The sequence below is a fragment of the Pyxicephalus adspersus genome, chromosome 3, assembly GCF_032062135.1.
Source record: "Pyxicephalus adspersus chromosome 3, UCB_Pads_2.0, whole genome shotgun sequence".
NCBI lineage: Eukaryota > Metazoa > Chordata > Amphibia > Anura > Pyxicephalidae > Pyxicephalus > Pyxicephalus adspersus.
The window spans coordinates 65,685,627-65,757,715 of NC_092860.1; positions in this window are offsets into that span (position 1 = coordinate 65,685,627).

A 72,089-nucleotide genomic window follows, 5' to 3' on the forward strand; every position below is an offset into this window, starting at 1 on the left:
CTATGGAAAAAATGTCAGGAGGGCTGAAACTAGGGAGCTGGAGGCGCTCAAAAGAGGTGCAGAAAGCACACTAGATGAAAATACTTTTTCTATTTCCTATTTATTCTATATGCTTTTTTTTTATACATTTGTTAATAAAAATTTTGTACTTTTGTTAAAATTTGCATTGTGTCATTCATTAATAGTTGACTGCCAGATAAACTTTAAAATTTAGAAACAGAACTGCGCTGGAAAGTGACACAGAAAAGGGAGGACAGTGAACTGCGATGGAAACAACACAGAAGAGGAAGGACAGAGAACTGCGCTGGAAAATGTCGGAATGCATAAATGTAAATATAATAATAAATAGTAACATACACAAGTAAGTATACACAAGTATTGTGGTGAAGTGTGTTGCAATGAACGTTTGTCCACAATCATCCAACATCCACGATCACTGAATGACTGTACACACAATAGATCGCAAACAATCGTCGCCCAATCAGATCCTGCGGGAAAGTCGTTCATTTCCAGCGACATTCCTCGTTCATCATCGTTGTTGACCTGCCGCTCATTTTTTTTGTTAACGATTATCAGACAATCGATCGTTAGTCGTTCTTTTCCCAACGATAATTATTGCACGTGTGTACGTAGCCTAAGTCCAGTCCCCGGCTGGGGGAAGTAGGTGACCTGTAAGCATTACTTAGCTTCAGAAATTATCAGATCTGCTGACCTTCCAGCCAGGTCTGTGGTATGTGACACAGAGTAAACCACAGAACTGGTTAGACAGAATCGTCAATACTTTGGTAAGAAAACAGCTCCATTATGTATATAACCAATATTTTATATTGACGTTTTTTTTTTTTTTAAATGCATGTGAATTATTAGACAATATTGCTTGCTGTTGTCAGGCTTGCAAAAACAATCCTTGTAAATCTAGCCATACCATATATGTTACAGTAAATATTAAAGAATTTCCAGTAGATGGAGCACTTGTCTCAAATTTATAACAGTAAAAAATTAAGTGATACCTTTCAGGAAAAAAACATGATGCAAGATTGCATGATTAAGGCAGGGCACAAAACTAGTTGGGGGGTGGGAGTTAGTAATTTTATATTTCTAGATAAAACACACCTGACACCTTATGGAGTGTTACCAGAATCTTACCCTACAGCGTCATAGTATTTTTTTACTCACTAGAACAGTAAAATGTACAGCTTACAAATAAATTAGGCCCCTACCAAGTCCCCAATCAATATAAAATTACCATACCTTGTCCTTCCTACAGCAACCACAGAGGCTTGACCTTTCAAAAACCCACCATGATCACCAAACACCAGATGTACCCATTTTTATTACTCTGCCAGTTCCAAGGAACCATATATTCACCATTTTGGTTTTATTTGGCACGGTCACTGTCCCACCACAGCATTTAGCTGTTGTATCTACATACAGAATGCCTCACCACAAACATGAGTGTCTTCTGAACGTTTACATTAAGAGTTAAAAATATTATGCATACATTCTTGTTCTTTCCCCACCTCTCTCTTTTGCACTTTATTACTATTTTATTATTATACAGTAATTATATAGCACCATCATATTATGTAGCGCTGTACAAAGTCCATAGTCATGTCACTAACTGTCCCTCAAAGGAGCTCACAATCTAATGTCCCCACTATAGTCATATGTCATTAATGTAGTCTACGGTCAATTTAGGGAGAAGCCGATTTACCTAACTGCATGTTTTTTTTTTTTTGGATGTGGGAGTACCCTGAGGAAACCCACGCAAACACAGGGAGAACCTGCATGCAGATAGTGTCCTGGCTGGGATTTTAACCTAGGACCTAGCGCTGCAAAGGCCGGAGTGCTAACCCCTGAGCCACTGTGCTGCCTACTAATATTATAAACTGGGAATTCTTATCTCTACTTTCATTACTTTTACATTTGAGCAATAGCCATATACTGATTATGACCAAAATAGTCCAGAAAAGGCCCAGTGACTTGCCATGCAATATGCCTTTATGTCTCATGTCCATTAAAGCATGGACACTGTACCCATTCAACATCTTTCCACCAAAATGTAGAGTATATAATTGACCAAATATCACAAAAATATACCTGTGGAATTTTAAGGTAATTCTGATGCCAAAATCTATCACCATCCAAAAAACCATTATGAAATTGAGTTTATTAACCAGCAAACTGACGCTTGTCAAGCTTAAACTGTGGTAAAATGAGGGCGCACATAACTCAAATACCTGCTGGCTTCCCACCTGCAAATATTATCACCTTTGATACCACTCCTCATATGGCTGATTTTATTATCACTCCTTAACAGAAGTAACAAGTACCATAGTTTTTTTTTTATTAGAAACCAACTGTGCTATTTAATGCCAAAAAATCCTAAAAATTGGAAATTACACATATTTATGTAATATTAGGCCATCCAAACAAAAACATAGCCTTATTATTACCCATAAGCATTACTCCTTTTCCTAACTGTTAAAATTTAGAAAATGCTATCCACTAAACATCCAAATATTGCAATCACTGGGATTGAAAACGGCAACTTGTAGACCAACCTCTCATATTGATCTGATACACGAGTTTGGGAAATCTGTACACACTCCATTTAGGTAGAAAATAGTGCTGACAGAGGCCTACTAACCAAAAAAAAAGTTCTTTGTTGACGCCACACTTTACTATATGCTTCCCAAGTAGAAACTGACTGTTTTATCCAAACTGCCAGTTGTCTAAGCCAAAGTTCCAAAGCTGCTCCAGAACACTAGCAGGGTAATGATAAGCCAGTGCCCTAACTTGGGTCTCCACATAAGTACTTCCCCACCCAAAAAAAAGTGATTTTGTCCTGAACCTGATATCTGTCCAACCTATGCACCCTGATAATATGCTACAAAATCAATAATTTTTCTCGCATCAGTGAAAAGTTGTAACTCATAGTTATCAAGGGGGACCCTATCCATAAAACCCTCCTGTTGTAATCAACCAAGTAGTTCAACCAAACCAACATCCTTATTCGAGTGTAGCACCCACAGAAAATGCTAGCTAGGGCTGCTACCGGTCTGCAGAATATACAACCCATAGGCATTATCCTACATCAAAAATGCACCTAATCTAGAACAACTCTTGTGAAGGTTATTGAATGACTGTTGTAAATCTGCAAATTTAGCTACAGAAGCCTAAGCTTTATGGCCAAATAATGGATTTCAATAGCCCAAAAAGTTTAGGAAGACTGCAAGCCTTTCAATTTTTTGGAGTGCTAATGCTGCCCAATCCTCTAAACTGTAAGCACAATGTACAAATTAGCAACTGTATTCATCAGAATCACCTGGACTAATGCATAAGAAATTGTCCAAATAACAGATAATCCATGTTACCATTACACCCAGTGAACCACCCACTCCAAAAAACTGCTAAATACACCTCATCATAAAATACTGATTCACAAACCATTAATTCCCAAATTTACAACATAGCAAATGTTGACTATGAAGATACATGGGTAGCAGACCCATGAAACAGGATTTTGGCTGCAAACCTATTATTTACATCTACCTTCTGTCTTTTTTCAACATTTTCTAAGGGGATGGTTGATGCCACTGCAACTGGATCATGTATGTCAAAAAGCCAGCATAGGACATCTTCCACACAGGCCCCATCTATCCACTGTAGAATCTGCGGTTACTAATTGCCTACCGGCCACCTTTAGATATAGCTAGGGCCGGGAACCACCTGCGTGCATTCTGGACTCGGTAATTGCATACTCCACTCGTGGCTGCTCTGTATCCCAGCATGATCATCCAGCCTTGTGGCTGGTGGCCATCTTGTCCCTGCTTCTTTCAGCGGCAAGCATTCAATACCCAGGCTGCAGTACAGGCCTCCCACTACACTGGACTGTGGGACTAAACTGGACTCACCCCAGGAGGCTTTCTTCCAAGAGGTTCCACATATTCCAGCCAGATACACACAAGGGGGGGGGGGTAAGTAATTTTGGAACACATTTCCCTATTATCCATTTTGTGTGGGCAGAATAACAGGGTGATTGCTCTTTCCCAACCATCCCACGCCTGGACCCCTATACCAGTGGACTCTACAACCAGGACTTCGAAGATCTTCTTCCTCCCTTGGAATCAGGAACCATTGCTACTTAGTCTCTTGGAGTCAAGGCCTGAAAGCAACACTGGAATACACCCCCTGGCTTCTCAAGTCCACTGGGCAACCTTTCACACTACCTCACAGCTAAGGACCTGTGATGACCTGCTAAACCTACCTGTGAAAACCTACCCACCCCGGCTGAGCTTCAGCACTTGGTGTTTCTCCACAGATCTGTACAAGCACTTATCTACTCAATATTTACTCCTTGCCCGTACCCATGGGTAAGGGGAAAACTAACAACCAATTCTCACAAAAACATGAGATTGGGACCTTCTGTGCTCCCTCAAGGCCATCAGCGGCCAACGGAATTGGCCCTAGCACCAGGCTTTCCACTGCCTATGCTTCTGATCTGGAGTTTACTGACTCCCTGAGGGAAAGGCTGGACTCTACCTTGCCTTCCCATCTGGGATCTGGTAGGGAGTTTTAGTGCTCCCATAGGCCAACACAGGCCTCCATGGATTGAGCTGATGGATGGGACCGTGAATACCTCAAGTCGCTGCCCACCAAGGTCGACTTTAAATCATATCTTCAACATATACAGAACTCTTTCTGCTGAATGTCCTTCGGTCTGACTTGGGTTCCAGGATTCATGAAGTGGAACGGGTGACTGAAGACCTCCACAGCCATGTGCAGCAACACACATCCTCAATGATTATTCGGCCCTGTCTCAACTACTGCTGCATCAACAGGATGACGTGGAAAACCACAGGCGCAGAAACATCAGAATCCGGGGCCTACCAAAGTCTGTGGATCCCAAGGATCTACATGCTGCGTCCACCTCTATATTTAACAATCTTTTGCAGAAACCAAGGGACAACATCTCAATTGTATATGGGCTCCCACAAGTCTCACCCCTGAATTACACCCCTGCCCATGTTTGTGTAATTCCCAGGTCTGATTCCCAAGCTGTCGGGGAACAAAAGGAGAGATGTTCAACTAATGACAGACAAACATGTCCCCGACGAGTCCACCTTTTTTCTTCTACAACATAACTTGTTTCCTTGAAAACGTACAAACACTCTGTGATTAGATACCTCATTGTGGCGACCAACTCATGCATAGCTGCATATTGACAGACATCTAAGCCCCCCCCGTGCACCTATGGTTGCAGAGGGTCAATGAGATCCACTGCATGGAGGACTTAACCGCCTCCATTAGGGGAAACAGCAGGAAAGTATCTAACACATGGTTTCACTGGACGCGATTTCTCACCTACACAGAGTATGGCCACCACCTAGGCCCGGAACAGCCTAATGAGTAAGATGTCTAGGCCCTCCGATAAACCCTTCGGCTCACTAGTGACTACACCACCCATGGCCCTCACTAACGCTCTGTTTGCTACCTTCCATGCTACCTTGCACTTGATGTCATTAATGGAATATTGTCATTCCTATCCCTAGATGGCTCTTTTTCCTGTTGAACCCCACCCCCATTATCATGCTGTTATCTGTAATTCATGTTATGTATATTTTATTGCTAGTACGCCATTATACCTATACCACCTTACCCTTATTCCCTTTTACAAAGTTTATAAATAAAGAATGTTTTTTAAAAAGGCCTGCATAATTATTTTTTATTATAGATGCTGGCAAGAGTCACCATCACATCTAGGAAAGGAATGCTCCGGCAACCCACTACACCCAATGGGCTTTCAAAGCAAATGTAGGAGGTACTTTTCACTGTATCTGATTCTGTAAAGATTTTTCATGTGTTTCTTCACCAGCACCAATATCCGAAACACCAGATACCTGTGTCATAGCTACTCCATTTGAAATAGCCCCAGCCCTAATCTCGCTTCAAAAGCACCTCAAGCTGTGGCATGGCCTAAAATGGAGACTTCCAAACTGGTCTATCTGCTTAAAAAAAAAGCCCTAATTATTTTTAAAATGGCTGGTGTGCCAATCACATGATTCTCGGGTATAGACCACAAACCTGTTGACCCCATAGGAGGATAGGAGGTTGATGGACTGTAGGGGATTTGTTTTTACATACTATTTGATTCTGTCTGACAGGTCTATGTCCCTTTCCTCCTGTCGTAAAAGTATTGGGATGGGCACTGGTGCACCACATCTGTCTTCGGTATGGTGATCTCTTGCTCTATTTTGGTATGTGTCTTCATATGTACCCTTAACGCCACCAACCTATTTAATGTACAGTGCTGCGTAATATGTTGGCACTATATAAATCCTGTTTAATAATAATAATAATAACCTGTCCAGGGACCTTTGGCTTCTAGTACATTTGCCAGACATACCTATCACTAGATGGAGCTGTGTCTCTGCTGTCACCTTATGCTAAAGAAAACTAAGTTCTACTTGTGTGGAACATGCCTCTTCTGTTGACGTGTTCACCAAATTCACCTCGACTTTGTTAATGCCCTGTTCACCACTGTGACACCATTTACCATAAGGTTTTCACTTATGACTGTCAAAAAGATAGATCTAATACATTAACCTTTTTTATGCTTTTTTTTCCCTCTGAGTTACATCCACTCCAAGCTGTCCAAACTTTAACTCAAGCATTTGTAGTAAAAGCTTTTTCTAAACAAAATAGTAGACACAATGACTTTTCTTTGCCTGTCCAGTTGTTATAAGAAAAAGATCTTATATCAAAAGGAAAATAACATACTGAACTTTTAATCCATCAAAGAAGATTTCTGCAAAGTAGTACAAGATAGGGCGTAAGGGTAGAGTTTAGAAACAATATGAGTAAAATTAGTATCATGTTAGGTGTCAGTAGTTGTAAAAGTAAACCCCATCATTAGTGTCATTTGAAGTAAAGCAAGCTCCATGGGTAGTGTCAGTTTAATAATATAAGCTCCATATTGTTGATGTAAATCCATATTTAGTGTCAGAAAGATACAAATAGGGTAATAATTTTCACTTTGTTTGAAAAATAGGTTCTGATCATTTTTTCATCTAGATAAAAATGCCAATCTTTAGTCAATAGAAGAGCCAATCCACGATGTTGATGGGATAAAATATGCCCTGTATCACTGGTTTCAGTAGGATAAATAAATCCCAAATGTTGGGTCAGTGGTTTAATCTACAAAATGAAGTGACAACGAAATGGGAGTGGTTAAAAATATTTTTGTGCACTTCTTTGCACATGGCTGAGGCTGAAGTGGATTGTGGTGTGGCCCTTGAGAGTTTGCCTGTTGGCCATGTGGTTACTCCTTTGGCGGAAGAACCTCATCTCAACCATACGACAAAGAACTGTCAAACTCAGTGGTTTGGTAAATGTCCTGTAAAGGGGGTAAATGTCCTGAATTCTTTGGGAGGGGGACATTTCAGGACAGTGTTAAAAATTAATGTTCTGTAGGAAGGAATTAGTTTCACCATGGAATTACCAGCTTTGACGTTTACCAGTTTATTTACTTTGAAAGAATAACATAATTTAGAGTAATATTTATTATTATTAAACAGGGTTTATATAGCATCAAGATATTATGCAGCGCATTTTACAATAAATAGTGGTTGCAAATGACGGACTAATACAAACAGTGATACAGGACCCTGCCCCGAAGAGCTTACAATCTAGTAGGTGGGGGAATTTACACACAATAGGAGGGGGATGAGTATTAAATTGCAACTGTCAATACAGTGGGCATGTTTTATTAAAACTCTCCAATACGTCTTGGAGAAGAAACTATCATGAGTGAATCTGGGTGATAAAATAATCCAACAAATGCATTGTGACCAGCAGTTTTCTAGGCGCAGCTAAGTGCAACTTTTTTGAAATGGTCTACTAATGTGACACATTCCTTTGAAGCACAACTGGGTGGAAGGGCATCAGGGAGTACCCATTGTATAGAACCCTGGAGTGCTTGAATTATTATTATTATTAAACAGGATTTATATAGCGCCAACATATTACGCAGCGCTGTACATTAAATAGGGATTGCAAATGACAGACAGGGTGGAGGAATGGGCACGGAGTAGATCAGAAGGGATTGGGTCCAGTGGACATGTAGTGGACGGAGATGATGAGAGATATTGAATAGAACAAGACAAGAATATGCTGAAACCTGTTGGAGATGTGGAGAGGCAACAGGTACAATATTACATATTTTTTGGTCATGTGTGAAACAGATCATTTTGGGGGGAAAGTCTGGTCAATAACAACAGTTTATAGACGTCCAAATCCCAGATGACCTGGCTTTCTTTCTCCTGCACTGTAATGAGATTCCAGTTGGGAAATATAAACTCTCAGTAGTGATACACTTAATGTAGCCCACTCCTGTATACCATTGTTATGGAAGCAATCAAAATCACCTACAATAAGTCCATGGTTTAAAAGAGTTAATAATATGTGTATGGAAGATTTAATGGCCACTATTTATGGTACGGAAGACAAATTTGTATATACATGGTAAGTGGGAAATTATATCAGATCAAGAATATAGTAGCTATTGCATAAATACTTTAAACATTATCGAAATGTATTGGGTGTTGGGAGTGTCATATGGATAAATATTCATTGATAATGGTTGATATAAATACATTCGGTTGTCCTAGCGCAGTGGTGGCGAACCTATGGCACGCATTCCAGAGGGGTCATTTAGAGGCCTCTCTGTGGGTACACGGTCCCCACCTCGCTTGTCTCTCATTGGTTGTGCTAATGTCCCTCTGTCAGCCCTGCTGGTTGTGGTATTTCCCATCTCCGAGTCATCAGTTAACCCTCACAATACCAGGCTGTGGGGAGGAGAGGTAGCTGATGTGTATTGAACCAGCATTGAAAGGGTGAAAGTACAGACGGAGAGTGGAAAGTTAGGGAGGGGGGATCTTGTATTGCCAATCTTCTATACCCAGTCAGGACCAGGTGAACAAAAACCTTGTGGTAGAAGGTAAGTGTCTGTTGAATGTAATGGGAACCCTGTAACTGTGTGTTGCTGTCCACAGTGCTTTAAAAAAGTTGTGTGCAATGTGCTGCATTGCTATACAATTGGCATGCGTTTAGTAAAACTCCCCGCATTCCTGTAATGTCAGTGTTATTTTTGGTATAGGTATAGATTTTTATTGGGTACTTCATTGTTTTTAAATTTTGTGTTTATTGTAGACTCCATGTCTTGAACACACAAAAATTAGTACAGCAAACAAAAAGCAAAAATTGATAGTGAAAGATTATTCCAAGATGCCGCGACAAATTCATTTGGAGTGATTGAACACATTAGGAAAGCGTTATGTGTTCTGTGTAATGGGAGTGTTGTGTGTTGCACATCAAGTGTCAGATAGCACCTTGACACCAACTACAAAAGTGTTGTCAAACTTAGTGAAACTGAAAGAAAGTAGTTTCTTGAAGGGAAGTCGGGGGAATATTATTCCCAGTATCTTAGTTTTTGAAACTAACTTTCTAGAACAAATTTCACAGGTATCAGTTTTCAAATTTTACTGTGCATAGCAAAACATTGTAAGCCCCTCTCTGATGGGGATATTATCAAAAAGGCCATGTTGTCTGGGAGTAATTCCCTTTTAAATGATTTCCCAAACAAGGATAACGTTATTCAATGCATCTCTAAGATGCAACTTAGCAGAAATACTGTTAAAGATTGAGTCCAGCGCATTGCATGATGTTAGTCAGCAGCTCACCACTGACTTACAAAAGGCAGCCTGGTACTCCATGAGTAGCTAGCAGTAATTTAGCGTTATGCTGTTGGTGACATCATGAGAGAAGAGTTGGTGAAACTGGTGTCTTTGCTTGAAAAAACACAAGGGATAGATATCTACATTGCTGTGATGGCATAGACCAGCTGTGAAGACATGAGACCAGAAAAAGTGGTTTCAATTACTAGTGATGAGGCACCTTCTATGGTGGGGGCAACATCTGGTTTCATACAGTGCTTTGTTAAAACAAAACATCAAGTCATTCAGTTCTATTGTATTATACATCAAGAAGCACTTTGTGCCAGGGAAAGTAGCAAAAAAATTGTCAAATTCTCAAAGATGTCACAAAATTGGTGAACTACATCATGGCTCGTGCTCTGAATTTTCGACCGAGGAGGTTCAGGCACAGTGTACATTTATGTACAATAATGTCTGGTGGCTGAGCAAAGGACGAGTCCTGGAGAGATTTGTTGCCTGCTTGGATGAAATTAGGCTGTTTATGAATGAAAAAAGGACAGGAATATCCGCAGCTCACTGATACGGCCCGGCTTACCAACCTCATGTTTTTTACAGATTTTACACTACACTTCAATGTACCGAACAAACAACTACAAGGTGTAGGGAAAACAGCAGAAAGGATGTTTTGTGATACTAAAACATTTGAGAGCAAACTGCAGGATTTTGAAAGAGACCTTGAAAGCGGGCAGCTGATATATTTTCCAAATCTAAAAATGCTATTAGAAAATTCTGCAACATTTGCAGAAAATCCTACAAACCATCAGGGAATTTACAATTTTCTAGCATTGTTGCAGCTTCAAAGGTGAATTTTAAATACTGATTTTTTACAGTTCCACAAGACAACCCTGTGTGTAACACTGGAGAAGATAGAAGGGATGACAAATGACAGCAGTTGGTTCTGAAAATGAAATCCTTAAAGTGTGGAATTCTTTGCCAAATAATTTTTTGTCAATGAAAGCATTTGGGTTTGCTTTCCTTACTTTGTTTGGATCATGTTATGTTTGTGAGCAGCTGTTTTCAGCTTTGAAATATGTCAGTATGAGACAAGGTTAGACAAATTATCAGCATGCATACAAAAGGCAAAAATCACATTAATTGTTCATAAGCATGCCAAATGCAAACTTTTCCCTATCAATAAAAAGTTGTTTGTATCATTGAAAGCTTTGTTATTGTGTTTTTCTTTTAAGACAAAAGATGTAAATGTAGGAGTTGTACAGTTTTTTTTTTCTAAAATAAAATCTTAGTATTCAGGCTAAATTGCTGTGTTGGGACTGCGATAAATAAGCAAGTTTTGGGTTGCAGTTTGGGCACTCGGTCTCTAAAAGGTTTGCCATCACTGTCTGAGTGTGTTGTCCTGTTTTGTATTTGTCTGGTGTTATTTCCCCTGGGGTCATATTGATCGCTGTTTGTTAATTAGTATGGAAACAATTGTTGAAAAATAAATATTAAAAAAATATATAATCCAGCAAACAGAAAGATCTGCCTAATACCACATTACATCACATCTGTGCTGAGGTCACAGCTTTCTTAGAAACTTCTTGGCTGCAAAATGTATGTCAGCAAACAAGGCTTTTTAAATTCAGTAATCACCTAAGATTTTATTTAGACTTCTGTGTTTAGTTGTAACAGCTACAGGCAATAGGTACAGGCACAGCACTCAATGTATAGTTCATGCTTAATAGCCAGCAATAACATTACTAAGGTAGCTTTATCCTTTAACAAAATCTTTGCGTGGTTCTTTATAAGGCCCTTGATGGCCTTGTAATGACTTCCTCTAACATTTATGAGCCAGGTTTCATGCATTTTACTCCCTTGGGTCATTAATGTGATTAACCGATCAAACAGAATAAAAATTACAAACCAAAGGCCCTCAATTTTAATCAAATTGGTGGGCTCATGAGCAGTCGTTTCCCCTTCTTGAAAGGCAGCCATTTGTATTTCTATCTAGCTACCTGACAGAAAAAAGTTACTTAAAATTTAGGTCTGCTTTTAGGACCATTGAAACCCCGTGGACATAGAGTGCTTTTAATTTTTTTTTCATTTGCTACAGTGAATGTTTTGTAGCTTTAGAAATTGTCCTTTACATGCAAATGACCAATATATCTGGATGACATTATATTCTGTGTCTCTAAACAGCCGCTATTAATCAAATAAATGCTGTAAATTATCTGGAAAAATACATTGTAATTAAACCTCAGGGGCTTGCTCACTTTCCCTGTGGTATTGCTGCTGACTGCTATTTAGGCTGTGCACTGAAAACTACTTTAAAAATATTAACTAAAAAAAAAAACTGGAGGCCTCAGTACAATCTGCTCTTTGTGTGTACTATTTTTGCTGTAAGTTATTTTGAGGATTTAATTATATTACAACCTGTGGTTGTCTGGTTATGTAGATAGATTATGTATGCATACTGATTCTCTTCCCTACCTATTGAATAAAACCAGTGGAATTCTGGTCATTCTAATGGTGTGGTTTGTGAGATCTAACATTATTAATGCCTGGTGTAAATTATCTAATTGTTTTATAATCTTAGAACTAGGAGGAATGGCAGGCCCCATGGTTTCTTTTATAGATAACACGTTTTGATGCAATGTCTATAATAAAATATATTATTTATTAATAAACCGTGTGGCCTGGTCATGTTTTGGATCCTGTTTTTGTCATCCTGTAAAAATATATAAATGTAGATCCATACTTTTAAATTGAACTAGTAAGGCATGTTTGTAATAAAGGGAAAGGAAGAAGGAAAGACAGGCTTTTAAAGGCATTCATATATATAACAGAAAATTTTACTTTGCTTCAATTTAGCCTACCCTTATCTAATATAAAGATACTGTGCTAGTATATTACAACACACAGCTCATGTTCACAAATTCACACAAGATTTGTGTGTACCAGAACAGTGGAGGCATCATGGACAGTACTTATCAGGCACACATCTTTTTTGTCACGCCATCTCAGGGCCATCATCTTTCCTTTCTGCCAGGCAACAAATTCTCCTGTCTTCAGCTTCCCTTTTGCAAACAGTGCTGGCAGGTTGTGCCGGTTAGCCCTAACGGTTCCACAGGCATCTGTTCTGTGTTGCAGAAGGAACACATAAAGCTCAGGAGAGGTGTAGAAATTGTCAGGGGGGCTTATTTTTCATTTTTCTCTAAAAAGGGGGGCTGTCTTATTTGATGGCCCTGCCTTATCATCGGGGAAACACGGTAGCAAACACAGAGCAGCATACTTGTTGGCGTAAAAGAAATATAAAAGTTAGTAAACACAGAGCAGCATACATGTTGGCATAAACAATTTAAAAAGTTAGCAAAGACAGAGCAGCAAACGTTTGCATAAAAAAATTTAAAAAGTTACCAATTACAGAGCAGCACATGTTTGCGTAAGAAAATTAGCAAAGAATTTCAAAAATTTAAAAAGTTAGCAAACACATAGCAGCATGTTTGCATTAAAAAAAAAAAATAGCAAAAAATATTCAAAAAGTTAGCCAATACAAGAGCAGCTTACCTGTTTTGTCTCTGCAACATATTTTTCGATACCTTCATGGGTCAAAAACAACTTCAGGTATGCCAGGGGGTCGTTGCATTCAGCCTCAATTTTTATCCCAGGTGCGCTGATGAATAGAAATCTTGGCGGTGCTGCCTGGTCCGCATCAAGGTCAATGGAGCACCATGTGCGAATGGCACTGACCTCAGGTTTGGAATCGTCGCTCAGTTCACTTTGACTGTCTGATGACAAATTTCCTGGTGAATCACTATCTCTCGATTCCACAAGGGACTCCAAATCGCTATCGCTGCTTTCAAATTCCTCCAAAACAGCGCTTGCTCCAGTGAGATGCCTTTTGGATGCCATGTGATCTCCAGCAATCAGTCAGGAGCAATCAAGGTCAAAGACAAAGTGATGAAATGATACATTCAGGAAGTGATTTATAAGTCATCAAAAGGTCAAATGAAGGTCAGGGCTAATAGTGGGCAAAATGTAAATCAGGGCACTGGGCAATGATGCTTGGTGCACTAAAATGTGTATATATACTTTTATTATGTGTTTTTTTTGTGTAGTTTACTGTAAAAAAAAAAAAATTAAAAGCAGATTATATAGTAATCTGCTTTTAAATTTTTCCGCCCCCAGAATCCATAGCTCCACCGCATCACCCGGAAGATGTCACATCTTGCCGGGTGATACGATGGGGATGTCCCGCACTGCTCACTCCCCTGAAACCACCAACGATGTTGCTCACATCACCCAGAGGCTGCGAGCGTCACATTCTCTGGGTGATGCCGGCAACTATAGTAAATTCCGCTGGCATCACCCCCGTAATTTTGTATTGCTAATCGCATTACCAGTTGGATGTGATGCACCGTGCATAAATCCTGCATGGTGCATCGCCTCTGATAATAGGCGCAGCGGCCGATCATTGGTACACTGATTACATTCATAATAAGCTACCAAAACTTCTTCATGATAGCAAGTGCGATATATACAGTAGTCATATTAACCATTGGTACACTCATTGCAATGATAGGTTACCAAAGTAAATTCATGATAGTGATGCCTAAATACATGTATAAACACCAATGTTGTGTATGTTAGGGTAATTAAGTGATGTGTTTGTTTTAAAATTAGGTAATTACAAGTAGTTGAGTAATAATAGTTGAAAATGGGTTGAAGATGTAAATTAGATTTAGAATAGATTTATTTAACTTACTTTATGTTGGTTAATAATAATCTGGTTACATTTACTAATGAAAGGAAGGTCTTAGGTTAGTGACCTCCTGCCTGTAGGGCCAGGGTGCCCAGTTAATATTAAAAAAAAAAGATGTACAGCTATTTATTATAGTCAAAGACAGTTTCTTAATGTTGTTAGATGTAGACAAATTATAAGGCACTTACTGGATTTTCCTGTATTAATAAAGAGAGTATGGGGCCAGGTGTCTATAAACTTAACACCATGATAGGACCCATACCCATATCTATATATATATATACACACACATATATATATACACATATATATATATATAAATATATATATATGTCTATATTTATCAGTACAAAGGTATGCCCAAACTGGACAAAAGGGGGCGTACTGGGTACCTACCTCTATCACTCTAAGCAAAGAGTACAGAATGCCGTATATACGTGTCAGTTTCAATAGGAAAAAGACTTCAAACTTCCAGAGTAGATATGCAATAGCCAAACATGGTGGATCTATGTATATAAAAGAGGATTGTTCAAATTATACTTGGTTACTAGCAGATACTCGGGATATAGCATATCTGATTTAATTAGTTTCACCTATTCTAATGTAAGTAAAGTTCTGACTAAGGATAAACAGGTAGAAAGGAGACTTACTGTTATATCGTTGGTGATATAGACAAATAGGGATGCCCACAGTCAAACTCTAAAGGATTGAGCTGACTGCAGCTCCTCCATATAAACAGTAAACCAAATGACTAATTATCAATAGTGTGTCACTGCGCATGCGCCAATACTCACACATGCGTAGTGTACTCTGTTGAAGTCCATAGTAGGGAGGGCAATAGCCCTTCCATGTCACTGGAGCATGTTACTTTACTTTTACATGTGTCAAAATCTGCACCATAAGCCTTATAATTTTTTTGAGGACAGAAGCCAGTTTACTTCCCCCCCTAATCTAAAAGACAGTAGGGGGAGAGAGAGATCAGTTTACTAATGGGCTTTATCTAATCTAGTATGAGTACTATTCTACGCCCTAACTTGCCGATGACACTGGGGAACAATTTTGAACAAATTTTTTGTTGACCTAAATTTTAAAGCTTATTTACACTAAAATAGGTATGCTAATTCTAAAATTGCAGTTAGATTTTTAATAATCTCATTGGGTTTTTTCTCTACTCCTTTTAATAATGTGATTACTATAGGCTATTTATTTACACCCAAGACTGTGTGGTCGGAGGTTGTGCATTGCTCTACGTAGTGAATAAGCAAAATTTATTTTTCTACTTACACACGTATTTCTTTTCTTTCAGATCATGTCTGACTCTGCTGTTTCTCATCATAAGTTCTTAAACAACCTTGATTCATTTTGTTATACCTGTGGTAGTTTCACCATTCCCAGTCAAAGTGCGAACATCAGCACATTTGTAGAGCAAGCCTATTTGGCATATTTCAGTTAAACTTGGTGATCAAGATAAGTCTTGGGCCTCTCAAAAGATGTGCAAACAGTGGGTCGAGGGTTTATGGATGTGGACAAAAAGGGAACATGTGATAAGATGCCATTTGGTATACCTATGGCTTGGCGAGTGCCAGGAGATAATTTCAGTGACTGTTACTTTTGTATAGTGAAAACTTCAGGATTTAACAAAAAAAATAAATGTATCAGAGTATCCTAGTCTTCCATCGGCTATATGCCCAGTGGCTCATTCAGATGAAATCGCAGTGCCGGTTTTCGTTACACTACCCTCTCTTGAAGAACATGATTATGGTGATGAACTAGGTGACAACAATGATGAAGAGTTTGAAATTGAAGAGGACTCTGTTGGTAAGGCTTTTGATCAGCATGAGTTGAGTGATTCGGCACGTGATTTGGGATTATCGAAGAAGGCTTCAGAACTTCTAGCATCAAGACTGCGTGAGAAAAACTTACTTGAAAAAGGAACAAAGGTATCCTACTTTTGAACCAGAGTAATTGCATTTCTGCAGTACTTTAGAACTGACAGTGGCTTTGTGTATTGCCATAACATACCTGGTTTAATGGAGGAATTCAGAAATCCATTCTATAACTCAACTCAATGGCGACTATTCATCAATCGCTCAAAGCAGAGCTTAAAGTGTGTCCTCCTTCACAATGGCAAAATATTTGGGTCAGTCCCAATTGGCCATTCAGTTTCTCTTTGTGAAGAATTTGCAGACATAAAGAGAGTCATTGTGTTGTTGCAATATCACCAACACATATGGGTCATCTGTGTTGACCTTAAAATGATATGCTTCCTTCTTGGTCAGCAACACGGATACACCAAGTATCCCTGTTATCTGTGGGTATGAGTGGAACAGCAGAGCTTGTGAGAGGCATTGGGTGGAAACACATTGGCCTCTAAGATCTGCCCTAAAACCAGGGGATCCAAACATTCTACATGAGCCACTTGTTAACAGAAAGAATAATATATTCCTGCCTCTGCACAAGAAACTGGGTCTGATGAAGCAGTTTGTTAAAGCTTTGCCAAATGGAGACGGTTTTAAGTACCTCATTTTGGCATTTCCTAGCCTATCATTTGAAAAAATAAAGGCCGCTGTGTTTGATGGTCCACAGACTCCACAGCTCATCAAAGATGAACATTTCATCAGGATACTGTCAGAAGTCGAAAAGAATGCTTGGTTATCATAATTACATTAATCATAATTACACAGAAATTGTCCATAAACTCTTGGAAAGCTACATAACGGTTGGTTGCAATATGAGCATCAAGGTGCATTTTCTGCATAGCCATCTTTCTAACTTTCCGGAAAACCTTGGTGCAGTCAGTGATGAGCAAGGTGAATGATTCCACCAAGGTTTAAAGGTCATGTAAGGACGGTATCAGGGTAGATGGGATGTACATATGGTGGCTGACTATTGTTGTAGCATCCGGCGGGATTGTCCTAACACTGAACACTCCAGGAAAGCTTTAAGGGTAAATTTTTACCTTAACCGCTTACCCGATTAATTTTAAAAATGCTTTACTGTAAAAAAATGTCACAGAATACCAATGAATCCTTTGTATGAACAAAAGAAATTTAAATAAACCGTTAACATTTAGTTTTTTCATTTTATGTAAAATTTGTATGTTTTTGGACGAAAATGGAGGGTACCCTGTATCGTAAAAACTGGATGTGATAGTAAAAACTGACCATCCAAAAATTAGTAAAAAACAAGTGTAAGATCTAACGCAACAAAAAATGCGTTCCTCAGTGTGATAAGAGCCTGGAGGGCTGAGATCCAGGAAGTCCTGGACATACCACAGGGGGCGTATGTCCAAACGAGGGAGGGGGGTGAGGTAACCGCAAGGTGTGTACCCGGCGTACCTCAGCCAAATGTGCCCCGAAAGATAGGCGCCCACGTCCCTCGCAGGGGGAGAATAATAAACAGACATTGAATTAACATCACTATTAGGGGATAAAAGATTATATGAACATAAATTACGTGTATTTGCATTGGACTATGTCCATTAATGATCTAATGAGTGGACATGGAATTACTGTGCTCTCATTAGTGAGTATGTTAAGTTAAACATGTTAATAAGCCTTTATGTTAGTTGTATCATACTAAATTGAAACAAAGTAATACAAATACTGTGAAAGATACTAGTATCCATTTTTTCTGCATCAATGGTGAACACAATGTGTGACACCAAAAGATGAGAATAGATTAACCACATTTTGATACAAGTTACTGTTTCCAATATATTTGATACTTGGTGTATAAGACAATACAATAAAAGAAAAAGAGTATGAATGGTAACATAAAAAAGTCAGATAATGTAGATATAGGTACATAAATATCCATACAGCCCATGGAATGTTTATTCCAAGGAAGGCGTTTCATCAATGATCTATACATCTGACCTCACGAGGGGTGCTATCTTAAATTAGGCATATTGTATGTTAAATACCTATGACCAAGTATAATATTTAATTTAAGAAAAAAAACGGAAAATTGACAATTATTATGTAAGTGAATACATTTCTTAAGCTTAGGAGTTTAGAAAAATAACCATTCAATATAATTCTAAACTTATTGTATCGTGCCGGTATACTGGGTGCTCTTTTGTGATCAGGTAAGGTAATACCCACAGATCCACCTTTGAATGGTAAATGGTAGTTTCAAAATGACAAAGGTACTAAGGGTGCTCTATGTACATCCATTGATTTTTAAAAATTAGAAGAATGATGTTCCATGTAGTTTTATAAAAATGGTTTAAACGTGAAAACATTCAATTGAAAACAAAGATCCATCTAGTCTCTAACTGAAGCAATAATTTATCTATATCTCTCCCTCTAGGATTAGGCGAGACTTTCTCCATAGCTGCAAATGGGATGTATGCCTAGTACCTACATGGTAACTTATGGGTGTTAACATTTTACCTGTATTAATACTGTATACGTGCTCATATTCTTCTGCAAAGCACTCTTAGTTTTGCCTATGTAGAAACATCTTCATTTACACGTGATTAGGTAGACGATCCCAGTCGAGGAGCAATCCACTCATTTTTTCAGCCTATAATAGGTGTTATTAGGGAGTATTTTGGATGTCTGCTCATTTATCCATTGGCATTGTGAGCACTTTCCACATTTAAAAGTACCGAGGTTTTTTCAAAATGTGCCTTAGGTGTATTTTCCCAATAATAACTTGCTACAAGGGTATCTCAAGGGATTTCTTTAAAGTTATGCGTAGTTGAGTAGATGTGAATTTGAAAAGTTTGAGATCATCCAATAAGACATTCCAATGTCTGGATAGAATTTCCACTATTTTCCTATGTTCCTTGTTGTAAAATGTAATAATCCTTACTGTATCTTTTTACTTGGGTTGTTTCTTTGAACAGATTAGGTTTGAGCGGTCCAGTGACTTTTCTTTTGGTAGGCTTATTTCATTAGCTTGTTGCTGTAGCCTCTGAGGAGTAATCTTTTTTTTTAGTGCCTTGAATTCCTATTCAAAATCTTTCATATCCATACAGCACCTTTTGAGTCGTAAGTATTGGCTAAAAGGGATGCTATTTTTCAGTGAGGGTGATTTTTCAGTGATTTTGAGGGTGTGCACTATACATGGAAAAAATTGTGTTGCCGGCATTCTCTTTCCTATACAGTGTCGTGTCCATTTTTCCTTCCCCGTATGTTCTGATGAACGTGTCTAGAAAGGGTACCTGGTGGTTACTGTAGTTCATAGTGAATTTAACATTATATGAATTGGTTTGTACCTCAAGAAAAAAGTTCTGGAGCTTTTCTTTACTTGCTTGCGAGACATCTGATCCAATGCCCGAAATGATAGGGCGTCCAGATGGGTTTTACAGATTATTGTGGACCTTTGGGAGGGTGTAAAAAGTAGGGATGACCGGGTGTTTGGTATATAAGTATTCTCTCATTTTTTGATCTATGGTCTCTTTCTGGAACGCGGTATTAATGACGGAGTAATATTGATTATAAAATGAGTCTTGTGAAGATGATTTCCTTGTACTTATACTTTGTTCTGTAGGATTTTGTAGCAGATGGTTTCATTTTGATATTTATCCAGGATCACTATATTACCTCCTTTGTCTGAAGGTTTTACCACTATATTTGAGATTTTCGTGAGTTTATCTAGGGCTTCCCGTAGGTTTGGGTTACGATTCTCTGGAGATTTCTTAGTGTGTGGTTGCTTTCTTTTAATGTCTTGCCTAACTAAGTTGGTAAAGGTTTTTTTTCACCAGATTCCATTCCCCTCCACACTCCCTTGCATCTGTGTCCCAAGGGGAGGCTATTGCAAAAATCCGAAGACTTTTTTTAGCATTACACCCCCCACCCCTCCAGTCTCCACTCCGGATTATAGGGAGAGATACTAGATTTAGAGGTCATCAATTTGTCCTCATATGCATTGACCCAAGAAGATAATCAAGATTTTAATGACAGAATACAAATCAACCAATTCAAATTTACCTACCTCGATCTTAATTAGAAAACCTAAATCTACATTTTTCCCTCCTATATCGCAGTACCTACACATCCAAACCTTTACCAACTTAGTTACGCAAGACATTAAAAGAATGCAACTACACACTAAGAAATCTCCAGAGAATCTTAACCCGAACCTACAGGAAGCCCTAGATAAACTCACAAAAAATAGTGGTAAAACATTCAGACAAAGGAGCTAACATTGTGATCCTGGATAGACATCAATATGAAAGCATCTGCTACAAAATCCTACAGAACAAAGAGTGGTACAAGGAAATCACAGGGAATGTGATCGACTCATTTTATAATCAATATTACTCCATCATCAATACCACATTCCAGAAAGGGACCATAGATCAAAAAATGAGAGAATACATATATAACCCCAACACCCGGTCATCTTTACTTTTTACTCCCTCTCAAAGGTCCACAAAAATCTGCAAAACCCATCGGGACGCCCCATCATTTTGAGCATTGGATCAATAGCCTCCCAAGTGAGTGAACTTGTAGATACCTAATTAAGACCTCTGGTGATCAACATATCTTCGTATTTGAAGAATACCATAGGGTTACTGAAATTTACCACCGAATTATCTATTCCTCCAAACTCTAATCTTGTTACGATGGATGTAAAGACGTTATACTGCAGTATTCCTCACCACACAGACATTAGAATCATCCCTGAAGACTTAAGTAGACACTGTCCTCTAAACACAGACTGATTACGGTACATCCTGACAAGAAACATCTTTATTTTCATCAATAAACGCTACCTCCAAATTTAAGGGGTAGCTATGAGCACAAGGTGTGCAGCTTCATATGCAAACATTTATCTTGGTGACTGGGAGGAAAACATCTTCTCCAATCACAAACTTACCAAATATCATGCACACATATTTATTTGGAAAAGATACATTGATGATGTTATCATGATTTGTACCGGCTCAGAAAGAAACGCCAGAACTTTTTCTTGAGCTACAAACCAATTCATATAATCTTAAATTTACTATTAACTACAGTAACCACCAGGTACCCTTTCATCATAACAAACTGGGAAGGAAGGACGCTGTATAATAAAGAGACCTCCGTCAACACAAGTCTTCACGTGGATAGTGCACACCCTCAATCACTGAAAACTAGCATCCCCTTTAGCCAATACTTACAGCTCAGAAGGAACTGAAAAGATATGAAAGATTTTGAACAAGAATCCAAGGCGCTAAAAGAAAGATTACTCCTCAGGGAATGTTGTGAAAGAGAAGAAAAAAGAAAGAAGTAGGCTTTTGTAGGGCAAGAGTATGTTTTAAAAAAGAGAAATTTTAATTTTATTTAAACATCCTAAAACGCTAGACAATAGCCATCTACCCTTAGCCCTAGGCGAACACTGACATGCTAGTCTTATCATGACATCGTGCCTATGTGGTACATTTGAGTTGGGTTTACAGTAAAACACTTACTTTCCTACCAGACGCGTTTCACCCCACAGGGGCGTCAGGTAGAAACTGTCACAGGAAAAAGTGTTTTGCTGTGAGTTAGGTAGATATTACAGCACTTTATTTCTGTCACTGGTCATAGGAACCAGTATGCTCCCTTGTGTCCAGTTTGGGCATAGCTTTGTACTGATATCTATATATTCCTTTCTTTTACAGATATTATCCTAGACATGGGTCCTTTCCCTACTATCATGGTGTTAAGTTTATAGACACCTTGCCCCCATACTTTCTTTATATATAAAACGTCCTGACTTAATGTGTCGGTACGTTTTTTGTAATTGAACACAATAACTCCTTCACAACTCTTCACATGAGTAGTCACCAGCCAACCTACCATATTCTGTAGATGTACTAAACTAAACCCAGCAATACCAGGTCTGGGTAAATTTATCAGTTTTATTCGTCCTGGCTGTCATCAGGTCTTCCATATGGTAAATATCTACTACCGTTCTTAGCCGTTTCCCAAGGGTCAGTGATTTGTCACACTTCCACATAGCAGGAATGCACGCCTTTGCTGCGTTCAAGAGATGTCGCAACACAGAATTTTTTATGCACTTTTCGACAAATCAAACATGGAGCAATGCCAAAGCGGGTTTATTTTTGATATTAGTATCTGTCAGCTTATGGAAAATATCTGCTACAGATGACCAAAAAGTAGACAAGGGCACTCCCAAAAAATATGCAATAGTATACCCGGGGCCGATGCACATCTCCAGCAGGCGTTATCGGTAGAGGGGTAAATTAGCTTACTTAGAGGGCGTTCGTTCTATACCACCGAGTGACCAGTTTGTATTTTGTCTCCTGGTATTTATTGCAAACGGTGGCCTTGTGACTATAGTGGAGTAACATGTCTTGTTGAGTTTCCGTAAACTTTACTTTCAGGTCTGTCTCCCACCTTGCCACAAAACCAGGGGTTTCGGGGGGCATGTTTAGCTAACAGTGCCTGATTGGGGGTCCTTGTTGGGTTTCAAAAGTAAAAATATTTGTGCCGCCAACGTATTACTGGGCAGTGTGTATCCTTGAAAAAGCATTCATCACCGTTATCAATTGGGGGCCTAAAACAGGGAGAAACTTCTTGTAATACATTAAGGTGAGCCCGTCTGAGCCTGGTGCTTTACTGGAGGCCACACACTTTATTGCGGTCTGCAGCTCAATAATGGTGATCAGCTTTTCCAACAATTCGATAGTCTCCATAGATAAAGTAAGAAAAGTCAGAGGCTCTGAGGTATTCCTGAATGGCTGCAATTTTATCTGGGGGGGGGTCTATCCAGATTACTATTAACCAACATAAAGTTAAATATCCCATTACCAGGATAAATAGGTCACTACTAGTGTATATTTTAAGATACATCTTTATAATATTTCAAACCTCTGTTTTTCTTACCACTTTTTTTTCCCCTAGGAAGCGTATTTGGCGAAACGCGTCAGGATTTTGATGTGTGAATTTGTAAACACGTGCTGTGGGTTGCAACACACTAGCAAACTATCTTTATGTTAGATGAGGAACTAGTTGAGAAGATCTCTATTTATGGTAGGCTAAATTGATGTGACGTAAAATTGTTTTTTTTATATATGAATGCCTTCAAAAGCCTGCCTTTCCTTCTTCCTTTCCCTTTATTACAGAAATGACACTTTCAGTCTAGGCAACCACATCTTGTATATCACGTTTTCAGGATACCCCTCTTGGAATTTTATGGGTATATCCCAATAGTAAGGGCATGGTCATAATTTTAGCTGCTTCCCTACAGTTCATATGCTGGAAGTTATCTAGCATTTTACAGGTATGAAAGCAATGAAGACAGTGCCTTTTACAGCAACCGCTTCCATCAATCGTGAAGATTCTCTTGTGATCTGAAGTGGTATGGGCCAGAGGCCTACCATGTTTATCATGACAACTTGGCCCAGAATTTTCACTCGTGTTTTCCTGAGAAACCCCAGGTTGACAGTATGGGGTCCTTTCCTCTGGGGGTTTCCAGGAGCCATCACTGGCAGCAGATTAGGATTCAGTTACCTTAATCTTGCCTGACCCTGGGCATCATGTATACCTCTACATTGAATGATCCCTATAAACCTATATCCCGCAAATGAATGGAAATTCTTTATTCTATTAACAAGTGTTGGTATACATAAAAAGACTTGTAGCATTTTTTAAACCAAGCTTGAAAACTACAGCTTGTTGTGTAGTAAATGTATTAGATAAGGGGACATACATAAATAAAATATTACTTACAAGATCTGGGTGCACCAAAAGCACTGTGACCTGTGCTTTGGACATGTGTAAAAGTCCCCAAAGCATTCATATTATAGTTGTCACATTTCATCCATCATGTTTTCTTCCTTTGTTGAGGACTTTACAGTATATTGGCTTAATATTGAAGTGTACATGAAGGGTACCATGCTTGAGTGGAGTGTTTTATAAGCACAATAGAGTGTTGCATTATATTGCTGAAAACATTATTTTACATAATTGTTCGATAAAAAAAATAAAATAATATATATATATATATATATATATATATATATATATATATATATACACACACACACATACATATATACACACATACACCTAAAGTCACCGCAGATGCCGTTGCAACCTGAAGGTGGCAGTGTTCATGTGCAGCTTTTTTGGGAAAATATTACACACATATATACACATTGCACACAGGACTTTAACAGTAAAAAGAATATACCATAATGCAGTGGTCCCCAAGCTTTCTGAGAGCAGGATCCGATGACAAAATGAAAGGTTATCACTGCCCGAAGGAGGGGGGATAGATATCACAACAACTTAACAAGTCAATACATTTTAACAAAGACAAACACAAGATACAAAGATATGATACATAATTCAAGAACATCTGAATCCAGATTATTAAAACATGTCCAGGTCAACAATATTCGCTATCAAGCATTTACTTTAATCCAAAAGGCTTTAGGGGACAACACTACCTAGAGGTTTCCATTTGGCCATTCATAAACAGTTATAGGTGCCTCAATACATGATGACCTTATACTGTGCCCCAAACCCTAATATATGTACAGTTTACACTCACTTTACACTCTATTCCCAGCAGAGCAGTGTATAGGAGCTAGTGTGCCAACAGGTGGCAGAACTGCTGGGCATGGCTGGAGTTTAAGCCTTACGTACACTGCTCTGCCATTCTCAGCAGCTCCTGCCTCCTGTCATGAGCTGCAGAGCAGTGTAAGTAAGGCCGCCGGTTTTCCCACTGCCTGTACTCCTGTCATCTCTGGCCCCCAATTCACTGGTCCACAGCCCGAGGTCAGAGACATCTACTAAAATGTGTAGTTGGTATCTAAATCTGAGCAATTGTTTTTGGGGTCCAATTAAAGACTAGGTTATTTTTAACATGCTGTTTTTGTGTTATTTTGGACACTTTATTTAAAATTCATCCCCTCTTTTTGACCACGTTGGACTGTTTTTGAAATCCCTTCAAAAAATAATTCCAAACACCTTTCTTAGTAAAGTGTTATTATGTTGCTATAAGGAATACCGTCACCCTCCTCTGTCATATAAATACCATCCTGCAAGGTGCTCCCTTGGAATCCACCATGTTCGCCTAAACGTACCCCTAATAACAACATGTCTCATGCCTCAAGAAAAAAAAATGTCATGAGATGGGACTGGGGGAAAAAGAAAATATAGGACAGGTTAAAGTGAAGAGTGTCCAAAAGGAAGCTCAAAAGACTAATTAAACCATGGTGATGTCCAAAAGAGTCCTTTTAAAAGTAACTACACGTTTCATATCTATCACAAAATAAAAAAAGTTTCCCCCCCCCCCACAGTTTAGGATAGTGGGCATCATTCCTTTATGCCCATTAGCTAACTGTACACCTAAATCTGCCAGTATTTAGCCAAGAGACAATTTAGAGCTAAAAAAATCTTGGCCTTGAGTTGTATTTCCGCTATAATTCAGCTGTCCTGAGTGTACAGTTTCCCAGGCAAGCCTCAGAAAGTAGTGATTTTTATCACAAATACAAGCCCTTGTTTTGTGGGATTTATGGTAAAAGTGACATATGTAGCTACTTTTCATTTTCAGAAGGTTCTGCTGTGGGATTGCACTGAAAAACTGGACAACTTTTTACCTCCTTTTGGAACTCCTTACTGTATGGCATTGGTTATACTTTTTCATGATACATTTTTCCAAAAATCGATTTTAATCGATCTTGTTACCAGCACATAGGTCTAAGTAACAGGGAAATTGTGTAATGTATTGTGCATTTGATATATTGACAACCCTTAACAAGATAATTTAAGTTGTTTATTACCAAAAATATTTTATTGTGCTTGCAAGGCTAAAGACAATTGCAAACTTTGTCAGTTTTCCATGTGCTACAGGTAACTGCACAGTTTATAAGCATGCACACTTACTCGGTGCATGTATGTTCATGCCAATGTTGCATAGAACATAATGTGGTGATAAGAGGAGGCTAGCCAAGTCCATACAATAAAAAAATGTTTATTCAAATGTTAAGACACACTGTAGATAGTTGTTTTACATTGTAAATGCTATTACAACATAAACAAATACATATTATCTATCATAGTGCTGGAAATGTAAATAAGTCAAATATGGTAATCATTACTACCAACATTCTGCAGAGCAGGGACCACCTAAAAGCTTGCTTGGGGAGGTCATTGGCAGGTTCTTGAACTTTGCCCTGGGGCTGTGGCTTTCAACCTGCAAAGGTCAATTAAGGACAACTAATCACATCTCCATGCAAATCTATTTTGAGCTGATCAGATAGCGGTGATTAATCTACAATATAATTTAGAAGAAAGGATGACATTTGTTGTTCCACAATTATGCAAAAAGAGAATGTTTAGGAAAATACTCAAATACAAAATATAATTGCAGAATGATTTGATGATTTTGTAAGAAAAAAAAAAAACTTTTAAAAAAATTGGTGGGGTTACTTTATCACATCTGTATTCACCTTTCATACCAGAATAATTTTAAAAATGTAGTATGTGATATAGATTTGATATATTTTTTTTGGAACAGACAAGGATTTGTATTAACTTTTTGCACTATATCTGAATCTAACAAAATTTGTACATATGATTTGATTTGTGCACTGTCTCTGAAATTAGCACTGTGGTAAATTGGACAGAAATGTCACTGAAATCTGATTTGTGCATCTTTCCAAAAGCATAAACCTGGTACTCATTTGCAAGCCTGCTATAGCACAGTCTTTCAAATGATGCCAAGAAAGTAATATTTTCTGATTAAATATATTACACCTAATTTCCTTTTTTTTTAATGGACTTTCTACAAAAGAAAGCCTAAGAACAACCCTAATCCGCAGTGTAAATTACAAAATTATCTGCAGTTAGTGTTGATATCGCATGGGCTATGACAGATACAATTACTATGTATAAAGAATATGAGGCTGTTAACATGGCGCCAAGTGGATCCTACATTTGCTTAATTTAAAGTCATTCATGGAGAATAAGTTCTCATTCGCATACCTAAAGATGTAAAGTTCTTGATGTTTCACTCGGGAGACAGTTACACATAGTGCTCCTAATGGAAAAGTGCAGTCACTTACTCCAAGGAAAATTTGCTATGACTTGGCACAGAACAGTTTGTGCTAGTTCCCATTAACTTCCCTACTAAACTATGCAATAGAAGATTATCTAGCACCAAATTTCTACTTGGAGTACTCCAAAACTTAAATATCTTTGTTAAGGAGGTGATTGGAGATTGGCATTCATGATGCCCTTTTGATCACAGCTGGAATGGATAAAAATGTAGTTTTTACATACCTTCCAACATTTGAAAGTGCCAAAAAGGAGCATTAAACAATGGGTGTGGTCACATGGGTGGGGCATAGACAGGTGTGGCTAAAGCACGATAGTTTCCACTTTAGTCAATGGTGTCCATTTAGGATACTATAACAACACAACATACAATATAAAACCTGTGCATCTTTATGGTAAACCATCAACCAACTTTTGTTCGGTTGGTGGTTCCATTACAATAGATTGGGGTTCCCCTTAAAATTAAAACTAGACCATTCAATAGGCTCAGAACCTTCCTGGATAGGAAATGGGGCAGTAACTGCCCATCCATTAAAAGTGCTCAGGAATGGGCGTGGCCGGATGATGGTGGAATGAGACGCCTATTTCATTTGCTCTCAACTGCCCTGGGGGGGGATACATCGCATGCAAGCATTCTTAGTGCTTTTATCACAGCTCCAGATGGGTCCTAAGAATAAGGGGACCCAGAAGGGACGTGCCACTGGTGGCGGGAACGCAGCAAGCGGACTAGCCGTGCTTTATTCCTCTGGCGCCTGCACCACCAGGGGCCAGGCCACAAAGCCGCGGTCCCCAGTAGTTCCAACGGCCGTGACTGTGGAAGTAGGAGTGTGGTCTTCCCAAGAAATCGCACCCTGGTGCCCATACACACTCCACAGCCTCTGCTATCATGGAAGGTGACCATGCTGACACTACTAACATTCCAGGCCCCCCAATCCGAAGCCCGCATATCCCTGACACTATGGTGGAACCTTCTTCTCCTACCACCTCTCTAGCTACAGGTGAGGATGACTGGGACTGGAGGGCACATCTTTGCCCACCAGACAGGATTTGGAACAAGAAGCAAGCTAGAAGCAAGCTGCAATTCTGAGTTTCAGGCTATGCAGCGTTCCCTACAGCAAGTATCAGCTACTACACTTTCCCTACAAAACACTTGAACTGTCCTCTCCACTCAAATGGCAGCCCACAGTACGATTCTAGAAAGGCATGAAGCTCAACTTAACGCCCTATTTCTACTACACGATGATGCTGAAAATCGTAACAGATCCAACAATATATACATCAGAGAGCTACCTGAATCTGTTCCAAATTTGGAGCTCCACATCGTGGGCTGCTCTATATTTGCATCACTTGCGTACCCCCCGAAGTGGATATAGAATTGGACCGAATACACAGAACCTTGGGCCCATGTAGTAAGGACCCCCAGTGGCCAAGAGACGTCATGAGAAAGGCCAGAGAGGCCAAGTCCATCGAATATGCGGGTGCACCTCCAACTGCTACCAGATCTGTCCAAACATACGCTAGATCTTAGAAGAGCTCTAAACCACTACTCAATGCCTTGAGGGAATGAAATATCCCCTATAGGTGGGGTTATCCCTTCCACCTGATTCGCAAGGGCGGTAGAAACCACATCCTTCGATCCCCGGCTGATCTTCCTCAACTACTTGCAGATGCTACAGCTTCCTTCCTTCCTTCGCTTTATTCAAGGCAATAATTAATATGTGGATTTCAGGGGGTTTTCTTTTACCTTATCTGTTATGACTTTACTTTACTACTTGTGCCATGCCATTGTTTTGAATATGCTGCCTCTTGCAATGTTATCTTTTTCTTTCTGAAATTAATTTACAATCCCAGTTATACAGATTCCCCCAGGTCGGTTTAGTTTTGTTTACCCCCGCTGTAGACAACCACTTCCCCACATAGGCCTACCGTCCTTACTGGACGAAAATTTGGGACCTTTGATCCCACATTAGTTTTTCACCTCGCGTGCAAGAACTTCGCCCGTTCCCTCCCCCTTAACCCTATCTCTTCATGTCTTCACCCAAAGTTAAGCCACTATCTTTCTACCCTCAACACTTAAGGCCTTAATTGCCCCAATAAGCGCTCCAACTACTGTATGTGCAACATAAAGCAAGAGTGCAAATATTGCTCCTTCAAAAGACCCACTTTCAGACAGATTGGATTCCTTCCCTCCGTAACCGAGATTACTCCACATGGTCCTACAGCTCAAATCCCGATTCTAAAACCAGTGTTTCCATAGCATTCCATAAAATGTTACCAGTACAGCTCAGAATCCCATTCTTACCCTCAGGGCAGATATTAAATTCCTAAAGTCACCATATGGGGGTAAAAGTTCACCATTGCCTCCTTTCATGCACCCAACCAACAACCCACCACAGCCACCTCTCAGTACTTGGAGGCCCTGAAGGGGGTGGCAGAAGGTACCATCATAGTGGGAGGCGATCTGAACTTTGCATTAAATCCCCGTATTCACACTTCCTCTGGGAGAACCTTTATTTCCTTTTCTAAACTAAACTCCTTCCGTTCCAAATTAAACAACCTCAGGTTGTTAGACATCTGGCACACCCCCCACCTGACAACCAAAGACTTTACATTTTACTCTAATCTGCATTGTATGTATTCCTGCATAAATGATTTGCTAGTGAGCCACCCCGCACTTGTCTGGCACCCATCTGTGTCCATAGACCCATGCCCCTAGTCCGATCATTCTTCAGTAACTCTGTCCTTTCAAATGCCACAGGCTGGTCCTAGAGAATGGACTTTGAAGTGTAACGACTCCTTGTTCAAAGACCCATTATGTGCCAAGGCAGTCCTAGACACAAATTCTAATTTTATTAAGAACCACTCTTCTGACACCACCACTCTCCCGACACAATGGGAGGCTATGAAAGCAGTTCTTAGAGGGGTCCTAATACAGCACAGGGCCAGACTCAAGAAGATTAGATCACAAGATATCAAGCTCATATCCGACAAAGTTTGCTCCTTAGAACAATTACACAAGCAGAACGTGGTCCGATGTATTTTTAGAATTACCAGCGGCTAGAACACACCTCCTAGAATCGTATGACCTAGCACACCAGCGCTATCGGAATTGTATCGGAAATTGATCTACCAATACGGGGATAAATGTGGTAGACTCCTGGAACGAGGTTTACATCCGCGTAATTCTACCACACATATAGCCTCTATACGGAATGCCAACACTACGAGAACGTCCATCCCCAAGGATATCCTACAGGTGTTTCACAAGTACTATTCTGACTTGTATCAATTACGCCTCGATCCAGTACCCCCCTCTTCCCTTGAACAATATATATCTGAAACAGCTCTTCCAGTGCTAGACCCTGAGGTGATATCTCACCTAGAATCCCCATTCACTGAGGAAGAGGTCGGTGTAGCAAAAAAATCTATGCCAGGTCCAGATGGGTTTACACCTCATTTCTTCCAACCTAGTCCCCTTTTTAACCAAAGTGTTATCTGTATCGACAGATACGCCTTTCCCACCACAAAGCCTATAAGCACATATCACGGTACTTCCCAAGCCAGGCAAGGACCACACGATATGCTCAAACTACAGACCCATATCCCTGATAAATGTCAATGCAAAATTATTTTCCAAATTATTAGCAAAGAGGCTCTCCCTGTGCATGCCATCGTTAATCCACATGGATCAAACCGGGTTCATTTTTGGGGGGGAAGCAAGGGGCAACACCATTAAAACTATCTTACTGACTCAACATGCCCATTCCACAGGTACACCAATGTGTCTTATCGGTTGATGCCGAAAAAGCATTCGACAGAGTCAGTTGGCAATTTATATACTTGACATTGCGGCAAGTGGGCCTAGGCTCCAGTATGGTCTTGAAAATTTCAGCACTATATTCTTCGCCAAAAGCTTGAGTAAGGGTAAACGGCGCTCTGTCCGACTCATTCCAAATTCAGAATGGCACAAGACAGGGATGCCCCCTCTCTCTGCTGCTGTACCCTATGGTTATGGAGCATATAGCTGTAGCCTTGCGCCAAAACCCAGATGTCAAAGGTATTACATTAGGGGACTCGCTGTATGCGGATGATCTCCTTTACATATCCTCTCCACACATCACGATTCTGTCAATTATGAAGGAATTCGATCAATTCAGCCTACATAGCAATTATAAGGTGAACTACTTAAAGTCTGAAATCCTCAACATTACTCTAGATGCTGGAGCAAATGTCATCTATCAGCACTAATACCTCTTTTAGGATTTGCAACGAAGCGATCAAATATTTAGGAATTCTGATTACATTAGATCCATCCAAGTTATACTAATAACTACACCCCCTTATATAGTAAACTACAATCGGACCCCCAGAATTAGGAAACCTCACTACTGAATTGGTTTGCATGTATCAACACCCTCAAAATGGATATACTGCCTAGGCTTTTATGTGTTTAGATTATGTGTTTCAAACAGTCCCTATACTCCTACCAGTAACCTATCTACATAAACTGCACAGATTAATCCGTCATTTCATGCGGAAAGCAAAACGCCCCCAATTAGCTTTCCGCACCTTGGCTAAATCGAAGGATAGAGGCAGTGTAGGAGTTCCTGACATCTCCTAATACTGGGCTTCAGTCTTTGTGCGATTAATAGACTGGTTTTTATAGTGCTGATTTAAAAGAATGGGTACTGTTGGAAGAATCCCTCTTCCCAATTAATCTTAGGTCCCTTCTCTGGATTGACCGGTCTCTGTTACATCCAATGGTTTTTCCTATAGACAATTGACTTCCTTTGTGTACTCTCTCGCCAATACATCTATGTTACATAGTGGCCTGACAGAATTTGAGTCTATACTTAGCTCAACCACATGTCCTACCCATGTTATCTCCTTGTTATATGTGCTGATTGCCCAGGAATCTGAATCTACCATCCCTAAGTACACGAGATATTGGGAGAGAGACTTAGGCGGTTCAATAACTGCGGAGGATTGGGAGAAATCCCTTAACCTCACCCTGACTTGCAAAGCCCAGGACACCAATTACAAAATACTTTCTAGATGGTATTGCAGTCCAGTGGATTTGCACCATCTCTGCTGGCGTTGTCACTCACAAAGACGGTCCATGCTTCACATATGGTGGGAATGCCCACTTATATTTCAGTTTCGGGAGACAATTTTTCGGCTGTATAACGAATGCACTGGGTCCACCATCCCTAATAATCCTAAAGTGACTCTCCTCTTCATGGTCCCGAGATCCTTCAAGATCATTAGGAAAGGCATGCTTTGCCACTTCCTCACGGCTGCTAGAGCTTTGATCCCAAAAATATGGAAACAATTCACAGCAGCTTCCATTAAGGACTGGGTTTAAAGAACCTGAGAAAAGCAGCCATATGGAAATGTTGGTGGCGGATGATAACGTCAGGTCGGAACAATTTAAACTGACATGGTCTGCCTGGGACTGGTGCAAAGACTCCTCCCATGGTCAATATTTACACTAAAGAAATTATAACCAAGTGAACTGTCGGTCACAGTGTTGAAGGTTCCCTCTCAAAGCATATTACTCCTGCCCTGTCTACCTTCCCCCTCACCATCCCTATCCCTCCCCAGGGGCTTCCCTGTTGGTTGATTATATTTTTGTTCTAAGTATGTTTTTGGACAGTATTGGTACCAACCATGGTTCTGTGTAAAAAATATAGACGTTTGATCTGCCTATCCATGACTATGTTGAGATTGTACAATATTAGATACCTGTATTGTTGAGTATGTGTTTTTATTTGCCTTTGTGGGCGCTTAGATACCTGTATTGTTGGGTATGTGTTTTTTTTTTGCCTTTGTGGGCGCTTTGAAATCAGTCAACAACTGTTAGGATACCCAGCCTGTAATATGTAGTTGGTTGTATTGTTGTAATGTAAATTTTTTGTATGTATGTTGTTTATTGTTAAATTATATTTATTAAAACCAATAAAAAACAATAAATTGAAACAAAAAGTGCTCAGGAATCAGGTTTTCCCCAAAAAAAGCAAGGGACAAAAAGCATGTAGCCCCCTTACTTACAAAAACCAGACCTGCCTGCCCCCAGCATTGGCAAGGGCCATATTTGGAGAAAGAGCCTCTTCCCCATAATGTGGCTCACTGTTGTGGGGGTCTGTGGGTGGGAGGTTTTATTTGAGGGGGCCCCACATATCCACCACCCCACACTGGAGAATGAGTACAGGGGTACATATTACCCCTTGCACATTCCCATAAAAGCTCAAAACAGCTCTATAAATATTCACACCTCAACACCATGTTTAAAAAAATATTTATTCTATTTTTAACTAATACTTACCTTTTTAGGATCCAGCAATGTGTATATGCACTCTCCATGGATGATCCATCCATCCTTCCTTAAGCATTGCTGCAGTTTCCACACTGAAGTGATCCCTTCATGAATTATTGGATTGATGGATCATCCATCGTTGGCTCCTATACATAATTTGATGGAGGAAGTGAACAGTGCTGAGATCAGCATTGTCTATCTATTGAGAACTAGTATGAGTTAATGGCCCACGGAATTATACTTAACTGAAAACCAATAATTTATGCATATCAGTCATTTTACACAGCTCACATTGAACACTTGACAGCTACCAGAAACCAGTACAGTCACAGCTAAAGAGGGATATTGATACTGATGATATTGATACTAAAAAAGTGATTCTATGAATTACAAGATGGTAAAATTGCTATCATTGCCTCCTCAATCACAAAAACAGGATGGAAAGTTCTAAAGAGTATAGAGGGCAGCATTTTTGTTTGGAAAACAGTTGTTTGCTCTGGCAACTTCCTACAAACATGTTTTTTCATTTTTCTTTTTTTATTATGAGATGTGATATTGAGTGCAAACATAGTAGTGCAGACATAGCAGTATTGGTGCCCACATTATCTTTTGTAAAACTATATCTATCAATGACAATCTATTGTTTCAACCTGTAACTCTCTGGTACGTAATGCAGAATTGGGGCTCCACAAAACTTTTATAGTCAGTGTTCCTTTCACTTGTCTAGGTGCTACCCCTTGGTATCTTGTTGGATATACTTGAATTACCATTGCATTACCTTTCCCACTTTTCTCATTTTAGGGTGCCCCGCTGCATCTGCCTGAGCTTTTATTTCAACTTGACTGGCCACTGACTTTGCAATGCTGTCCTTCCATGCCAACTCTGTTTGGGCTTGCATCCAAATGGCTGTCACCTGATATTACCTTGCAGTACAACATTCTCACTATTACAGGCACTGGAGAAGACAGAGCTGAAACTCTGTGCCTCATTTATATGCAGCACAAATCAAACAGGTTAACTCTTTCAATGGGTTTTCCTATAGTTTGAACGAATCAAATCCTGCCAATAACCTTTCAGGACATTTATTAATATTAGCCAGTATTTATATAGCGCTCACAATCTAATGTCATGGTCATATGTCATTAATGTAGTCCAAAGACAATTTTTGAGGGAAAGCTGATCAACCTAACTGCATGTTCTTGGGATTAGGGGAGAAATCGGAGTACCCAGAGGAAACCCATGCAGACGGAGGGAGATACAAACTTCTTGCAGGGTCCTGGCCAGTATAAAAACCTGTGGCGTAGTGCTGCAAAGGCAAGAGTGCTAACGTCTAAGCCAACTGTACCGCCCATTTAGGAAGAATCCCCTTGTTATATGGACACAATAGGCTGAAACCTAAGCAGGTAGATATTTCGTTCATTATCCTTTTGCCTACAGAACTGTATTTTTAACATAGGTACATGCCCCCCCTAAGACAATACTCATCTCCCTTACCACCTTCATAAGACTTTGAACTGCTTTGATATTGAACTGCTAACAAATTCTTGAAACAAAGCACAGCTTTTTCAGGTGTTTAAAAAGCCAGGTGTTTCAGGTGTTTAAAAACGACTATAAATGTCTGCACAGGCAATTGCAAATACAAGGGTTTTTTTTGCTTAAACTATCCGGGATACCTAGCAGGTCTGGACGTAGCCTGTCATTCACAAAATTATGAAAAAAACAAATGCATCACACAAGCCAAAAAGTATTCTTAAATAATCATTGTGTTCAAGTTTTCAAGGCCATCTTTCACACCCTTTCATATAGATCATTTCATATCCACTTCTGAGGTCCAGTTTGGTGAAGATAGATAGAACTGTTCTTTGCGGTCACTTTGAAATGATACTGCGATCACTGAAAATAATAGTCAATGCATAGACAGAAGCCTTCATCTTTCTAAAACCATGTTCCATGCATAGAAGAATCTTTATATATAAATCAACTTTCATAGGCTGGCTCAGCCAATTTTGATAATTGAACTCAAATTTCTGCAGAAAGGTAGTTGTAAATTTGCCAGTGAAATCAACGTTGGTAAATACATTTTTAAAAGATACCATGCAAATGTTCCTGGCCTTATGTACCAGAATAGTTTTAGTATACAAAAAAGTGAAGTAATATTGAGAATTTGAGATATTTTTGGTACAAACAAGGATTTCTGTTGTATTGCAAAATGTTATTGTCTGTGCAATCTTAGGGCAATACTTGCCAACAACAAAAAATCTGGTGTGTCAGTTTTAAAACTGTCTTTGTAGATAAAAAGTGCAAATTATGTAATTTATCTAATTCATGAGGCTAAAATCCTGTCTATTAAACAAAGAATGGAAACATTATTTCCAAAAAAAAAATTAGTGTTTTTTAAGAATAGATTTTATTTATTGCAGTGCATTCAAATAAAATAAATTCTTTGGGCTTCCGCGGGGGTTGTTACCCATGATGGATGCATTTTTACTAGGCTTTGTGATATCCCACACTCCACAACTACTTTGCCATCCCACAGAGGGCTTCTTGCGATCATCCTGCTCACAGAGCCATCCTTGGCTTCGGGGGATATCCTCAGCTGGCAATTGGGACAGACTGTGTCCCCTCTGCACCCAAAATCGCATCTCCCATGTGATGGCCAGAGCTCCAGACACTCCCCTTCATTCACCTGAGACCCGGAGATTCTCCCCACCTAATCCAGCACTGGTGACAGGAGAATCTTCCAGGACCTTACAAATTCTCAGCTACCTGCTCTCCCTCCCTTTCAGCTTGCAGCCACCTGTAACCCAACACAGCTTCAATCCTGTGCTATGCTGGTTCTCCATCTGCCCGACTTCTCTGACCCTCCTCTCGGTGTGGGAGGCATTAAAATGTCTTCTATGATATTCATCATCTGCTGCAACCTGTTACATCTCTGAGTTTAGGCAAGGGATATAGCTGGCTCTCCTCTTGCAGAAACCTCTCCTCTTGCTTCCATTGCAATCTGCTCTGATGTTCAGCCTCCCCTGAGTGTAACAATGAATCTTACCTCCAGCATTGTCTACATGGAGGAACAAGCTATTGAGCGCCAAACTACTATTACATCCCAACAGCTTCTCATTACATCTCTGTTTAACATGTAGGAAGACCTGGAGAACAGACATTGACTTGCCAACCTTCACTTAATTGGCATTCCAGAATATTTTAAAGCTTCTGACCTCACCTGTTTTCTTACAGTGGACATCACACAAACTTTTACCTGATCCTATTGGCCGAAACCCACTTCTTTCCTTACAATGGCACCTTTGGCATGCCCTTCATAGCAGTGCACTCCCCAATGCCCCCACCTCTCTTTCTCCCATTGTGGGGGAACTCTGACTTTACCCCTGGTCTCACCTCCCCCAATTTTCTGAGCCTGGGCAGACATAAGTCTAACCTCAGTATGATTGTTACTTAACCCAAAGACACATAAGCCATATTCAGCTAACTGAACTACAACAAGAGCACCCAAAAACCACACAGAATTTGTTTGCTCTTCCAGTCACATAACTACGGCTCCACAAAACACTCATTCCCTTTCTGCAACATACTGGCATAATCCCCTAGTCAGCATGCTGTTAGGCCCCCCATCCCTCCCAAAAGCGATTTCAAAATCTCATTGTTTCCTCAGGGAGGATTTGGATTTCAGTAGGTTGGTCTCTCACCTTTCACCCCTTCTTGGGCAATACATGGTATGGTGAGTGGAGAAGGTATCCGCTACTCCCCTGGTGCCAAACGTTTTTTCCTCCTCCTATCTGCTGTAGGAAGGAATTCTATTCTCCACTGCTGGATGTCCACTGCTCCCCCATTAATCCAACTGTTCCTTACTAAACTCCAACACCTATTAAAAATAGAATGGGTTGAGGCCCCTTACTCCAAAGAAAGCAAGAACATCACAGTTCTTTTAAACCTGGAAAAGTTTTATTGGAACATAAAATACAGCCACCAAGATCCAACTTTACAACTGCTTTATCAGTTAGTTTGGTGTGGAAATCAACATTAACAAATACTTTGCCTATCCCTGCTCCTCACATATTTCAGTACTATTATAAAGATACCACGCAAACGTTTTGCTTTATTTTTTCTGATGGATTGTAACCATTTCACCTTCTGTACTATCCTGTATTATTGGAATACCTAAACTGTATGTAAACATTTTCACCTTCTGTACAATCCTTAAATACTGTAAAAGAAAAGATGTTGGTTGAATAAAATTAAAGCATTGCTTAAAAGGATAACTGTCAGTTAAATGACACTGAGCCAGGCACTTTCATGTTAGACTTTCTGTCTCTGATTGAAGCCATTTGATTTTTCACTTTACATTTGTATATTGTTTTTACACAGGCTGTTTTTTCACCAACAGTCCAACAATTCTTTCCAACCAGGACACATATATTAAAGCAAAAACAGGAATACAGGCTCCTGGGGAGCCTCCCAGTAGTACCCACTGTGCATAATATTACTTGCCTGCATTTTTCTTTCTCTTCCTCTCTCAAACCACTTTCATAAGAGATCAATTGCTAGAGGTATGACATTACATATGTTAACCCTCTGTAGGCTGCTTTACATATTTCAAAGATAAGTACAAATAAATTATATATATATATATATATATATATATATATAAATATTTACACATATACACACACACACAGGCCCCCTCCACCATAATCTCAGGGCAACTGGATGCAAATTGAAATAATATATATATATATATATATATATATATATATACACACACACACACACACACACACACACACACACACACACCTTCTTTCAATACCTTGAAATTTGTGAAATAGTACTCAGTTAATCTTCACCTTAAATGGGTTGGAGTGGGGATTTCTGACATCTTTATCTAAGGCTATGTACACGTCAGATGATTCTCAGCCAATACGAGCCACAGGGCTTGTGTCTGATGAGAATCTGACATGTTTACAGGAGCTGTCCAACATCCTTCAAAGATCCATCCTGATGGATCCATAAACGACAGAAGACGAGTATCCTCAATAGAAGGGAAGGGAAGGGAAGGGAGGAGAGCACACCGAAGTGCTACTCCCCTCCCCTCTCCATAAAGCAGAACAGCGCTGTACAGCTTGAGACTGTATTATCTGTATGAAGCTATAAAGTTAAATTTTACATCATTTGAAGGAAAACTGTTATTTCATGTTTATAAACATATAATAATTATTATTATTATTTTTTTTACACAGTTTAGCCACACTGACATTTTTCCTATTGCCCACAATATAAGAACTTGTTGAATGAATATAAATACCATATTTTCAAATATATAGAGAGATTATAATGCTGTAAAATAAATGTAATACAGGTGAAGTATAGTGTAACATGATACATATTTAACAACCTCTAAGTTTTAATAGCTGTTCATAGGGGACAAAGTAGAATGCTTTTTAAGGGGCTCAGATATAAGAGCTATTGATCTCTGCCACAGTAACAGGTATTATATTGGGAGTGGGTGGGTGGTGGGCTTCTATTGCCAGGCAGGAAAGGTGGGGGCTGTTGGGAAGCATTTGGTATTCTAGTAAGTAAACACACTAACCCCATGAGGTATGTGATGACATATAACCCTTTCAGTTCCTTTTTAGCTTTAATGCAGAACATGCATATATATTTATTTTAAAGCTGAAATTATTTGTTTATTAATGATTTGCAATAGCTATTTATGTGCCATGCTTTCTCTGTAAAAAATTGGATTGCATGGTGTCAATTTTTCTAAAAGGTATACTGGTAAAAATGGTTTGCTGGAAAAGTATTTAATAAAACATGAAGACATTGTACATACATGTGTAGGTGCACATGTACATACCACAATTCTCCAGCTAATCAGCACAAAAAGCCTAACTAAACTTTACCAATATCTCAGGTTGAAAACAAAGATTTCTGTTGCATTCATTTGTAAGTATGTAAGCATTTGTAAGTCACACTTACCTAGCAAGGTACTCACTAATGTGTGGTCACTAACTCAAAACTATTCAACACTTGTTACTATTGTGAGGGATTAGTTTTAAACTCACTTGCTGCAGATAAGTACTTCAGACTCATGTTCCAATTTCAGGGTGTCCTGCCCACTTTTATTCACAAAAACTCTAAATTTAAAAACACAATTTTCCTGATTTTCCCTCACAGGCGATCAATGTCATCACAGTATGATGAAAAAAAATCCACAATTCCCTAGTCTGAAAGACCTGCTTCCTTTTATTATCAGCCAGATACTTCCAAGCTATCCCCAACTTCTGGCCTAGAAGTGGGATAGAGTGCCTGGCCCACCTATTCCTTCCATAGTACTCAAGGCCTGCATTCCAAATAAAATGTTTCAAATCTGCAGTGAAACATTATGGCCCTATCCAGGCACAATTGAGGTTCATGATGCAAAATACCCCCTGAATTTGGTATCATATGTTTCTGTCTAACTACATATCCTCCAAGGTAAAAAAAAAAAATTACCTGTTCTAGCTCTGGTGGTCTAACTATTGTCATGGACTGGTTACCTGTTCTGTGCAGAATGTTAAGGGCAAGAGTCTCTGCTATACTCTTCCCTTCATTTCTAGCCATTTACACACTCTTCATGTGAATGTTCCCACAATATTTCAGAATATCCAATAACCCATTATGCCACTGAAAATCAGGCATGTTTATTGTGGCCATGCTTAGTAGTTTTGCACATATGTCCTGTTACCCAGAAAACACCTCAACATTATTTGAAAGCAGACATATTGCATTGAATAATATTTACAGGCATTTCAGGAATGAGGCTACTATTTTGCACATTTCCAAAGCTATAATCATTTTGCACAGAATTTTCATTGATAGTTTGGTAATTGTTACAGTTGTCAGTTTGCACGAAAATGTTATAAAAAGTAGTGCAATTTATCAACAGATTTACTACCTGTGCACTACATACAGCCTCAGAACCCTGTGATCTGGAATCTGCAGACATACCTTCAACACATATGCCATTTTACATACTGATTCTTTTAAAGAGTTTACCTTGTGCTGGGAACAGTTCCAGGTGTTTTTTATAGCTTCAGCAGTCCTTTTTATGCCAGTCTGTACCCTTCAATTTGGACTAATATAACTGTTGTCATATTCACTCCACAGACTTGGAAATATAGCACTGCAGGTTTGTTGGCTATTCACCTCTAGCCTGGGGCTGTATCCCTTGGCAGTGATGCTCTCAGTCAGCTGACCCTCTCAGTCCATGGTGACTTTGACTGAAGAGCCAACGCTGGAAGGCACAGGTATTCTACCATATTGTCACTTCATTGGTGATTTGTACACATTTCTTTTGGCACCACTGGCTGCAAACACACTGTGGCTAGGAGGGGCCCTCTCAGGTCTCTGCTGCACCTTTCCAACCAGTAGTTTACTTTTTGACATTTAAAAAAAAAATTTCCTTGCTTCAGATGTAGGTCTTCAGCAAGCAGTCATCCTCTGGAAGGACCTTGCATCCAATTTTTCTAGAAGAGTAACAATCTCAGCACTGCAGCCAAAACAGGTTGTTGTAACAAAGGTGCAGTGTCTGGAATGCAGTCAGGCTGTGTGAACTGCACACAGTTCATTAACCCCTTCAGGGCTGGTGTGCCACTAATTGGCATGGAGGCTTGCACCCACTGTTGTTCAGCAGTGCTACCTGAAACATGCAGTACCTGCAACCCAAGAGTGCTGCTAATAGTCTGTGGGTATCCTGTTGGGCAGCTTTTGCCTGCTTGTGTGACCTCTGTAAACTGTGGTGTTTTTCAACAAGGCCTTTAACTTAATTTCTTCCATTGCTTTAAGTCCTTAGCAGCCACCAGAGGACAAACACTCTTTTGTAGTCACTGTCATTTACAGTCCACTTGTTAAAAAAAACAAGAAAATACTTCTTATGTGCACGGTCTCTTTAAAGATCCTGTCCACATATGATCACCAAATGTGGGGGATAAGCTTCAAACTCACTTGCTACAGAGAGGTACTTCTGATTCTTGTACCAATTTCAGGGTGCTCTGCCCACTTTTATTCACAAAAACTTGAACTTAAAAACACTCACAAAACAGTTTCTCTCGCAGGGGATCAGTGCCATCAAAGTATGACAAACCCCCCTCCCCCCCAAATTTAGCCTCCTGTCTCTCTATATTGGTCCCACAAACCTCAACTTTGGGGGATCACCTGGGCTCTCTCAGCATACAAGCTGTGCACACAGCCTCACTACCTAGTCTCAGGCTACAACCTTCCCTATTTTGAAAGGCCTGCTTCTTCTTATTATCAGCCAGGTGCTTGAAAGCTTTCCCCAATTTCTGGCCTGGACGTGGCCTGGAAGTGGCATGGAGTGTCTGGCCCACCCATTTCATCGATGGCATTCCAGGCCTGGATCCCAAGTAAAATGTCGCAAATCTGCAGCTACATGTTTACTTATGGCACTATCAAAGCCCTTTATTACTTTTCCAGGAAAAACTGAGGTACAGGGTGCCAAATACTCCCTGAAGTTAACATCATATGTTTCTTTCTACTACACCATCTATGAGAGAAGAACACTTTCTAAATCCAACAGTAAGTTTTAGACTAGTCTTCCACAGCACCCTCATGTCATTTTTCATGTAATTTTGCCTGTGAGCGATCAGCCCTTTCCTGCAATCTCCAGGCTCGGACTTACTGCTTTTAAGCTACTGAGTGTGGGAAAACAGATGTATGATGAAGAACCGTAACCAACTCCATGTTTTCTCCCAAACAAACTGTTTGGGCACTCCTAGCCAGAGAGAATGCTCATGTGGTCTTTCTGCTGCTGCCAGCATGAGACCACTTCACCACCAGTTGGCCAGACAGCCTTATTTATTCATCTTTCCTAAAAAATTTGAGCTTAGTCTGCACCACACCTAGAGATAATGTTCACATAAGAACACTTTAGGCCAACCACTGAGAAATGAAAAAGGAGCATCTGCTCTAGCCATTTAGCTTATTGTTTTATTTAGCTCCCCCAGTGTGTCCTAAATTTTGGAGGAACAATGCACAAGCATAAGTTGCCACCAACATTTAACTAGAATACAACTTTCTTGACAGGGGCTTCAGGATGGAAGGAATGCTGTCATGACCATCAAACACATTGGCCTGAAATTTGAAAAAAACTACAGGTATGTGCATGCACAAGAGCCGCTTCATCTCAGCATAGGTCTGTGCTGGTGCTGTACACTGAGCTTGTCCACAGCTCAGTGTGCACTTAAAGATAAAGGTCCTGACAGGCAATCAGAAAAGATTTCTTCGTGAGAAAAGCCTGTTTGACATGACTTCCCTTTTGCAACATATTTAACCTTAAAATAGGCAAGTTTAGAATTTTTAGTAAGATCAACAGGCATTTTTTGCACTTTCAAGCAGAAAGTTTTCAACAGTTGAACCTTTAATAATACCTAAATACTGCTAGTTGTCTGTGAGAAAAGTTAAATGTTTTGTTTTTGTTTGGGTGGGTTATTAAAACAAATTATTCTATCTTTCCCATCAGCTGCTCCTTTGTTTCACTAATTCAATGCAGTTTGTTCTCTAAGGTGCTCTGTGCAGCAGTGACAGTGTTTTGTGTTCATTCCCTATAATGCAGAAACCCTGCATTGTTAGGATACTGAAGGTTATCCCTCTGAGCTTCACAACAAGAAGGGGCACACAAGCTGCAAGGAAGTCATTTTTACTTATTGCCTGGACTTGCTGGTGGGCCAGGGCCACTGATGTAAGGAGAGGAGGGGCTGAGTCAGTGAGTGCTGCTGGTTGCATTAAATTAAGTAGGGGGGGGGACTCAGTAACAAGTAATAAGTGGTCCTGCTGGTATAAGAATATAGTGTATATTCATTTACAGTAAGTGCTTGGGCCTACCGTATGAATGAACACATAAGAGAGTGATTTAAATTGAATACCTCTATGCTAGTTTTGAGAAGAATAAGTAGAATTTGTTTCACAGGTAGTACTACTGTGCCTGATGTTAAATATTGAGAGGGTGCCCCTGTACAGTATCCAAATAAAAGTGATAATAAGAAAAAGGGTGAGACATGTAAAATAGAGGGTTATGGTTTTAACTTTTTCATTATATGTCTATTTCCATACTGAAAAACATATATATGTAATGAGAAGGTTTAATTTCTATTTAAATTATGCATTTCTCTATGGTTTATGTAAGGTATGTTTGGGTTAGTACAAAGACTGCAGCGTATGTGAGCAGTGTATGCAACACGTAGGTTTAAACTCTATTTAACCATTCCCTTTTCAAGTGACTCAGGCTGATGGTAATTCTGCCATCCTAAATTGATCAAAATATTAAAGGCAATCCACATTCTTATTATGTACAATGTCATATTAGGAAGAAAGTATTGAAATTCAAAAATGTCATATTAGGAAATAGGTATTGAAATTCAAATAGTTCTTACAGGTATAGGTAATTTAATTACAAACAGCAATGTCAATAAGACTGGTGTATTCAACCTCATAAGCTTATTAATTAAAAATGCAAATTTTAAAAAAAGAGAAAGATGTTTTTTATGGAATTTTCAGCTCCTATGTTTAAAAGGGACGCCACGGGAAAATGTGGTCTGAATTTATCCAGACATAGAATTATACAGTGTGGCTGCTATTTCCATATATCTAAGAGACTGGTTTCACAAGATCTGAATGTATGCTGATACTGACCTGAAACAACAGAGTATAAACTACTCGAATTTGACATATATCATTCGCATTCAGGAATGCCTGCCTACCGAGGTCACCAGAAATCCACTCCTGTGTACTGTTTTTGGCAAGCATGGCAAAGAGCCTGCTCCCTACAAAATCTGAATAGCCATTATACCCTTTTGTTGCCATTCTGGGGAAAGCTGGACTTCCCTCAGCCAATGCAATTTGCATCCTCTGACTCATGGCCTTACTGTCAAATCCCTGATAAACCTCTCCACCCGTAAACCCCTATCCTTTGGTGAAGTATCGCAGGAACACCCTACCCTAAGAGGAGCTCTTTTTATCTAACTGCAAATGAACGTTCCTTTGTCTCTCCCATAATCAGTGGATCGCACATTTCCCGCATAAATCAGCCTTAGATATACTATTCGATCTCTCCAGAGCCTGGACATCCATTTCATTACATATACTGAATATATCTCCACACAGAGCATTTCTTATGGGTTTAAGTACCTCCTCTCAGTGTGGCCTCCAAAGATTAGGAACCCAGAGTGAAGCATTTCTTTGAAGATTGGAAATCCTTGTAGACACTCTCCCCACTTGTAAAAAAAACAGAAATTATTTAATCCTTTCAACTAACTGGTATACATATAGATTGCTCCTCTATGGTCCCCAGTGTGCATTAACCCGAACAATCTACCCACTCCTAACTCCTGTACCTCAGGCCCCCCTGTCTAGTTCTCCTATTACCTTACACATTTCTACTTTTAAAGCGTGAGTTTTGTGATGCACTTTTGCTTATGTATCTTTTGAGAAGCCTTACTTATTGTGTTTTCAGCACTTTTCTTTCATCTCTATGTTTTAGAATTATTTGGTATGTCATTTTTGCTGTTGTACTATCCTCTAAGAAAAAAATGTAAAAACAAACGCACATTTTCACATGGAAAAAATAAGCAAATCTTTACATTCATCACCAATTAGTTTAATGAGATTAAAATCAGGTATAGGTTACAGGTTAGGTATCCACAATTTAAACAGATTGAACTTTTAAAAAATGGTCTGGTGTTTCCACTCTAGTGACATATGGTATGCCATCATGCCAAGATTTAAAATGCTCTATAAATTCCTTAGAATAAATTTGATAATAAATGGATGTCTTTAAGTCTGCCGGGTGATTAAAATATATTGCCCAACTACTCGATATCCAAGTGGCATAGTTTTCAAATGACTGCTAATTTGCCCAGGACTAGCCAATCCAGCAAATGCACACATTTCATATGTGATTTTTTTTCTAACATTAGAGGTTAGTGGACAGTTATGCACAATCTCTACAAGAAAAAAATTCTGCTGAAAAAGGCAATATCAGCTTGTCAGATGAAGGGTGTACTTCATTCAATGAACTAATGCATATTTTGAGATTTGTTAACAAATTCATGAAAAGCCAGGCTTTCTTTTTTATGAAAGTTTCACCCTGTTTGAATCATGATATTCGAAAATCAACAATTCCCAAATGGTTTAGTTAGGTAAACACAGGTAAACACAGAAAGTGTATCTTCTTAGGATCACCATAAGACCACTCTGTGAATATATATTTGTATGTTTTACAGCTGATTTTTTTGGTTGTCCAAAAATGCTAGGAAGGATAGAAAATATTACTAACAACAAAGAGTTAGGGGTCTGTCTACGCTAGGAGGCCCTAAAGACTCGACCGCTGGAGGGATGAGTTAGACTCCTACTTGCCAAGGCTTTGGATATGGGACCCCAAAGAAAGGAATTTAGAACTGTAGAACAGTTGGTGATGAATTTTAATCAATTAATTGTAACCGCTGCTGGGTCCTCTCTTCTTCTATGTCAATGTTTGTATCTGTCTGTCATTTGCAACTCCTCTATATTGTTTTGGACTGCATAATATGTTGGCGCTTTATAAATATAGTTTAATATTAATAATGTGGAATTTGCATTCACAGGTGAACCCTCCCCAGAGGAGTGCTTCTCTCACACTTCACTAATAGTTGCTAAAAGTCAGCTGTTAGAGTTGACTGTATGAATGTTTCTGGATGCAAATTGTTGCTTTCTTGATACTCTGCTACTCTAACCCTCTGAATATGTGTTGAGTACAAGAAATCCCTAAAAATGGGTTTGGACATGATTGGTGTTAGTTCCAGACTACTAGGAGGGACTTGGGTACAATCTGACTGCCCCTACAGGTGGCAAGCACTACAGAAAGATCTGGCCATCCTCTTTTAAAGAGATTTCTAATGGCATAACTGGAAAGATTTGGTTATTCTAAGGTAGTATCTTGGTGCTGATTATGTTACTGTACACACTATTTTATAGGATTCAAATGGGTTAGGATAAGTGTAGAGACGGCAGCAATACATTGAATCCCTAGGGTTGGGAAGGCAGTACGAGTGAACAGTATGAATGCATACAGTGGAAGATACATATTTTAGCCGTACTAATTACATTTCAAACTCTGTAGAATACCCTGTTAAAAGAGTTAACAGGTTTACATCATAATTACTGATCCACTGACTATATATGACATCCTTCATCTTGTATATCATCATGTAAACTAATGTTAGTTTGCTGATTTTTTTTTTTTTTTACTTGATCATGCTTGTAATCTCTTTTTCTATAAAACTAATAGAAAATGATAGAAAACAGTTTATTTAAGTTTAATTAAAAGTAGAATTTCCATGGACTGTAACAAATGAAAAGCATATATAAAATGTAGGCATTTTGTATATATTTAAGTTAACGGTAGTACTGGCTGTTAAAGGGTTATGTCTATAACAGTACAGTCCTTCCAGGAAGGCTTTATAGTAGTGCAGAGTATGGAGGATTTAATGTATCTGCTCTGTGTAAAGGAATCTCTCGGATCAAACTGTAATTGATATAGGCAAAGTTATATGGGATTATAAATTGTCCCTAGGAGAGAGGTTTAGCATTAACCAGTTCTGAATAGCTGAAAATGTGCAGCGCTTAGAGAGTTGAGTTAAACTGTACTGAAACAAAAATGTGTACAGTGTATATGAGTGTGTGTGTGTGTGTGTATTTATATATATTTTATATAGGAGGTTCAACCTAAAATACTCACAATTTCAAGGGGAAAAAAACAATTATAGTAGCAGTCCAACAGGTGTAGTATGCCAGCAGATAACAGCTCACCAAACTTAAAGTGTACCTAAACTCATAATTTTCACTTTACATAAAGGGTAGACAAAAGGGAAAAAAATTGCCAATCTCATGCATGCGAAGTGAGATTGGCAAGTTTTTTTTACTCAAACTATGTCACCGGATCTTGCGCTTACATCGGGTGACGTATGAAGAAGAACCTGGAAGAAGATGGCGGCACCTAGTGCGCTGGCCCGAAGATGGATACCGGCGCGACTCGGGACCTGATGGAAGAAAACTCCGGAACGATCGACTGCTCTGTGGTATTGTATTAGATAAGTGTATTTTTTTTGTTTTGGGGAGTTTTGAGTTTACTTCCTCGTTTATTTTTTCAGTCAAATTACAGGATAATATTTTAATACAATAATGTTAAGGTTGTACCACCTTGTGGTTCAATGCTTTAACCATACTTAAATAGTTCCTTATGAATTCGATTCTGATCAGTTGGTTTCCCAATTTGACCAAACTACAATTTATCACACTTACCTCTTCCTCTCTCCTGCGCATGCAGTCAGTTCTAAACCTAAGATGCACCTTCTCTTCCAGATTTAATCAGTATCGCTCTTCCCACCAATCAGAAAATAGTCTCTTAATTGCCCTTGGTTATTTAGCTGTCTCAGACTCAGCGTTTGTGCAACATGTCTTCACTAGTGCCAAGCTCCCTATCTCTGGTGAGGATTTCCTATACACCTGTTGAAAAATTAATTGCTTACCCTGACCAGCTCCTGTGTTACCCCTTATTGTCCAGTCTGTTTCCCTGCCTGTTCCCTTGTGCTGTTCTAATGTTCCTCTGTGTGTGCTAGGATCTCTGTGTCTCCCGTGTCACCTGTGCCTGCTATTGCTTCTTGTGTCACTTGTGTTGTCTTCTGTGTTGCCTCCTGTGTCTGCACTGGCCCCCGTGTCACCGGTGCCTATTTCTTGGAAATCTGGTTCTTGACCTCTAGCTTGTTCCTGACCTCTCTTGCTTGCTGCTTGCTTCGTCCCTGACCTTCCATGACGAAATTCCCACCTAGTAATTTTGTACTGCGCATTTTCATACTGCACAAGGACCACAATCTGGCATCAGCTGGCAGCACAACATCCTCACCACTAGATGCTCTAGAGAAGACCTGGTTGCTGCTTAGATTCTGTGCATTGGCCCTTCTCAGGACTCACACCACTTCTTTGCAAGCTGTAGCACCTCCTAGAGGCTTTGTCACCCCAAGTGTGACAATTTGCACAAACCATGACCACACCCTCCCAGGCCTCAGCAGACCCCAACCAGTCACTCACCAAGAGGCTAGATGCCCATGAAGCTATCCAAATCCAGGTACTTCCTCAACTCCATATGCTCACTATTCACCTAGATCAGCTCCTGCCGAACCTCCAGCCCCTGCTCAGTCTCCTGCTATCTCACTGGTTTCTGCACTTAACCTGGGGATCCAAAGACCTGCTGTGGCTTCATTAACCTGTGCAACATCCACTTTGAGCTTCAGCCACAAAGTTTCCCAACTGACTGGGCTAAAGTGGTGTATTTGATTTTCCTGCTTTCTGGAGAAGCCTTGGTGTAGGAGTCGCTGCTCTGGGAAAGAAAGGATCTGGTCACCAATAGCATTGAGACCCTCCTGGCCCTCTTTAGGAGGATCTTTGATGAACCAGTTTGCGCCATCTCAGCATCGGACACACTCCTTTGTCAAGAGTCACTCACTGTAGGTCAAATTTCGAACCCTGGCTACTGAGCTCACCTGGAACAATGAAGCGCTTCACGCTACCTTCTGACAGGGCTTGTCAGACCACATTAAAGATGGATATGCTTGTCGAGAGATTCCCTCCTCTTTGGATGACCTGATCTTCCTGGTGATCTAGATTGATATTTGTTTCAGGAGAGATCTTGCTCACGCAAGGTAGTTGCTAGTAGTAGCTAGTAGTTGATTCTCTATTTCTTCCTTAGCACTGCCCCCCAGTGCTAATGAAGGAATAGAGAATCAACTAATAGCACAGATAGAAATGGCTTCAAAATCTGGTACTGTTTTAATAATGGGAGATTTTAACTACCATTTTTAACTGACATTGACTGGAGTAATGGCACTACAGGTACAGCAAAAGGGAGGAAATTTATGAATTTAACACAAGATAATTTTATAGTACAGTTTATAGAAGCCCCAACTAGAAATGATACTCTGCTGGATCTAGTTCTTTCTAACAATGCAGAACTTAGCACCTATGTTTATATAAAAGAGAATCTGGGTGATAATGTGATTTCTTTTAATGTAAGTTGTAAAAAGGAAGCAAAAACTGGAAAGATAAAAACAAATTATAAGAGGGGAATTTTCCATTATTAAGTGCGACTCTCTGTGACTTGGACTGGTAGAGAATATTGTCCTCAAAGAACACAGAACAGAAATGGGAATGTTTCATGTCTGTTGTACACAAACACACTGAAAAATATATTCCAATGGGTAATAAGTTTTTGAAGCTAAAAGTAAACCCTGTGTGGCTCACAGCTAATGTTAAAAAAGCGTTAAAGAATAAGAAGGGGCATTCCATAAATATAAAAATAAAAGATCACCTTCATCATTTGAAAACTATAAAGAATATAAAAAAAGGATGTAAAAAGGAGATAAAATTTACAAAACTTCAAAATGAAAGACTGCAAAGAAAATAAGGCTAACCCTCCAAATGTTTTAAAATATAATAATTGCAAAAAGATCAGATATGACCACATAGGCCCTCTTAAAGGATGCCTCTGGGTTGGTCACTGGGGCTAAAAAAAGGCAGATTTAATAAACACTTTTTTTTAGCTCTGTGTACACAAAGGAAAATGGCAGAGCTGAAGTCTAAATTGCTAATAGCAATGTCACTGCCTTAAATGAGCCACAATGGCTCAAAATTGATATAATTGAGAAACAAAAATTAAGGTTGACAAAGAACCAGGACCTAATGGATTACATCCACGTGTCCTCAAAGAGCTGAGCTCAGTTATTTCAAAGCCATTGTTTCTAATTTTTGGAGATTTCAATCACTGGCTTGGTACCAATGGATTGGCGTAAGTCAATGTGGTTCCAATTTTCAAAGGGAGAGTAAAGTCATTACCAAGTAACTACAGACCACTATGTTTAACGTCCTTAATTGGAAAAGTCCTAGAGAGTTTGATGAAGAACTACTAGAATTAATATTATAAGTGATAGTCAGCATGAAATAAACAAAGGCCTAAATTGTCAAACAAGTTTACTTTCTTTTTATGAGGAAGTAAACAGGTGGACAGTGGAGTAGCAGTTGATATTGTGTACTTAGACTTTGCAAAAGCATTTGACACAGTCCCCCACAGATGGTTAAAATGTAAGTTAGGGTCAATTGGCTTAGAAAAGCCAATCTGTAAATGGATAGAGAACTGGCTTAAAGACTGCATCCAGAGAGTAGTGATTAATAATTTATACTCTGAATGGTCTAAGGTTATTAGTGGTGTACCCCAGGGTTCACTATTGGCACCTTTACTGTTTAACATTTAATAATTGATATAGAGTTTGGGATTAAAAGTACCATTTCTGTATTGCAAATGACACCAAACTATGTTATGGAATTAAATCCATACAGTTTGTCTATAATCTACAAGGAGACCTTGATGTAGTGTTTGATTGGGCAACCAAGTGGCAAATGATATTTAAAATTGAGAAGGTCAGGCACTTGGGGGCTAACAACATGCATGCTTCATACTGTCTGGGGGAATACATTTGGAGGAGTCAGAAATAGAAAATAATCTGAGAGTTCTGGCAGATCAGGGGTGTCGAATTCAAATACACAGAGCTCCAAAATTTAAACTTAGACAAAGTCACGGGCCAACCTTGTAATTTATTGAAAAAATAGAGGACATTTTTTCTTCCATAATAGAGAAAGAGGCATAAAAATGTTTCTCTATTTGTAGCCTTCTGAGCTAAATTTCAATGGTAACCTTTTTGCACAGGCTAACAATAATAATAACAATATTCTTCTATAAAAATCTAACCATTCGAGTCCATGCCTTGGAGTAGCAAGGATAAATACAGCTGAGAGGGAGTGCTGGAAATGCCAGGCGCAGCCAATGCAGAGTTAAATCTTATGAGTGGCCTGCTGCTGAAACTCCCTCTTCATTTAAATAGCGCTACTACTAAAATTCCCAGCATTAGTTGTGTCTATAAAACAGTCCAATGTGGGGCCACGCATAGGCAGAGAGCCCACTAGTCTATAGATGCGAGTCATGCTAGGAATTGTAGTAGCGGCACTATTTCAATGCAGCGGCGGGCCAGCTGCAGTTCATATTTAGGATTCCATTTGGGGGCCAGAGTTTGACACCCCTGTGGTAGATCATAGATTTAATACCAGCATGCAATGCCAAGCTGCAATATCTAGAGCTAGTAATGTACTTGTGTTAAAAGAGGAGTAAGACTGCAGAGATCGAGACATTATCTTGCCCCTGTATGAAGCATTGGTCAGACTGGAATATCATACCTGGAATATGCAGTCCAGTTTTAGACACCAGTTCACTGGTGCAGAGAAGGGCAGCTAAATTAGGAAAAGGAATGTAGGAGCTCAGCTATGAGGAGAGATTCGCTGAACTGAATTTATTCTCCCTTAACCACCTTGCCGTTAAGCCCGACCTTCGTTCGGGCACAAAAAAATTGCAAGGATGGTTAACCCCGAGATTTTTCCCATCCTTACTTTTCTGTAAGTTACAGGTCTACAATTTAAAAAAAAAATTTCATGAAAAACGATGGATCACTTTTGGTACAGAAATCTAGACCTCAGTGTAACGCAATCATATTAAACATCTCTTAAGGAGGTTAAGAGATGTTTAATATGATTGCCCTATATAAACGTTCCATATAGAGAACTCTCTTCCCAACTATTCACTTTAAGATCGTTGCAAAGGACAAGAGGGCATTCTTTGCGTCTCCAGGAAAAGAAGTTTAAGCTCCGCTTAAGGAAGGGATTCTTCACTGTAAGGTCTGTGAAAATGTGGAATCAGCTCCCTCAGGAAGTAGTTTTAGCATCTACTATAGACTGCTATATATCTATAAAAGAAAAAGCTGGATGATTTTCTTGAAGGACAGAATATAACTGGGTAGTAAAGATTTAAAGTAAGTATATCAGACTGTTGATCCAGGGAACATCCTCTTATGGTTAAACTTAATAGTCTTTTTTTCAACCTAACTTACTATGTACCTACCGTGTTTCCCCGATTTTAGGACATCCCCATTAAGTAAGCCACCATTTCAAAAAATATAGGAGAGTGCCTTATAATCGGGGAAACAGGGTATGTACCTCTCCATGGATCCTGAAAAGGATGCAGCTATTTCTAATTTGCCTCTGTCCTGCAGTTTAAAGGCTACTCAGCTTTTCCTGGGTTTTACTAACTGCTACCAGCTATTCATTAGAAAATCCTGGTAGTTCCCATCATAGCACTGACCCGGAAGGATGCTGACCCCAAGAATAGGCCCTCTGAGGCTGTTGAGGCCTTTCATGCTTTGAAGAAAGCTTTTCTTTCTGGCACTGCTGTGCGTAGGCCTGATGTTTCCAAGCCCTTTTCTGTTGAGGTTGATGCCTGCTCTGTTGGCGTGTGAGCTTTTCTCTTCCAGACCCCCACCAGAGCTTGACACCTATTTGCGTTCTTTTCAAGAAAATTCTCCCCAGTGGAAAATATTTAGAGACAGGGAGCTCCCACCCATCAAGCTAGCTTTGAAAGAGTGGTGCTATCTTTTGGAGGGTCAAAAGGTCACTATTTTTACTGACCAAGAATCTCCAGTATTCACAGTCAGCTTGGTGCCTAAACCCCTGGCAGGCCCATTGGTCTTTGTTCTTTTCTCATTTTGATTTTGTAATTACCTTAAAACCCAGATCTGCCAGCTGACACATTTTTTTTTCTTTTTTACTTGCCTACATTAACTGACATCAGATGCAGATCAAAGCTCATCACTTTGATCTGCAAGTGAATGAAACAAAGTAGATACAATGATAACAATAATGTTACTTTGTATCTCTTTACTCATGTTCAATAACATTTTTCCACATTGTGTCTAAATGTCTTTTTTCCAAAAATAAGGACTTTCTGTACTACAAACATCCTGTGAACTTTAGGCTGGGTCTACACTGACGTTTTTAAAAACGCATATAAATGTTCCTATGTTGCATTTATATGTGTTTTAATGTGTTTTTATGCACTTGTGTTTTTTTGCATAATCTGATTTATTGCATTTTTATTAGTGTTTTAAAGCTTGCCTTTAAAATGCTGGAAAATGTAAATGTGTTTACGTTTCAAGTGCTTTTAAATGCGTGAGAACGCCCTATTGTAATCAATGGAAGTGTTTACCCGCATTTTTGTGTTTTGGGGCGTTTTCCAGCTTTAATCCCACAGTTTAATTTTTTTAACGTTGCAAGCAACGTTATAGGTTACGATCATAAAAGTGCCTCAAAGAAACGTCCTGGTGTAGATTAGCTTATTGGAATGCATGGGAATTTCAACCATGGGCTTTTACAGCCTCAAGGTAAATGCCTTAATGTAGTATTTTCTTTTAGAATTTAAATCTTTGTTAGGTTGAATCAACAAAAGAAAATTACAAAACATACAAATATAACATAACATAAATAATCAGTATGACAATCTGTTTCAACATATGTACAAAGCTGTATACATCAAAAAGAAAACACAAAATAACAGTGCAAAGAATATGTTACTTACAAAATTCACATGTAGCTCTCCTAATATCTCGAAGGTAATGTAAAAATAAAGTAGTACAACATAACAATGTCAACCATTAAGTGAGAAACCCCATGGACCCAAACCAGACTTTTTTTCCTATTTTATTTGAGGGAAATACTACTAAAATTAGGAGGAGTGTTAGGAGGCGCTCTCTGGGCTTACGATCCCAGGCCATGGCCCACTGCAGGAGGATGCGCGCAGCCAATTCACTCTGGTGGCTGGGCTCGTCGTAGCACTGGGGTTTTAGGATGAATTCCCTAAGGGTTGCAGCATCCTTGTAGCTGGGGTTTTCCCTCAGCATCCTCTGCACTAGGCTGCACAACTGAGGGGAATTGCAGCTGTGTGTAGTTGATTAGCTGAGTGGTTCCTAATCAATCCCATACTGTCATTGGCTGCTGGGGCTTTATAGCTTCTCTGCTCCCTGTCACATGTGCCTCTTATAGCCTCTGCGGGGCTTACCTGTGTTGGAGTTGTTACTGTCCTGTGCCTGTTCCTGACTATCCGTTGAACTCTCCCTGGACCGGCCTCTGCTTGTGACCCCCAACTCTGTTTTTGCCTTTCCCTTTGTACTTCGCTTGGTGGACTGATCTCCTGTGTTTTTGACCTTGGCTTGATTGTGGATTTCCTGACATTTTGTACTTTGTACTGTGGGCTCTGGGGCCGAGCCGGGGCTGCTATAGGCGAAGACTGCAGGTATAGATTGGGGGCTGGTGTCTGGGGAATACTGGTACTAATACTGGGAATACTAGGAATACTGGCAAGCCGGGCAGCAGAAATGGTTTGCTGATTGTCATTGATCCAAAGAGCCAGAATTTGCTCTAGGGGACTTAGTTTGGGTTTCCACCCGAAATATTGCACTTTGCCAGCCCTCCACCAAACTGGAGTCAAAGTTCATTGGGTCATACCGTATTGCTGGGAGAATAAATAGAGTAACTTATAGGGTAACCCTGCCTTACTTCATTAGGAGTGTAGACTCTTTCCATGTCTCATTGTTTAAATCAGCAGTTAACGCGGCACCTTCCTTGGAGCCTCCCCCCCCCCCCCCGTGATAGATTGTAAAGGTTACGGTCTAGAAGAAAGGAGCTGGGTTCCAGCCGATCAAGTTCATGCAGAAGTGTACTTCGCTTGGTGGACTGATCTCCTGTGTTTTTGACCTCGGCTTGTTTTTAAATTTCCTGACATTTTGTACTCTGTACTGTGGGCTCCGGGTCAACTGCCGGCCTATCTCCAGACACCATCCCTTGCGCACCAAGTCCTGGGGGCAACCGAGTGCTACATTTGTGTTGAATATTATCAGCAAAAAACAGAGAAAAAATATACAGAATTTGTGAAACAAGAATATCTTGCATATTTTGGTATTAGACTGGGGGACTAAGATAAGTATTGGGGTCACAATATGGTATGCAAAACTTGTGTAAAGTGTCTACGTCAGTGGGAAAAAGGAAAACTGAAAAGTTTGAAATTTGGTGTACCAATGGTATGGCGGGAGCCCAAAAATCACCATAATGATTGTTATTTTTGTGCTGTGTAAATGTAAAAGGTTTCAATTGTTACAAGAAAAACAAGCTGGAGTACCCTGATTTGGAATCAGCAAGACAAACTGTGCCGCATGGTGCTGATGTTCCCATACCAGTGTTCAGTACACCCCCTGACATTCCTGTATCCGACATGGAGAATATACATGGTTTGGAGTGTAATCCAGGAGTTAGTAGTGGAAGTGAACATGAAGGAAGTGTTTAGTCAAACCAACAGTTCTCCCAAGAAAAGCTCAATGATTTAATACGTGACCTAAGTCTGTCGAAACAAGCATTTGAACTTTTATCATCCAGACTAAAATAAAAGAACTGTCTCAGACTAGAAGTTAAAATAACTGCTTATAGGACAAGAGAGGTAACACTTCTACCATATTTCAGTGAAGATGGAGACTTTGTGTATTGTTGTAACATCCCTGGACTACTAGCCCATATGGGAGTACCAGAATAACGAACAGAAGACTGGTGGCTTTTCATAGGCAGTTCCACTCGAAGTTTGAAATCTGTTTAACTGCATAATGGCAACTGCTATGCATGAATTCCAATTGGTCACAAAACGTAAAGAAGAATATGAAAATATAAAAAAGGTCTTACAAAAGCTTTGCTATCATGAACACCAATGGTCCATACAGTATGTGTTTATTTAAAAATGGTGAACTTCCTACTTGGACAGCAAAGTGGATACACAAAGTACCCATGTTTCATCTGCTTGTGGGATAGTAGAGCAAAGCAGGATCAATGGAAAAAAGGGACATGGCAAGAGAAAACATGAAAAAAGCTGCAGCGAACATCATAACGAGCCAATGGTTGACAAAGAAAAAATCCTTCTCCTTCCAGTACACATAAAGTTGAGATTATTGAAGCAGTTTGCTAGAGCTTTGAACAAGGAGGGTGATTGCTTCAAATACATTTGTAGATTCTTCCCTGGATTGAGTACAGGTTGAGTTACAGGTTGAGCCGAAAATCTAGCCATCGATATTCTGGGTCCTTTAGTTTTCCGGCATGAAATTCGGAGTGCATTTTCAATACAGGGACTGTAGTACACTGTTTAGCCGCCTATGTTTTGATGGAGCTGTTCTCCAAAAACAGCTGTTAGGTCTTGCTTGCTTCAGTAAATACACGTTAAGCTGTCCCTGCTGCCTGCTTCCTAGAACTGTGACAGATGTCTGCGAGAGTGTGTGGAGGTGGAGTATAACCTTCAAAAATCCGGAATTCTTAAAAATCTGGCAACCTGTACTGAAAAATTAAAAGCAGGAATCTTTGATGGACCCCAGATTCAGAAACTAAAAACAAAACTAAATGATTCAAATTTCACAAGTTACATGACTGATACTGAAGCCTCTGCCTGGTACATCTATGTCATAGTTGTCAGTTGTCAAGTTGTCAAGAACTTCTTGGGTAACCATAAAGCACAACATTTTGAAAAACTGGTACAAAACTTGCTCCTAAACTTTAAAAATGTGGGTGCTATTATGAGCATAAAGGTACATTATCGCCATAGCCATTAGCAAAAATTTCCAGAAAACCTTGGAGATTTCAGTGAGGAACAACGGGGGAGGTTTCATGAAGATATAAAGGAGATGGAAGAAAGGTATCAGGGCAGATGGGATAGACACATGATGGCAGACTACTGCTGGAACCTTCAACGTGATTGTCCTGATCATCAGCATAAAAGAAAATCAAACAAACAGAGTTTTTCATTGACTTCTTTGTGATTAGTTCTGTCAATATACTGAATATAAAAAATACTGACATTAAGGATTTTAAAAATGTAATTTTGTATACATAGGCATATCTAGTTTAATTATGCTTAATTTTCATGTTTCATTGGTTTCTATGAGGTTATTATTGAGGTAATTATTTAAAAAACTAGAGCCAATCTAGCAAAACCAATATCATTTTGGAATCTGTGCATCAAACATAATCTAAAATGACTTTAATCTGTTTGGCAAGAAAATGTTTGTTGACCTATGTTAATCATAATCAATGGTCTATTTGTGCGGTTGTCAAGTAATCAGATGATTCACAGAATAAGGTCCAGTAAAACCATCTCTGATTTGTAATCTCCTCAGTGTGCCTAAGAAAAGCTGTTCGGTCCTCCATCAGATACAGCTCATTAACACGGGTAAATTATTGGGCAATACTAGCGGTTCCCAGGTGATGCCACATTGCCAGAATACATGCTCTCGCAGCATCAATTAACCTTATCAAAAGGGATCTGCAATAAACCTTTCTTGGAATAGAGGTGGGATGTAAAAGAAAAAAAACTGCCTCAAAAGGTATCTGGAAATCTGTAAACCTAGGGAAGAGACCATGCATCCCCTCCCAAAAGGGACGTAGCCTTGGGAAATCCCAGAAAATATGCAAGAAAGTGCCTTTATGTTCATTACATCTCCAGCAAATGTCTGAGGCTGTTGGAAGCAAAAATCTTAAATGGACTGTCACTCTGTAACATCTCGCCAGGATTTTATAACCCATCTCTTGGTATGATAAGCTAATAGAGGAGGATTCGGCAAGGGAAAGTAATTGATCACATTCATCAGGTGAAAGATCTACATTAAGATCTTAGGCCTACTTTGAAACAAAGGGGGGGGGTAAATTCTGAATCTGGGGCGAATAAAGGTGAGTATAGATGGGAGGTCAAATGCCGAACTGGACCCTGAGTCATACATAGAGACCTAAACTCTGTAAGTGTCTTCCTAAATTTGTCCAACCTGGGGAGAGAATGCTCAAAATAGTGTAACTGATGTATATGCCAGAAACTCAATTCAGCAAAGACCTGATCTGAGCTAATTTCCAATGAGGTCAGCCAGGCAGGGTACCGCAAGAAAAAGTTCACTTGGTTAGCACCCAATTCTGTCATAGTCTTAAATTTCGGGTCTTCCAGACCTGGTAGAAAATTAATATGATCAATCACAGGACTCAAGGGTGAGTTCCTCAGGGAGATGGAATGAGTTTGAGAGATATTTTGAAAAAGGGTCAGGGTCATCCCTACAGTAGGATGGTTACAGATACCAGAAGACACTTGAAACAGAATTCAGGGTACGGCTATCAAGGGTATCTCTGCTGTTGCCTGCTCAATTTTATTCCAATGCTTCCAATCCTCATGTCTAAACTAATATTTATTTGACTATCCTGCCTAAATGTCGTGCAGCATAGTAAAGCGAGGGGTCTGGTACTCCCACTCCACTGTGCTTTTTCGTTAAACGAAGTATATTAACCTCCCTAGCGGTTCATTTCTTTCCGGTGTTATATGTCTAAAAGCAGTACATTGTTTTTCATGAAATTTTATTTTACAGTATAATATAATAGTATGAGTATAATAAAGTTTGAAACACAAAATCATGTAAAAACAATAAATTGAATACATTAAAAAATCTAAATATTAAAAAAAACACATTTTTTAATTTTTTAAAATTAAAAAAAAAAAATACACATTATACTCATACTATTATATATACTGTAAAAATAAATGTTCTTGAAAACAATGTACTGCTTTTACACATATAAATCCAATGTATTGCATTTAATACAGTTATTTTGTATTGAATGCAATACAAATGGATTTTGAATTTCTGGTCAGGGTGAATAAGACTCTGGATGTGAGGAGTCAGGCAGCTAAAATCTTGGAGTACAGCTTCTCATCTACATTAAGGAGTGGAATTGGTCTAAAACTAGCACAGTTTGTGGGGTCTTTCCTTCTTTCAGAATAACAGTAATGTGGGCCTCATGAATGTCTTTAAGTACTGGGCATTGGGAAGATAGAGCATTGAATGCTTCCACAAATTGGGAACTAAGTGCTGGCAATGGGGTTTTATAATATTTTAAAGTCACCCCATCTGGGCCCTGAGCCTTTCTTGTGGCTGAAGCACCTATTGCCCAAGACAATTCCTCAGTAGTTAAAGGGCTCTGCTGTTGCTGTTTGTAACGATCAGGTATGGATGGCATATCTGATGAAAGTAAGTATGCAGGTATAGCTGTGAGTATTGGCCTGTGTTGATGAGGTCTGTAATTTCACATTATAAAGTTGGGCATATAACTCCTGAAATACATTGGGGATGTCTCTGGGCAGATGGTGTATTTTCCCCCCTGAATCACAAATTTTAGGGACATACATCTTTGCTCTTTTAGCTCCTAAAGGATTAGCTAGAGATCTGCTACATTTATTCCCGAATTCAAAGAAAGAGCGTGTGCACTTTGACAGGGTAGCCTTAGCCCCCGCAAAGCATAGGGTCCCCAACTGTTCCTGGGCTTCTTGTGTGTGAAACAGAAGCACTACCCTGTTTCCCCAATTGTAAGGCACTGTCTTATATTTTTTGAAATGCCAAAATATGCCCTAGGTCTTATTTTCAGGGGGATGTCTTATTTTTCCATGAAGAAGACTACAGTACACATTTATTGTTGAAAATCACTCATGAACACTCATGTGCCATTGGTTGTCCCCTTGTTAGGGCAGGGATCTCCGTTAGGGCAGGTAACTCCGTTAGGGCAGGGATCTCCGTTAGGGCAGGAATCAGCAGCTTGCTTCCTGCTGCAGAATGCCGGCTTCTTACTTTCAGTTTCCCTCTGCACTGCAGCCAGGAGGAGACACACACTGCAGCCAGCATCGAGGAGACACACACAGGATCGGATATCAGAGGATGTCTTATTCACGGGTGAGTGCCTTATTTTAATTATTTTATCAAAAATCGGGGGTGGCTTATTTAATGGGGATGGCTTATAATCGGGGAAACACGGTATTTATTAAATAAAATGGTAGTTTATTGTTTAACTCCCTTGGTGGTATGATTAAAGAGGATTTTTAAATGCAAGAGCAGTACATTTAAAAATCCTCTTAATTTTAAATTTTACCCCCGGTCCCGCCTACCTTCCTGTACGGTCCCGCCCTCCAGGAACGCACTCGCGAGCAGATGCCTGGCTGGCATCTGCTTCCCCTAGCCTCACATCCTCAGTGTGCATGCGCTGGGCACACGAATGCTGGCCGGCATCGGCAGGAGAAGAAGATGCTGACATCGCTGGAGGATGCCGTGGACATCACTGGAGAACGCTGCTGGAACTGGGAACAAGGTAGGAGTTTTAACCTCCCTGGAAATTCCACCTCGAGTGTGGCTCGAGGTTACCACTTTTTGCATAGAAAATCCACCCCGAGCCACACATTCGGGAACACCTCCAGGCAGGTTAAGTCAGCCAAAAAGTCTTCAAAATTTATCACCACCCAACATTTCTGTTGAAAATAGGGAGACATGAATAGAATCATGGTCAGAAAGGATTATGTTATCAATACCAGAATTCTCACAGACAGAAAGATGTACATGGTGTATTAGAAACATATCTATCCATGAATATACCTTGTGGACTGCTGAATAAAAGGTATAGTCTTGGGTGGTTGGATACGCCTTCGGGGTCAGAGCATACATCCTTAAATTGCCAAGATACATGTAGCAGATCCATGGTAAACTGATAGTTATAATCTGCCAATCTCTTAATTTTATCAGATCTAAAGTGGGTTTCTTGTAAGAAGGCCACCAGTGCCTTCTGCCTATGCACATCTCGAAGTAGATCTGTTCTTTATTTTGTTATGTTTAGTCCTTTTACATTAAGGGAGACCACCTTTGTGCACGGCATTATATTTCCTAGAGAAAGTCACACTCAATCAAGTACCCAGGTATTAGAATGGGTTGTGGGCTTGTTTTAGAAGAGGGTCACAAGGACAGGGTGAAAAAATAGGTAGCGATTGGGTTTTTGGGAGACTATTTTGGGCTAAAGTGGATACACCACAAGTCCCTAAACTTTTAAGGACGTCCTGTGTGGGGGAAGTTGCAAAGCAATGGCGCTGGGGCATGGCTCCGCCACATTCCAACTAAATTTTACTACAAACATTTGTAAGCAGGACCTAATAAAACAGTAGCAATCAATAAACAAAACCGAGAACCACCTGTATTTAAGTAATACAACATTTTTCTTTTTTCTCCTACTCTCCTTAACAGGAGACCAAAGCGCAGCAGTTCCCAGATGAGGGGGGCACTCCCCGAGACATACCAAGTTCAAGGGGAAGGCTCCCCCACATGGAAACCAGTTAACAGAATGCACAGAAGAGGAAAGGCCTCTAACAAACAGGCAGGTATAATAGGTTAAGTTAGAGGGGCATCGCTTTCCCACTCAAATCAGGTAGGTGGCAATGTCACTCAACAGATCAAGTTAAAAGTTACCCATCTTACATAACAACATGATAAGTATGCATAGCTGCAAAGTGTAAATACTCAGCCATCCAGGGTCAGGAACACTGAAGACCTCCAGTGTATTTTCAATAGATAGAGAGGATTCAGGAGCACAATGAAAACAGGGCAGGAAAAGTCCATGTATAGGTAATGTTCCTCGCTTAGTTCAATCTTCCTCAGATCTCAGGTGTTGGCGTGGTGGGGACCTCCCACGAGGATAAGGGCACTGTCGTCGTCTTCGGTGTTGTCTTGGGAGTGGTCCGGATGACAACTCATCTGGGGGGCACTCCAGCCAATTAGGTATTTCAAATGGAGGGGTTTCCAGAATTTGAAAGAGTTCATGTAGTTGATCATGGGTACGCAATGCAAAGGTTGTCATGCCTTTATGCACCAATAGATGAAAGGGATGGGCCCATTTATATGTTGCGTTGCAGTACCTGATTTTGTCCAGAAGAGGGCACAAGACCTGAAATTTTCTAAATGCAGAGCTTGATAAATCAGGCCTAATATTAATTTGAGCACCATCAAAATGTAGAGTCCCATGAGACCAGGCCTTCTTCATAATTTCTTCTTTCACCACAATAAAATGGATTCTACACAGCACATCACGTGGAGCCTCTGGATCAAATCTGCGCATACCCTGCACTCTATGTCATGATCAATTTCAATGTGAGAGGTCGGAAGTTTGTCTAAGAGCATGTTGAATATTGCTGTCAACATAGCTTTAAGGTCAGGACCTGCAGTTGCCTCTGGCAGACCCTTGATGCGTACATTGTTGCAACGGTTTCTGTTTTCCTGGTCTTCCACCTGCAGTATTAGGGAGGCCATAGAATTTTGTAATGATCTTTGGGCATGTTCCATAGACTGCACACGTGACAACGAAGAGGCTGACAACTCCTCTAAAGAATCATCTGGTTTCTACAGCTGTAGTATGCTGACGTATGTCATCCAGCTCCTTACGTAAAGCGCTTCTAATTTGACGGCCAGGTTTTCAATGTCTAATTTAGTGGAAAAAGTTTTCAATAAAGTATTCAGATCATTAGGTGAGATATGGTGGCCCTCAGCATAAACAGTACCACCAAGACTCTGTATTTGTGAGCCTGGCATAATGGACTGTGATACACCAGCATCCTGGGAGGCCCATCGATCAGGATGTCCAGGGAAGGAAGGAGACTGTGTCTTAGTACGAGTCATTAACCACAGAATGCTGAAGCGGAGATTCTCCACTGTTATGAGGTGCTTTAGGGGGAGGGGAATATGATGGAGAGGGGAGCTGAGATAGCTGGCTTGGCTCACCTATCTCCTGCCCGATCAGAGGGGCCACATGTCACCACTATCTTAGAGGTGCCGGCTTCTTGTTAGGTGCAGAGTGTGCATGGGTTTTTTGTTTACCTGACATGGGTTGAGAGGGGTTAAAATTCCTGCAGAGAAAGCCAGAGTCAATCAGAAAGAACAGGACTGTGGACGGAGCCCTTGTGATGCACATCCTCAAAGCACCATCATGAAGCCACACCCGTGAAATTTCTTTTTGTACATCTGAAGTATATCTAAAGTCTACAAATGGTAAACCGTTCCAGTCTCTTTAGCAAAATCTAAATAAATAACTGTTACTTGGCTAAAGAATGTTATACTGCTTACATAGTTTGTATGTTCAATAGGTGTAGTATCAGATGTAGATATTCAATGCTCCCTCAGGAAGCAGTTTCAGCAAATTCTGTAGATTGCTTTAAGAAAAAGCTGGATGTTTTTCTAGAAGCACAGAAAATAACTGGGTATTAAGGCTTTAAAGTAAAAATAACAGTAACTGTTGATCCTGGGAACATCCGATTGGCTCATGGAATCAGGAAGGATTTTTGTTCCCCTGTTGAAGCAAATTGTACCTGTTTTTTTTTTTTACCTTCCTCTGGACCAACTATGTCTTATAGGGTTTCATATCTGGGATATCTCTATTTCCCTAGTGGTTGAACTTGATGGATTTATGTCTTTTTTCAACTTAACCTACTATGTAACTATTGTGAGACACTGACTGGAAAAGTAGTAGAAAATCGTTATATTCCGCTTAGGTTTCTTTCATATACAATGTACTAGGCTACAGGAAGTGGATATCTCAACTAGGAAACGCTGCGTGAGATATCAGAAATCCAGGAAAGATGGGTGCCCAGATGTCGTCCCAGAAGGCCTTTTTCAGTATGTCACTATGCCCTTCGGGTCACCTGGGGCTCCTGCAACCTTCCAAAGGTTAATGGATATCATCCTTAAACCTCGTCGTAGATATGCTTCTCCTTATCTGGATGATATCATTTTTAGTGATGACTGGGAAAGTAATTTACCAAAAGTGCAGGAGGTGTTGGATTCCCTCCAGGCAGCAGGGTTAACAGCAAACCGTAAGAAGTGTACTTTAGGTCCTGAGGAAGCACGTTATCTAGGGTATATAATTGGAAGAGGTGTAATAAAACCTCAGGTGAATAAGGTAGAGGCCATCCAAAATTGCCCCCGGCCCATCACCAAAAAACAAGTGAGAGCCTTTTTGGGAATTGTGGGGTACTACCGTAGGTTTATACCAAACTTTTCTAGGGTGGCAGTACCCCTGACAGACCTCACCAAGAGAAGTAGGTCGGCCATGGTAAAATGGAGCACAGAAGCTGAGAGTGCATTTCAGGAATTAAAGTCGACCCTTTGTAGACAACCAGTGTTGGTGACTCCAGATTTCAAAAAGTTGTTTACTGTACAGAGATGATGCCCCTAACGTCGGTTTAGGGGCAGTCCTGTCACAGGAGGTTGGAGGAGAAGAACAACCCGTTACATATCTGAGTCGAAAACTTACTCCCGCGGAGAAAAATTATAGTATTGTCGAACGGGAATGTTTGGCAATCAAATGGGCTCTAGAGACCCTGAGATATTACTTGTTGGGTCAACAGTTCCAGTTGGTGACAGATCACTCCCCCCTTACATGGATGAGTCAGGCCAAGGAGAGAAACGCGAGAGTCACAAGGTGGTTTCTCACTTTACAAAACTTTAAATTCTTGGTTGAGCACAGGTCAGGCAAATTGCAAGGAAAGGCAGATGCCCTCTCCAGAACACACTATCTGGTGAGTAAAAGTGTTCAGCCCCACAGGTTCGAACAAAGGGGGAGGACATGTGAGACAGTGACTGGAAAAGTAGTAGAAAATCATTATATTTCACCTAGGTTTCTTTCATATACAATGTACTAGGCTACAGGAAGTGGATATCTCACATAGGAAACGCTGAGTGAGATATCAGAAATGCAGGAAAGTTGGGTTGCCTTAGCAAAACATTGTTTGCTGAAGACTTTGATAAATAGTATTGTCGGGTCTGGATTTTTATGGAATGATGAGCAGGTTGGTAGTGGGGCTCCTCATTCCCTTCCTGTCCAAAACAGGTTTCCTATATAGCTTTCAGCCAGGTGATGGAGATCAGCTCATTTCTGGGCTATAAAGATCTGCACTATGAGGATGTATGGGTGGAGGGACTGGTTGAACAGACTGTCTTTTGCCATTGCTTCTTAGGTCTGCTAAAATGACAAAAAGGACACTGTAAGTTTACTTTGAGTTGTGTGGTGTGGCTGGTAGTTGGCCGCCCGTATAGAAAGGGTGATCCTGTGTTTAGTTAGTGCTCAGCCAAGCAGGAATTTATTTTGTGTTTTTGCCTGTAAGTAAAGCCTGTGACGCTTTTTGTGTTTTTGCCTGTAACGCAGCGTCTGTGTTTATCCCTTGTGGGACAGTTTGTTGATTCCCTGTCTTTTCACTTGTGCTCTTCCAGTGTTTCCCTTGTCTTCGGTGACCCCTGTGTCACCGGTGCCTTCTGTCTTATCCTGTGTTCCCCTGTGTCCCTGGTGATCTCTGTGTCACCGGTGTCCTTTTTCTGGATTTCTGGTTCTTGGTGTGCCCAATGAATGCAACCTGGCAGCAGCCTGCTGCTTAGATTCTGCACCTTGGCCCTTCTCAGGGCTCACACCACTGTTGTGCAAGCCACCCCTAGAGGCTGCATCTTTGATAGTTCTCCCTCTTTTTATTAGCAAACTACATTCTCAAGAGATGTTATCCCAATTAAAGGACTAGAACTCAATTATTAGGACTAGAACATAACTTTCTTAAAGCAGATCTATCACCAAAAATTTTACTTTACATAAAAGGTTAGAACACCCTTTTATATAAATCAAAATTTATTTTATTTTTTTATTAATATTATTGGTACATTGTAGGTTTGTAAATTTACCCTTTGATACAAATGAAAGTGCATTACTCTAGAAACTGTAAATTATTAATATTCTCTCTAATTTAAAAATGTATCTGCTTAGATAGACTTCATAGGAAATACCAACACTGGTATTGGCTCATAAAAGCTAAAATGTAGAGATTGATAGTTTACATTGAATTTGTTGAATGTTAATAAAGGAATAAAACTGGGTTGCATTCTCAGGTATCAGGACTAATATTTCATGTCTTCACTGTACATCAATATATTATTAAACATCTTCAGAGATTTGGTTCTGTAGAACTGTTTGTATTCTTTGTATATTTTGCTACAAAAACTACCCTTTTATCTATTGATGAGAAATTCTTATATTCTCAAATATACTTTGTATTTATTTTGTATTATTTTGTATTGGATTAGATACAGGAGTTTGTATTCAATCCAATACAAAATGAGAGTTTGAATTTACCAATTACACACTTTGTATTTATTTGAATTATTTTGTATTGGATTGATACAGGAGTTTGTATTCAATCCAATACAAAATGAATGAATGAGTATGTATTTGAATTTCCCGCACACGCGCCGACGCCAAGCAGCTTTTTTTTTTCGTTTCAGAAGGCACCCGGCGCTGGACGGAGAACGACGCGGGACGATCAGCGGGACCAGGTAAGAAGCCGGCCGGCATCTTACCGGTCCCGCTGGTATAGGAGAAGGCACCCGACGCTGGAGAGGGAGATCGACAGAGGACGACGCTGGAACACGAACATGGCGCTGGATGAGCACAGCGGGACCAGGTAAGTGGGGATTTTAATGTACGGAAAATCTCGGGGTTAACCATTATACCAATTTTTTTTAGCCCGTACCAAGGTCGGGCTTAACAGTCGGGAGGTTAAAATGATATGGACTACCCTTTCACAGCCTTTTTATTAATATAAAAATATGTAAAAAAAAAACAGAATCTTGCAAATCAGGTGCATGCAGATCAGGTAGGCAACTATTTTCCCAGTCTTGAGCTTCTGTTTGGCAAACATGGATGGCATTTTGCCCCAGTTAGCCCTAACTGTTCCATAAGCATCCGTTTTATTCCGGATCAGAAAGTCAAATAGTTCAGGGGAGCTGAAAAATTTGTCTGTAGTGACACAAATCCTTGCTTGAGCAATGGCTCAATAAGCGACAGGACAGATGATGCAGCCACTTCATAGCTGTTGAATCTGGGGCTAAATTTTGTGTCTCTCCCAGTATATTAGGGTGTTCCAAAGAAACCCTGTTTCTGATTCACACAGCATAAATGATTTGACTCCGAATCTGTCTCTCTTTTATCCTATGTATTGCACCCAGCTGAGCCTCCCCTTGTGGGCCCTTAGACTTTGGTCTATACCTATGTCTCTTTGTGGCACATAACTGTCTCTGAAGTTAGTAAGCTTATTACATAGACCTCCCATTTTTTTTTCAGCTTAGGTGCAGGATGAGTGGTCTCATCAAAAGTGTCATTATTAGAAAAATGGAGATATTTTATGATCAGGCCAAAATGATATTCAGACATGACTGTGCCAAAAAAAGGTGTAGCAATACTGGACCAATGGTCCAATACTTGGACCAATACTGCTGGATAATATTCTCTCTGGAAAATTTGTAGCCGTGAAAAAGACAAATGTCCTTTTCAGTGACAGGTTCCCATTTCCTGCTTCTGGAAAACCTGGCATGTGAGGCAGCTAATTGTTGCTTGGCGTACCTGTTGGTTTCCTCAACAATTTTCTGAATTACTTTGTCATTCGTAAATAACTCCAGGTACGCCAAGGGGTTGTGTTCCACATCTACCTTCAGGCCTTGCTCCCCAATAAATGGGAATCTGGGGGGACTGGCTGATCCTGACTAATGTCAATGGAGCACCAAGTGTGAAGATCACTAACCGCAGTGACAGAATCTTCCCTGTCACTCTCGGTGTCTGAAGTCTCCAGGTGAATCACTGTTGCTTGACTCCATTAGTAATTCCAAGTCGCTCTCTCTGTCTGCAAGTTATTCATAAGCAGGTTAATTTGAGGGAGGCCTTTTGGAAGCCATGGCAGAGTAGTCAGAATCCAGGCAGAGGTCAGGGCAGGCGGCAAGCAGAGACATAATCAGAATCCAGGCAGAGGTCAGGCAGGTGGCAGGCAGAGACGTAATCAGAATCCAGGTAGAGGTCAGGCAGGCAGCAGGCAGAGAAGTGGTCAAAAGGTCAAGCAGAGGTCAGTAATCAAATGTATTAGCAGATGATCAAACTGATACTGGCTACTTTGTATTGGATTCAATAAAGTTATTTGTATTGAATCCAATACAAATATATTTGAATTTCAAGCTACATCCCGAATGCAATGATCAAAAAGATACTGGCTACTTTGTATTGGAATACATACAGTTATTTGTATTGAATCCAATACAAATATATTTGAATTTCCAGCCACCCCCAAAATGCAATGATCAAAAAGATACTGGCTACTTTGTATTGGATTCAATACAGATATTTGTATGGAATCCAATACAAATATATTTGAATTTCCTGCTACACCCTCAATGCAACGGCCGCACGCACCAACGTCACCGGGATCTTCCCCGGTGACTCATTGGATGTGGAAGACGCCGGCCGGAGAAAGCAAGAAGAAGCAAAGGAAGATGGAGTACGAAGGAGGACGCCGGTGGATCAGGTAAGGCTGGATCATTGTTATTTTAGCTACCCCGAGTGTGACTCAGGGTTACCGCTTCTAGCACCTTTTTATTACCTTTTTTTTTTAAATATAAAATAATATTAACCCCCTGGGCGGTAACCCGGTAAAGTGTGACTCAGGATTACGGCCCAGAAGGTTAATAATATTTTATTTTTTTCCATAAATCTTTCTCATAGCAATTTACAATATTTGCTATTTTCATCTCCTTACAGCAAATACCTTATTTGAAATATCAACCGGATAAGAGTCACCCTTGGATCTCCTAAGCAATCCTAACATATTCACTACTATAACACTGTTACCTATTAAATCTTTCTTCTCTATTTTACTTACTATCTATTCCTAACTTACCTTTATCCTCTTTCAGCAACCGCATATTCATTACAGAAGCCAGTAAGCGTCCTTTCCTTATAAACTAGTTTGACCTTTAACCTTTAGTGTTGTTTGATATCTTCACAATAATATAGAATTAGGTTACCTTTATTGTACTAAAAACCTTTTTTTACAGTAAGTTAACAATTCATGTAACTTTATTAAAAGCAACCAAAAAACTTATGTACATACTATGCATATGCTTTGAAAACATGTTGTTACTCAATGTATGGTATTCATTGAGTTCTGCATTAAATTCAATTGTAGCACCTTAATCTCTCAAAAATCCCCTGGAGAAGCGATTCATTGTGTACTCTGTACATGTTACCCAATACTCGCACTATCGTTGTAATCTGATTTTGTGGAGAGGGCATATCCTAGCCAAATCACTGTGCTGTACACATGTAGGTTATTGTTTATTTGTCGTATAATGTATATTCAATCAAATAAATGTTGTTTTATTTAATACCTCTCTATCATAACCTTAAAAAGCCTACTCTCTATCCCCTTCTATTTCTATTTTGTTGTAATTTTTGGAGTGGATACTAGTAGTATATGTGGGATGTAACCGTGGGAACTGAACACAGATGAACTCTCAATGGAGAAACTCTATTGAGAGTTTATCTGGAGTTTGCCTGCAGTCACAGCTGATTGGACGAACTCGCGTGCCTCCAATCGGCTGTGACCGTAGGTTCCCATGCTCCCCGGGCTGTACTTATCCACCCAGGGAACGTGGGAACCTGCACTTCAATGGAATTCACGAAATCGGTTTGCTGAAATTTCGCGGACCCATCAGAAATCCGGGGAAATTTTCGCAAGAATGTCAGAGGCATTCTCGCTCATCCCTACTTTTATGTATCAAGACATAATGAAAAATAATCTAGACCTTAGCATGTCTTAAAATTAGGTAAATAGAACCTTGCATGAACAACAACACATAACATTTTACACAGTCATAATTTATTAACAAAGACTAAATCCTAATATATATAATATATATATATTGGGTAGCAGGCAGGTGCTGCTTATTAAACACACTTAGTTAACTGATCCTCAGCAACTGATCCTCAAAGAAAGCTGAATTTTTGGCAGTTTTCTAGTCTGGAACATTTAAGCTTTCAGGTATATATTAACACAATCCCAAATGAAAAGAGCAATCATTATGGGAAAGGTTTATAAGGACAATTTGAAGTCCATCATTTACTGTGAGAGAGATTATTCACAGGTGAAAAACATTTAAAGAGGAACTATATTCAAAAAACACAACAGAAACACATTTACCTTCAATCCCGCAGGGCAGTCCGATCACTCCAGGGGTATCCGGCTTCTGGTCCTGCGTCGTCTCAGCATCAGTCCCGGAGCTGGTGCTCTGGGCGCCGCCAGCTTCGTCTTCTCTTCCGGGTTCTTTATCCTACGTCACCCGACCCAGGCGCGAGATCGAGTGACCTAGGATGAAAATAAATTTTGCTGATCTCACTGCGCATGCGTGAGATCGGACAATTTTTTCTCTTTGAGCAAAAAGGAGCCTTCTGCACAAGAGGCTTTGCACTCCCATTCATTCTCGACCCCCTGTTTTTTTTTTAAAAAGGGTGTTGCACAAAAAAATACAGAATTTTTACCATACGCAAAAGGGTTCTCTACCCTTTTATGTAAAGTGAAAATTCTGAGTTTAGGTACGCTTTAAGATAGTTGCAGATCTTCCCAACAGTGGGTTCTGCAAATTCACCCCAAGGTCAAACTGTGTAATGCTCAGAGAAATTGCATCATAGAGCCTAATAAATGTTAAAGTTCATGACTGTAAAATTATAAACAAATATGACTTGGAGGAGTAAATGGTTTCTTCCTAAAGGCACATGGTATCATGGCTTGGGTTTGCAAAGCTGCTTTTGAACATACCACAGTTCTTGAACAATGGGCCTGATTTTTTTTTAAAGCTCTCCAAGGCTGAGGCGCTGAATCGGATACACTGTTGAACTTGGATGAGCCAGCAAACCTGGAATGCTATTTGTTAGCAAATGTTTTCAATCCTAGACCAGATCCATTCCATGGTTTTTGCATCACCCAGGTTCACTGATGGAGGTGTATCCTCTCCAGCCTTGGAGAGCTTTAATATATCAGGCTCAATGTTTCTTAGACAAACAAGACCACATTGGAGATGTCTGGCCACAATGCACAGTGCCACCTTTGACGAAAAGTACTGTGGTGGAGATTGTCTAAGCTTGTTTTGCAGTCACGGGATCTGAGTACCTTGCAAGTCATTGAGTAAACAATGAACTACTACTTTGTATACTCTCTCGTGGTTTGCTTTCTACCTGTCTGACCGTTCCTTTCAGGTTTCTTCTTCAATGGTAATTCCTCCTCTACTACTCTCCTCCCTGTTGGTGTTCCCCAAGAGTCAGTCTTTGAACTGGTTGTCTTTTCTTTGTACACCTCCTCACTTGGTAGTCTCATATCCTCCTTTGGTTTACAGTACCATCTGTATGCTGAGAACACTCAAATCTATCTGTCCACCCTTGACTTGTTTTCCTCAGACCTGGATAAGGTCTCATGCTGCCTGTCAGTTATCTCATCATGAATGGCTGACAGATTTCTGAAACTCAAACTGGTTAAAACAGAACTCATCATCTTCCGCCCCTCAAATTCCAAATCTCCCCCTGACAAATTTCTCCAA